The 72089-nt window shown below is 35.9% G+C and overlaps 1 long non-coding RNA gene across 5 annotated transcripts; it reads left to right on the top strand.

Moving 5' to 3' along the window:
- Nucleotides 1-21440: 21440 nt before the first annotated feature.
- LOC104005668 (uncharacterized) lies at nucleotides 21441-71242 on the top strand. Of its 5 annotated transcripts, none has more exons than XR_008547044.2 (7): nucleotides 21441-21528; nucleotides 24074-24208; nucleotides 25711-25812; nucleotides 34522-34611; nucleotides 63431-63669; nucleotides 64596-64708; nucleotides 71009-71242. It is a non-coding gene; the product is annotated as an uncharacterized LOC104005668 (long non-coding RNA). The 5 variants fall into 5 exon arrangements; XR_008547046.2 differs by having other exon boundaries at nucleotides 21444-21528; nucleotides 24062-24208; XR_001713491.4 differs by lacking the exon at nucleotides 34522-34611 and having other exon boundaries at nucleotides 63596-63669.
- Nucleotides 71243-72089: the final 847 nt, after the last annotated feature.

Raw genomic sequence — 72089 nt, 5'->3', positions numbered from 1 at the left:
GTCTGGGGTACCCCTGGGGCTGCCATTGGTCAACAGGATGGGCAGTCAGGAAGAGGAGCTGGACAAGGAGCAAAGCTAGCAAGGACAGTCTGGGCACCTCTGTAATGGACAGACATCGTGTCTAACCACAGCTACCTTTGGTAACAATGACTACTCCTTCACAGCTACCTTCTGAATTGTGCAGAACCTCTCTCAGCCACACAGGAAAAGAGATTCTGAGAAAGACAATTCCTAGTCTCAGTCAAATCAGTGTAACACAATGTAGTATATCTAGTCTTTTGCCCAAAATTCTCTCTTGCTCTACCTCTGTCTTCCCTTCTCCCTCCCTCTCTCTTTACTGAGTTAAAGTGTACGTAAAAATACGTGGATGGTAAGTGTAGTTATATGAGTTTTGACAAATTTATACACCTGTGTAAACACCATGAAATCAGGATACAGAACATTTCCGCCAGTCTATAAAGTTTCCTCATGCCCCTTTCCAGTCAACCAGAGTTTCTCATAGGCAAACACTATTGATTTTTTTATTATAACTTAGTTTAGCCCCTTCTTGAGTTCTCTTTCAACAGAAACATACAGTATTTTTCTTGAGTATCTGGCTTCCTTCACACAACATAACATTCTACACACTAATGTTGCTGCATGCATCAATAGTTCATTTGTTTTTCATTGCTGAGTATTCTATCATATGAATATACACACATTGAAAATTAAGTTTATTGAAAAGATAGCTTTTTACCGACACTGTGAATAGAAAAACCAGCATTATTGTCATATGTAAAATGTAAGCACCCAAAAAATACAATGAAATGTAATTTAATATTGTTAAATTGTACTTATATGCCAAATGTTGTGAAACTCCTCTTATTTTCTAATATTAATTAGAGTAGTATCAAATGCATTTAGGTGCTGACCTAACTAAGTGACAAGTGATCTTAAGGGATCAAAAAAACTGTTGACAGGTAAAAGAAAGAGATAACAATTTAATTTAGTGGCTAATCTCATACACCCTAAAATCATCTTGCTCACAATCAGTAGTGACTGCCACCACTTCAGCTCTCACCACATGCTGAGGAACACTCACCAGAACATGATATTGGAGTCTTTAGAGGAGAAAACTCTTATTTGGAGGCTACCAGGAAAACATGGTTTCAGACGATGTTCTCAGCAATTGGAGTTACTTATCACCTACCTAAAAAGCAGCTGGGCCGGGCGCGGTGGCTCACCCCTGTAATCTCAGCACTTTGGAAGTGTAAGGGGGGCAGATTGCCTGAGGTCAGGAGTTCGAGACCCACCTGGCTAACATGGTGAAACCCCTTCTCTACTAAAAAATACAAAAAATAGCTGGGCATTTGTGGCGCATGCCTGTAGTCCCAGCTATTCGGGATGCTGAGGCAGGAGAATCATTTGAGCCTGGGAGGCAGAGGTTGCAATGAGCTGAGATCACGCCACTGAACTCCAGCCGGGGTAACAGAGCCAGACTGTGTCTCAAAAGAAAAAAAGCAACTGAAGCTGATAACGACCTAATCATGGCCTGAAGAGGACAATAGACCTTCTAACACTAAATAGAATTGTGTTTCATAAATTGGCTAAGGATCCAAAAAGACATTAATGAGCATGGGGTAGAAGTTTCCTTGCTTTTCCATAGATAGATAGATAGATCGATAAACATTGTATATGTAGATATATATGAAAATTAAGAGAGCCTTTTTGTAGCTGTTTATAACTATAGAACTTACCTATATTTTTAAAATTTTAATTATTATGGATTTTTAAATAATTAAAATAATAAAGCTTAAAATATAACTGTAAGCATATTATAAAAGACCAATACACTGAGAAGGATATTTAAAAATATATTACTTACTAGTGAGCTACAAGAATAGTGGTATGAATGCTTTATCTTCTAATTTTATATTGCACAAGAAAAGTAAGAACTAATGACAAATTTTTAGACCACATCATATTCTGTTTGTGTTAATATCAGAGTAACATTTTCAAAGGTAGGAAAACATAAACCATATTGTGAAATAATCTATAAAAGTCTCCAGCATGATGTCTGGTTCTTACAAGGGAGCCAATAAGTATTAGTGTCTTTTCATCTATTAAAATCTCAGGATTAGGAAGCCTTGTAGAGGATAGAAAATGGAATTGATGACTATCACTGATAAAATAGTTTCACCATTTAAAAAAGTGTAAGAAAGACTGATAGAAAAATACTATAACTTTTTTGAAATTTAACCTAGATTAGATCTACAATAATGAAAGGAGAAACTGGTTTCAGTGTGAAATAAACAGTGGTGGTGTTGCGAATGAAACTGAATTCACCTTTTAGGTAGGTTCTCTAGAGGAATCATTTTATTCATGCCAGACTTACACAAAGAAAGTTTTTTCAACCATATTTTGCTATTTGGCATGACAGTTGTTTTCTATCTTTGTTTATAAAGCCAGCATATTTTAACTTGCATATGTAGCAGTGCCTAATAAATATCTGTGGGAGAAACGAAAGAAAATTAGGCAACATGGGAGGCTTAGTAGGTACAGACAGCTTGCTTTATATGAGGCCAGAATTATAGCATCAGGAGGAATTTGTGTTGTAAATTTCCCCTCAATATATCAGAGGGAAGAAATGCATGATGCTTTGAAGAGTCATTTTTTTACTATGTGAGAGAAGCTCTTAGCAAAACCATATTCTCCATGGGTTGCCGTTCTTCTCTCTGCTGGAATCTCTCTTTACTTCTTGGTACCATTCCTTCTAGCTCCAATCCAGTGCCCTAGTCAGTGTAATCTAAACATGGCTTAGTCTGATATGGACTAAGCTGTCTACCAGAACAATCTACTCTTTTGCAGGCCCCCTTTCTCACTAGTCTGTATCCCCATAGCCTAGCAAAGTACCTGGTGCACCCTACTAATCTTTGCTAGGAATTGAACTGCTATGTGTCCCCTCAAAAAACTTGCATTTCATTAGAGAACTTAAAAGATTTAAAATAATGCATCACTAACATAAAAAAATATGTGTTTAGTAAGAGATTTTGATAAGATGATTTTCCCAATACCTTTCAAATAGTTTTCATGAAATTTTGCTACTTCTATTTATTGATGTCCTCAACTTACTATTTCTGCTTAAACTTTAAATTTCACTGCCTATTTGAAACCAATTGAACTAATCGATTGTACCCAGCCTGGTTCTGCTAACCTGTACTTGTGGTGTCTTCAGAATACCACATCTCTCAGTGCTCAGACCATCTTGGAGGTAGAGATAATTACATATTCCAAAGCATTTCCCATGGGGAAATACAGCCTGCCATAGAATGAAGAAAGGTAGCTTGCTGGAGAGTGAGCCAGTTAGATTCAGCAGGATGGGTATAGTTTGGGATAAATAAATCTTGATAAATTGGCTCCATCTGAAGTTCTCTTTCTCAAAGTATAAAAAAAAAATTTATGATTGCTTTTAAATAAATAAATGATTGGCAGACAGGGAGTAAGTAGCAATTTTGAATTACCCTTAAGGAATCATAACATTATTAATTCAGTATCTTACTGTATGTTCGTAAACTACAAAGTGTGCATTTTTCCTCATGTGGCTTTTTAAAACTACTGTATTTACGTTTTACAACTGACATTTTACTTGCTGTTTTAATGATGTTTGTTAAAGCTTGATGCTCTTGGAAATGCATGGCTAACCATGGTGCATCACTATCACCTTTTCTGTTGCCAGTGGCTAAATAATAATAACAATTAAAAGTGGCTTAAGCAGAAAAAGAGTGGATTGATGGTTTCATGTAACTGAAAATTTTTGGAGTAGCTCAGGCATAAATACTCAGTGATGCCACCCAAGTTACCTTGTTTGCTTCTGTTTTGTTTCTTTGTTTTTTTTCTCTCCTTCCTCTGTGTTGGCTTTATTCTCAGAAAGCGTCTCTTCTTGTGATCAGAGAATAGCTATACAGCACGTTCAGCCTCAGACTTTCTCAAACTCAAGGTCAGGGAGTAAGACATTTTTTTCTTGCAGCCCCTGTAATTTCCCCGTGGAACTAACCTGGGTCTTCAGCCCATCCCTGAACCAGTCACTTTATTTCTATCTAGACAGGTAGATTAGGAAGGTTGTCGGGTGGAAGAAAGAGGGAGAGAGAGAGAGAAACTGATTTCCCTGAAAACAAGAACTGTTCTTAATCATCACTCTTTTAAAAAAATTTATTCCTAGAGTTTGGTACAATGCTAGGCTCATAGTATCTATTCAGTACATATAAATTGAATTAATGTTCAATTATTTACTGATTCAGTTCCCACATTATTTTCTCTTTACGATCTTACGTGATTATCTTCTGCCTCAGCCTCCCGAGTAGCTGTGACCACCACGCCCGGCTCATTTTGTTTTTGTATTTTTAGTAGAGACGGGGTTTCACCGTGTTAGCCAGGATAGTCTCGATCTCCTGACCTCGTGATCTGCCCGCCTTGGCCTCCCAAAGTGCTGGGATTACAGGCGTGAGCCACTGTGCCCGGCCCGACAATCTTAAAGTTTCTTCAGCTTTCACATGTCTTATCTAGCTCTACTTTCACTTAACTTTTCTTTGCATGCTATTCTCTTTGTATCATAGCTTCTTCTTTTCTCATAGATATTTGCTTTTTCTTAGAGTGGCTACAGTTTCTAGTATCATAAGAAGTTTTCTAATATGTTGTCTGAGAAGAAAGGGGTGAGGGGGAGGAACAATGGAACAGGAGAAGAATGTATTCAGGATTTATAACGGTTCTATATGTTCCATGTTTATTAGGGCCTTCAATCCTAAGAGCAAATATGTGAGAGCAATTATTATCCCCATTTTACAGTTGAGAAAACTGAGACACAGAATAATATGTTACTTGTCCAAGTTTTCAGTTAGAATTAGTTGAGCTATTCTAGGAAATCAATTATATTGGTAAGTTTGTTTATCTGTTTTGGAGACAAAGGCATAATATACCCTGTCTTTCATGGTGCTGTTTTTCTTCAGAGATCCCATGTTGTTTATTAGTATATTTTGAATATTAATTTTTCCTCTAAAAAGGGGAAATATATTCAGACTTGTGTTTGCAAAGAAGACTTTGGGAGTTGGTATTTGAATATGGTTAAAAGCCCCTCTCAAATAGACAGCATTGGGACAGGTTAGTATATTTCCTCACTGAACTTTCAGTTATTTCATCTAGCAAGCCTCAAATTCTTTTATTTTATTTTATTTTTTTTGAGACAGAGTCTCACTTTGTCACCCAGGCTGGAGTGCAATGGTGCGATCTCAGCCCACTGCAACCTCCACCACCCTGGGTTCAAGGGATTCTCCTGCCTCAGCATCCTGAGTAGCTGGGATTACAGGCATGCATCAACATGCTCAGCTAATTTTTTGTACTTTTAGTAGAGACGGGGTTTCACCATGTTGGCCAGGCTGGTCTTGAACTCCTGACCTCAAGCGACCCACCCGCCTCTGCCTCCCAAAATGCTGGGATTACAGGTGCGAGCCACCATGCCTGGCCAAGCCTCGTACTCTTAATGAGATTTTTTTCCCTGCTTATCCTTCTAGCTATTCTTCTGACATGCCATATTAGAGAGTATATGAAAAACTACAGTTATTTTCATTTACTACTTTAAAAAATTTCCCTTTTCTAGCCCAGTCTGTAGCACCGTATTTATTGGGACTCTGCCACCCAGGGTGCAACATTTCAGAGTTTTAATTTGTGTCATTTTATTGTCTGGAAGTTGCACAGCAGGAGGTGATTATGCAGTTTTGTGGTTGGAGTAGACCCTGGCTCTCTGAGCAAGAAGTTATACATTAATGAGAGGCTTGCTATATATATATATATTCCCATATCCTTTCAGCTACAGGATGTCATTATGTTTCATGGGGCAAAACATAGAAGAAAAAACATTTCTCACCTTAATCTACTTATAGTTTCTCTCAACTTATATTTAATAGAAATTATTCCCAGACAGCATTAATCCAATGTATGATAATATGTAAGTCTTGTGAATTTACCTCTTTTTCTTAATGTAATAGATAATTTTGTGAAAATTTATAAGGCTGTTTGCCAGAAACTGTTTTAAACCAGACTACTCATTCATTAGGTTCATTGATTTTTCTAAATGAGCTATCAGAGCATTATCTTATGTATTTCCCTTATTTACAAGTTATTGTTGAAGGAGAGGAAACTCATTTTTTTCCTTTGATCTCTAACATTATTATTTTACAAACTCAACAATATAAAAATAAATAGGAAGTTTTTTAATAGCAGCATCTAAGTACAAGTTAATGATTTTTTATTTAAAATCAATGTCAATAACTACTTAATTAAATTTGACATCTCTTTTTAAAGAGAACTGTTTGTTTACTTATTTAATGATTTACTTTGCTTTCAGAAATTGAGAAACACAAGGGCTTCAAACAATTTATTAACCTCATGAATTCAGCAAACTTAGGTACTAAAAGATAGTTGTAGAGTCTGGAAAGCTAAGGTCAAAATACTGGGGATAAATCCATGTTCCACCTTAATCTCTTGTCCTTCATATAAATCACTTCCTTTTGTTAAGCCTCAGGTTTCTCTTCTTTATAATGGGAATAATAACATTTACCTAAGAAAATTGCTGTGAGTATCGATAAATAATAATGTTTTGAAAAAACAAATTCTTTAGAAATACAGTAATTAACCTCTTTAGTAATAATTGTGTAAATGCTTGCTTTTTCCTGCAAATTATCTTGAATGGTATTGTTTGGCGATAGCTCAGATCCTCAAGAGTTAACAACTTTTCTAAGAGAAAAGTCCACCACTACATTTAAAGATGTCACTCCCCCCATCTGTATTTTTGGAACTTTCACATGCAGATTAAAAATAAAAATAGGTCGGCCAGACATGGTGGCCCATACCTGTAATCCCAGCACTTTGGGAGGCCGAGGTGGGCAGATCATGAGGTCAAGAGATGGAGACCATCCTGACCAACATGGTGAAACCACCTCTCTACTAAAAATACAAAAATTAGCTGGGCATGGTGGCATGCACTTGTAGTCCCAACTACTCGGGAGGCTGAGTCAGGAGAATTACTTGAACCCGGGAAGCGGAGCTTGCAGTGAGCCGAGATTGCGCCACTGCACACCAGCCTGACGACAGAGTGAGACTCTATCTCAAAAAAAAAAAATCAAAATATATAACTTAACATCTCTTTTCGTTTAAATAAAGCCAAGGTTTAAACCTGTTATTTTTGTCTTCCAATCAGAAAAATCTACTTTAATGACTAAATTACAAACTAAGTTGAACAGTTTCATCTCTTCTTTATCAAAGACAAACCTGCACAATAAAGTTGTGTTCATTATTTCTTTGCTATCTGCTTTCTTCAAAAATTATGCTTTAAAAAATGTTAACATGCATAAATATAACTAACACTCTATTACATAAAATCTAAGATTTAAAATACTCTGGAGAATCCTCTTTATTTAATTCCCTCTTTCACACTAATGTCATATTCCATGTCAGCCAGGATGACTAGCTTGTCAATGTGCTTTATGCATTTGAGCTTCTGAATCAACCCACCTGTCATTTCTTATACCCAAGTGCCCTCCCCTCCTTTCTTAGCCTAATCATATCCATTCAGCTAAAGACACATCTGCTCCGTAAAGCTCTCTAAGCACAATGCCATCTGACTCCAGACAAAAAATAGTGCCATTGCCACCATCTTTCCCAAGACAATGTATTTAAATTTTACACTTAATATTTCACTCCAGTATGAATCAGTTATTTTACCTACTGACATGCATGCATAATCGATCAAATCACAACTATATTCTTTCAAGAAAACTATGAGTAAAATCGCTGATTTGTTATTTTACTAAATCATCTTTTGCTTTGCTCCCTTTGAGTCTATAATTTCATCTGTGAAAAAGACACTTAGTAAATATTTACCTTTTCTTCCATTAACCCTCCCCCTTTCATGAGTGAAAAGACAGTTTTCTTCCTCAGCCATTACAATAATTAAAAAAATATTGTTTTCCTTACATTTGCATAATTATGTTTAGATTTTACAAATGGCTGCTATGTGTATGTCTTCATCTCATGCCCATAAACTATGCTTTGGTGAGGATATTAGACCTCTTTTTAGAGATGAGGAAATTTAGGCTTAATTGGTCTCTGTGACCTGACTAAAATAACACAACTGCTAAGTGGTGGAACAAGGCATTTGGCCTAATTTGTTCTTCAATGTTTGGGAGATAGAATAGATTAATGGTGTCGGAGAACGTTCTAAAATTAGGATGCCTGCGATAGAATCCTGGCTCTCTCACTTACTGGCTGTATCACCTTGAACCGGCCGATTGCCTTTTTGTCTTCATCTGTAAAGAGATGATTCTAAAAGTACCCATCTCCTAGGATTGTTGTTTAGATTCAATCCATTAATATGTGTATGGCCCTTAAAGCTGGCCCTTACTAAGTACTCAGTAAATGCCAGCTGCTAATAATAAGAGAAAGGGAAAAATTAGTGAATCTGAAGGAATAAGTCTTTCACACTAATTTGGTTGAACAAGCCTCATTCAACACAATAATATATTCAGAAGATGACAAGGAAGAAAACACAAAATAGGGGAAATCAACCAGGCAACCAGAAAAGCAATTTTATAGGAGTAGGTTAATTAACAGTATCTACATGATGCTCACCTACATGACACTGGGCACTAAAATTTATACTATGAATTGGGGCACAAGATGTGCCAATAGAGCACCCTACTTTACTCCAAGACAGCATCGTTGCCCTGCTGAAATGGAGAAAGGCATGTAATGATCTGATGGCTTCTCTAAGCCTAAAATGGGAAAGTCCAGTTCAACTCCCTTTTAAATGCATTTCCTGAAATGTCCTCAAGCTCAGCTGAGACCTACTAAGTTCAACAGTTTTTGTCTCTCTTTCCATAGAAAAAAAACTGTAACCAACATGACCTGTAAAATTTATTGATAATTGGTCTTTCTATGCTATTAAACAGCCAAAGACCTGATTCTTTTAAAGGACACAGACAGAGAAGCAGAATCTCAGATCATTCATAATATGGCAAAATTTTGGCTGTGCGCTTAAATAAGAAATGCTTATTGTGTGTATAAAAATAATGTTCTTTAATCTGGAATCATTCACAATATCTAAAAAATTATGTGATAGACACAGTGCATATCATCATGGACTGAACTCATAAAATAAATACGAAGGATTGACTTACAATAAAAATCTTTCTCAAATTATTGAGAAAATATTTCTCCTTAGCCAACAAAATTTCTATACTGGCTTTATTTTCAAGAGCTCCTGTCATTTAAAAATAAAACTTAAAATTATTTTGGTGTATTTAAATGTAATAGTTTTAAGTCACTATGTTTTAAGCAGACAATTCTGAATTTCTATTGTGGGGAAGACTGTCATCATCATACAGGGATAATGAATTTATTGAATGTATCTATATTTAGCAAGGTGTCTATCAATGGTAAGAATTAACAATCAAGCTATTAGGTATAAGCTGTAAGAACTATTATTCATTCATTTATTTTATTATACTTTCAAAATCCTATACTTGTATCATTTTAGATAACCAGAAAATACATTTAGACTTTCTTAGTCAAGCTCACTGGTCACCTTATAAAGTTTTTGTACTTTTTTTTTTGGCTTTTCATAATACTTTGTAGGAAAGAAAAGATGGACAAGCTTTCATCTTCTGAGAAATATTTGTCAAATTTCTGTTAGTATATAATTTCAAAAAAGTGTCTATTCACTAGAATTTGGCATTTCTTTCTATCTACAGTAAAAAACGAATAAATGACCATTATTTCATTTTTGCTTTGATTCCCACCATGTTCAACACAAAATTGAATATTCAAATATAATCATCATTTTATTCAAGCTGTTGGAAGAATTATCTCTCTTTTTTCTCCTCCATTTAATTTTACAAGCACAAAGGCCTGTGTGTCCTTGTATTAAATAAGGGTTTGTTTCTAAAAGCAGTTGATTTATAAGTTACCTAAAATCATTTGTACAGTTGGCATGGTGAAAATTAAAATAACAAATAAGTAAAGAGCAGTAAGGATAAATATAGTTCTGAGATCATACAGATTATAAACACCAAGAAAACAACAAAAATACACATATTTGTGACAAAAATAATTGGGAAAACTGAGTTGCTAAGTGAGAGATATTTAGAGATTGCAAATATAAATGAACTAATGACTTAACTTTCCTAAAATTGCAAATATAAGTGAACTAATGACTTCTTTCTCCCTTTCTCCTCCCTCCTTCTCTCTCTTCTTTCTTTCTCATTCTTTCTTTTTCTTTCTTCTTTACTTTCTTTTTCTCTTTCTTTCTTTTTCTTTCTTTCATCTTCTGTCTTCTTTTTTTCTCCTTCCTGTCCTTCCTTCCTTCTCTCCCTCCTTCCCTCCTTTCTCTTTCTCTTTCTTTCTTTCTCTCTTTCTTTCCTTCCTTCCTTTCTTTCTTCCTTTCTCTCTTCTTTCTTTTTCTTCTCTTTCCCATCCTTCCTTCCTTCTTTCCTCCCTCCCTCCTTCCTTTCTTTCTTTTTCTGTCTTTCTCTCTCTTTCCTTCCTCTTTCTTTTTTTCTTCTTTCTTTCTCCCTCTTTATCCCTCCCTCTCTTTCTTTCTTTTTCTGTCTTCTTTCTTTTTCTTCTCCCTCCCTTCCTTCCCTCCCTCCCTTCCTTCTTTCTTTCTTACTTTACTTTTCTTTCTGTCTTTCTTTCTCTCTCTCCTTCCTTCTTTCCTTTCTCTTTCTTTCTTTCTCTTTTTCTTCTCCTTCCCATCCTTCCCATCCTTCCTTCCTTCCCTCCCTCCCTCCTTCCTTTCTTTCTTTCTCTCTTTCTTTTTCTTTCTTTCTTGTCCTTCTCTCTTTCCTTCCTTTCTCTTTCTCTTTCTGTTTCTGTCTGCTTTTTCTTCTCCTTCCCTTCCTTCCTTCCCTCCCTCCCTCTTTTCTTTTCTTCTTTCTTTCTTTCTCTCCCTCTCTCTTTCCTTCCTTCCTTCCATTCTTCCTTCCTTCCTTCCTTCTTTCCTTCCCTCCCTCCCTCCCTCTCTCTCCCTTTCTTTCTCTCTCTCTCTCTCTCTCTTTTCTTTCTTTATTGCTTTCACTATATGGCCCAGTCTGGAGAGCAGTGGCATGATCACAGCTCATTGCAGCCTCAACCTACCAAGGTTAAGCAACCATCTCAGCTCAGCCTCCCGAGTAGCTGGGACTACAGGCGTGTGCTATCACCACCTGCTATTTTTAAAAAATTTTTTGTAGAGGCCAGGTGTGGTGGCTCACGCCTGTAATCCCAGCACTTTGGGAGGCAGAGGTGGGTGGATCATGAGGTGGAGATCGAGACCATCCTGGCCAACAGGGGGAAACCCCATCTCTACTAAAAATACAAAAATTAGCCAAGCGTGGTGGCGCGTGCCTGTAGTCCCAGCTACTCGGGAGGCTGAGGCAGGATAACGGCATGAACCTGGGAGGTGGAGGTTGCAGTGAGCTGAGATCACACCACTGCACTCCAGCCTGGGCAACAGAGGGAGACTCCATCTAAAAAAAAAAAAAAAAAAAATTGTAGAAATGGGGTCTCACTGTGTTGCCTACAGTGGTCTTAAACTCCTAGCCTTAAGTGATACTCCACCTCTACCTCACAAAGTACTGGGATTACAGGCCTGAGCCACTGTATCTGCCCTAACTTTTCTGAAATAGTAGTCATTGCCATGGAAATTTATAAAAATAGTTGTAATGAAATTATTGTTTTTTGCTTTATCCAAACATATATTTGAAGATTTTCAACATTTCCTGAGTGATTTTTTCTCCCCCATCCTATACCCAATACTCACCATAAACAAAGAGTCAGTGACTAGCTGAAACAAGGTCTTTGTCTCAAAGATAGCTCTCAGAAAAGTGAAAGGCCAAACTTTTTACTAGATGGATCCATTAATATATGATGCCTTACGATGGCCCATGTTATCATAGCTTTAAAACCAGTATCAATTAATTTAGAGAATCCAAAATAAATGCTGCTGTGTTTTAGGGAGCCAAAGAATAGCTATAGCCAACTTTTATGACTTTATTCTTTCTACTCATAGATTAAAGTCACATTGTATTCAACTTCAGAATAATAAATTACACAAATGAAAAGATGTGATTTATAATATACTTTTAATGTATATGTAGTATACCTTTATCAATCATCTAAATAAACCATATTATTAAAGAACTGTTTGAATGCAAACAAAGCATTTTGCTATTCTGGTTTTTTATACCACAAAAAGTTTGTAAAATACCTCAACCATAAATACAGGCATAATATAGTACAACAGAGAGACTTTAAATATTGATTGTTTGGTATTTGGAGGTATTTGCTTCGTAATAATTCAATAATGACATACTAAAAACTCAGAAACAAAGGAAAGAGAACTCTAATGAATTTAAGAATAAATTGTACCAATCAGTGAAGCTCTTTGTAAGCTCTGCAGTTTTTTGTTTTGTTTTGTTTTGTTTTGTTTTTGAGATGGAGTCTCGCTCTGTCGCCAGGCTGGAGTGCAGTGGCGCGATCTCAGCTCACTGCAACCTCCGCCTCACAAGTTCGAGCAATTCTCCTGCCTCCAGCCTCCGGAGTAGCTGGGACTACAGGCACGTGCCACAGCGCGCAGCTAATTTTTTGTAATTTTGGTAGAGACAGGGTTTCCCCATGTTGGCCAGGATGGTCTCAATCTCTTGACCTCGTGATCTGCCCGCCTCGGCCTCCGAAATTGCTGGGATTACAGGCTTGAGCCACTGCATCCGGCCAGCTCTGCAGTTTTTAATACGCTATGTCATTTAGCACAAGGAAGAGTAAACTATGACTTGTGGGCCAAATATGACCTACCTTCTGATATTGTAAATAAAGTTTTATTAGAACATAGATGTGCCAGTTTGTTGATGTTTCTATCCATGGCTGCTTTCTCACTACAACAGCAGAATCGGATAGCTGTGACAGACACAGAAGGCCCTCAGAGCCTAAACTAGTTAATACCTTTCCCTTTACAGAAAATGTTTTCTGACTCCTGATTTAGAGGATGTTGGGAATGGAGGCTTTATTTCTTGAAATGACAACTGCTTTGGGAATTTTTTTTCTTGCCGGGCGCGGTGGTTCACACCTGCAATGCCAGCACTTTGGGAGGCCGAGGCGGGCAGATCACGAGGTCAGGAGATCGAGACCATCCTGGCTAACACGGTGAAACCCTGTCTCTACTAAAAACACAAACACAAAATCAGCCGAGCGTGATGGCAGGCGCGTGTAGTCCCAGCTACTTGGGAGGTTGAGGCAGGAGAATGGCGTGAACCCGGGAGGCGGAGCTTGCTGTGAGCCAAGATCGCGCCACTGCACTCTAGCCTGGGCGACAGAGCGAGACTCCGTCAAAAAAAAAAAAAAAAAAAAAAAAATCCTTAAATACCAAAAATAGAGGAATTCAGTCATTGCCCTTCTATTTAGCAAACATCTTTTAAATGAGAAGACAAACTATTTCAGTTCCATATAATAGGATGGTTTCTTGCCAGTTTTTATCATATACCCGACACTACACAAGTAAGATTATGTGGATTAATTCTCACAGCAATGCTTACAGACGGATAATATTTTGTAGAATTATTGTATTGATGGCTCCAAATAATGGGCTCTTATCAGTCCTCTCCATGCTGTAACTTTGCAGTCTCCATTCACTTTGACTTTGGGCTAGTCTTATGAATTGCTTTGGCAAAGTAACATTGTGCCTATTCTGAGCCTAGGTCTCATGCTTTTTGAGCCCTGCCGCTGTCAGGAGGACAAACCCAGGCTAGTCTGAGAGACCATGTGCATCAGAACTGAATAACTCAACCAAAGCTATTCTATAACTGCTAGTTCTCAACTAATCTACCAGATGAGTATATTTGTCTGAATAAGCCAATTTGAGGTTAGTCAAGTCCAGCCTAAAACATCAGACCAACCCAGACCACCCACAGAGGTGAAAAATAGTAAATGATGATTGTTTTACACTGTCGCACTTTTGGGTGGTTTGTTAAACACCAAAAGCTAACTAATACAATATTGTTTTATATTTCATTTTACAGGTAACTAAACTGAGGCAGCATTAGGTTAACTAATTTCATTGAGAATGCATAGCTAGTAAGTCGATTAGTAACTAATCATATTAATATAATAAATTAATATAAATAAAATATTAATAAAAGTGTATAAGAATAAACTTATTATAACTAATAAGACAAGATTAGTAACTAGAAATCAAACCATTACATTTAGGGTAAGAAGAACTACAACTTGAAGAGACCAGGTGCAAGGACTTCTCCCTCTCCCCATTTCTCGCTTGTGAAATGTAGTTGGAGGAGAATAGAGAGCACCCTGTTACTGCCTCATTTGTGAGGTTCAGTAGTGCAGGGACTGGACAAATAATAGCATTGCCTGACTGAGAGGCTGACTGATAAAGCAATATGTTCAATCCTTGCCATGGTAATAAAACTCCTGAAATGGTCCATAAAGCTCAATAGACAAGGAGGAAAAAGTAAATGAGCTACATGGAGATGCAACAGACATCCAAGAGAGGAGCTGGAGCTCAATAAATCAGAAATGGACACTTGGTGCTAAGAAACTTGCGCTGACCACAGTTTTCTAAACAAAAATTCCCTAGCAAATTTCACAATGTTTCAAGCGGAAGCACATACATTAATACACACATGAAATAATAAGCTGGAGACAAGAGATTACAGAAAGATTTCCTTACTATTTTCTTTACAATGGCCAGGTCACATTTTCATTTCTTATACGAAATAATTGCTTTTGAAAGGGTAGGAGTTACAGTGGTAGAGAATACGAAGCTAGATCCAAACTGCAAGAAATGGTGAGTGGTAGGGGCAGGAAACAACTGAGGCCTGCCTCACAAAACTCCATGACAATTTTCCCAATCGTAAACAAAACTAAAGAGACATCTGTGGTCTACCTCCCAAGGAGAATCAAACAATTAATTTTGCACAGCATAATTAATTTCTTTGTGTGAATTTAACAGTTATAATCTAGATTTTGTTTCTTATGAAACACTGTCTTAGGAAAAAGTAAGTAATTTCTTTAATACCAAAAAACAAAATAAAACAAAACAAAAAACTGAAGGCACTTCAAATGACCATTGACTAAATATTCAATTAATAAAAAGTGTGATACTCATTTAATAGAGTAATAGTATTCAACATCGAAAATAGAGTTTACTGTGTCAATTAAAAGGGTGTTATAAATTATATTAATGAAAAAAGTAAACAGCCAAATAATTGCATTATTCCATTTGCAAAAAAGTTGACAAACACAAAACTAAGCACTATCTTGTTTAGGTATACACGCATGCGTAGTAAAACTACCAGAAAAAGTAATGGGATGATAAACACAAAATTGAAAGTAGTAGCTACCTCTGAATGAGGAATAAAGGATTTGTTACTTGAGATGGGCACATGGTGGCTTTCAAAAGCATTGATGATGAGTTTCTATTGAGAGGTAAGTAAAGCTATGCTCATTTTTTAATATTACATATACTTTATATAAGTTACATATAGTGTAGAATTGGCACATGTTAACTATAAGATAGTATCCTTTCAACAAGTTGATTAGTGCATTTGTTTCCATAACAAATTAAAATATTTTTTCACAGTGCTTTCATATAAAATGGTGTCATTTACCTTCTTGTGTAAGTGTCAGTAAAATTTGGTCTTCATCGATTTTGAGAAATTACCTATAAAAGCAATCTTTGGTCCACAATTATTAAACCAAAGGTATGTTAGTTTGAAGTGTTCAGTGTCCCTTTTGTTTGTTGTATGTTAAGCACAACATAATAATTTAATTCATTTTGAGACTGATTTTGAAAATAAAAGTGAATAAATGTAATTGCAACCTCCATCTTACCAGTTATTATTCTTCTTATAGAACAGGAAATTTCGGAAATTCACAGAGCACAGATTCTTTTGATCTATCTAGAGCTCATGCCCAAAGGGAAAATTTGACCCTGGTCAATGGGGAAGATATGCCAATAAAGGAACTGTCAACAGGAGTTGTGGTCTCAGGAGAGGAGCACAGGTTTTATTTAGCTCTAGGAGATACACACCTTGAAATATATCTATACTACATTTTTAAAAGTTATTGTCCAGGACCGTAGAGCAAATGAATGAGAAGCTTTAGGTTAAGATTTTAGCATTCTTTATGCACTTATCACTACATTACAGAATATGCTTTGCCTCCAACTCCCAAAATAGATGCCACCAAGAGAAGCTGATGTCCAATAGAATCTAATGTTCAGTGATAAAGTCGACTCGGAGTATGCATAACCTCATGCATTAAACTTGTATTTATTGATTGATGCCTACTTCATGCTAAGCATTCTTCTAGGGGCAGAGGAACCAAAGTCCTGTCACTCAAGGAGTTTACATTCAATCATCTAACAAAATCCAAAGGCTTAACCAATAGCAGTACATCAGGCTTATCAGAGAAAAGAGAGATGCTTATGGGGTACTTAAATCTCATAAGAAACCAACTATAATGTATCCAGTTTTGTACCATCTAAAAATTTTCCTAAAGATTACATAGGGGTGCTTATAAAAATGCACTTATAAAAATATTAACTGAAAGGAGCAAAGAACATGTAACAGTTCTATAGCCAATTCAGTATGCATTAAAAAAAAAAAAAAGGAAAACATTTCCAGTAAGCTAGGCTTCATATCCTAATAAACCTACGATAAGGGTCTCTTTGTCACCTTCAGAAAGAGTGCAAAGCTCTGTCTCCCCGGTAGTGAGTACTCCCGCTTTAAGAGGCACTGGGAGGTGACAGAAATAATTACATAAATAATGAAATTTGTGCTGGCCTCCAAGCTGCTGAGAACACGGGATGTTGATTAAATTTTTATAGCTCCATGACAGATTTTTTTCCCCTTCTCTTTTCCTGTGCTTCTTTTTTGGTTGTTACTATTTGTCTCTCAAAAGCATAGGAAAAAGAACACATGCACACACTCACACACATAGAAAAACTGTGCAAAAGTGCTGGCTTATTGGGAGACTAGAGTACGGATCTTGTTAGGCGCTGTAAGTTGAATCAGACTTCTTGACAAATCCAATAGAAAAGCATCTTGACCTACAATGCAGTTTCTTTGTAATTTGTGATTGCTTTCTGGAATAGCTCAGAGAAAAAGAGGAATTCTGTCTGATTAAAAAACCTCAGTTGGGACAGGCTGAGGACCAAAACACAAGGGCCAAGATTCTGAGAGCTCCAAGCAGTCCACACTATCTCAAAACTCCCTCCAATTTCGATTTTGTAACCAGAAGTAGAAAAATAGAAAAAGGCAGAAGGGTAGTTTATGATGTTTCCCTTTTGATGGATTACCTGCTATCTGGTACAGCGACTGAGAGAGACCACAAGGTTATAGGGAACATAAACTGAAGCAGAACACCAGCATTTCCAGAATTCTACACAGGTTCTGTAGCTTTGATACATGTCTGCCCTGCCCAAGGCCGTCAGTTCTCTGTGCGGCACCATGCCGAGTGGAATATGCAATTTGTATGATTATAGTTATCGTGATTGCATCAAGCTGAACCACATTTTCAGCTCTGTGAACTAGAGGGAGGAGAGGCACCAGAGGGACTTGGATTCAGACTAACAAAGAAACGGGAAGGGCAGAGGGGAGAGATGTGGACATTTCTTTTACTCCCTTTTCTGCTTGTTATCTTTTGTTCAACCCTGGAATGCATATCTGGGTTCTAATTAGACAGATTCTGATTCAATGGCAAGTAGGGCCAAAGTGTCTGCATTTTTATAAGCACCCCTCGGTAATCTTTAGGAAAATTTTTAGATGGTACAAAACTGGATACATTATAGTTGGTTCCTTATGAGATTTAAGTACCCCATAAGCATCTCTCTTTTCTCTGATAAGCCTGATGTACTGCTATTGGTTAAGCCTTTGGATTTTGTTAGATGATTGAATGTAAACTCCTTGAGTGACAGGACTTTGGTTCCTCTGCCCCTAGAAGAGTGCTTAGCATGAAGTAGGCATCAATCAATAAATACAAGTTTAATGCATGAGGTTATGCATACTCCGAGTCGACTTTATCACTGAACATTAGATTCTATTGGACATCAGCTTCTCTTGGTGGCATCTATTTTGGGAGTTGGAGGCAAAGCATATTCTGTAATGTAGTGATAAGTGCATAAAGAATGCTAAAATCTTAACCTAAAGCTTCTCATTCATTTGCTCTACGGTCCTGGACAATAACTTTTAAAAATGTAGTATAGATTTATTTCAAGGTGTGTATCTCCTAGAGCTAAATAAAACCTGTGCTCCTCTCCTGAGACCACAACTCCTGTTGACAGCTGCTTTATTGGCATATCTTCCCCTTTGACCAGGGTCAAATTTTCTCTTTGGGCATGAGCTCTAGATAGATCAAAAGAATCTGTGCTCTGTGAATTTCCGAAATTTCCTGTTCTATAAGAAGAATAACAACTGGTAAGATGGAGGTTGCAATTACATTTTGGAAAACAAATAAAAGTCTCTGAATTGATAAAAATCAAAGAACATTCCAAACAGTTCAACTTTTGACTTGTGCTGATTCAGTTTAAGCACTCTATCCTCAGTATGAGAATATTCTTTCCTGAGCCACTGACTCTAGCATGTCTTAGCTTTTAAATTTTTATATATAATATTTAGGGAGCCACATCGAGGACTGTATAGGGAGTATATAAATGTATCTATATATCTATATTTATACCTATCTTTCTATCTGTACATATATACATATAAACCCACACATACACAGACACCATAATGAAGATGTCAACAAAGTCTGTGACTTTGAGACTATGTCACTTGAAAACATTTATTATAAAAAATATCCAAAAATTCAAATGAAATAAACCTCTGAAAGCATAATAATATTAGGTAACTTGATAATATATCATTTGAATTTATTTTTCTGGACCATTGAACAGAAACTAGTTCATTTCATTTCAAAGATTAAATTTTCTTAATTAGATAGATGAAGTCAAAGGTCAAAATGTAGTTAGAGTATTGACATTATTAATATGCTAGATATTTGTACTATGAGCTTAAAGAAACATTCTCTACTTAGGAGGCTGAGGTAGGGAGACCCCTGAGGCTGAGAATTCAAGACCAGCCTGGGCAATATAGCCAGACCCTCCTTCTGAAAAAAAGTTTTTTTTTCAATTAGCCAGGCATGGTGCCACATGCCTGTAGTTCCAACAGAAAGATCACTTGAGCCCTGGAGTTTGAGGCTGCAGTGAGCTATGATCATGCCATAGTACTCCAGCCTGGGAAACAGTATGAGACTGCCTCTAAATTTTTTTTTAATTTTCTTAAATTTTTTTTTAATTATTATTATACTTTAAGTTTTAGGGTACATGTGCACAATGTGCAGGTTAGTTACATATGTATACATGTGCCATGCTGGTGTGCTGCACCCACTAACTCGTCATCTAGCATCCAAAGAATCACAGCATAGTCAATTACATGAAAATTGAAAGCTGTGTCCCCAGTGCCCAGAAGTGGTATAATGTAAATTTTAATTTGTTTCTTTTGTTAATATATCAAATTGCAAGTGATTCATAGATAACATTTTGAAGGAAGAGAGTAGGGTCTTGAGCTTTCTTAAAAAGTGAATTTTAGTTGACTCTAACATAGAGGCATCTTGGAGGGTAAATACTATTTTGCCCCAGTTATAATTGTGTTTGAATGAAATGCTGGAGAAAGCATAGTGACATTATTCTTTCGTTAGTTTTGTTTTTGCTTTTCGATATTTTGTTTATTTTGCTAAATACTAGTTCCTAGAAAAGTACAAAAGTCGGTAATGGTTCTAATATTAGGAGACTTCACTCTGCTCTTAGTTGAGATTATCTGAGACATATGTGCTTCTCTGTGCATGATCAAGACTAAGGAGTTATTTAATCCCTATCAAGTATCAGACACTGCTCTAGGTTCTGGGACATAGCGACAAGCAAAAGGAAGTTCCAAATGTCATGGAACTCACATTGTAATTGGCAATGATAGACAATAAATGGTTATGCAGTATTTCCAATGATGACAAATGCTGTGGGAAAAAAAAAAGCTAGGAAAAAATGGTTAAGGGATGGAGAGTGATGCAAAGGGTGCCATTTTATAAAGATTAGGCAGGAGCAACACTCAAATAAGGGACATTCTAACAAAGACTTGATTGGAGAGTGTGAGCCAAGTAAATGTCTCCAGGAAGAGCTTCACAAGCAGAAGCTATGTAGGTGCAGAGGCAGTGAATGGAAGCATACTTGGTTTCACCACCAAAGAGTCAGGGCTGATGGAGTGAACTTTGAGAAGGAAAGAATGGTGAGGTATAAATTCAATCAAGTTAGCCAGAGGTCATATAATATGGGTTCCACACAACCATAGTATTCTGAGTGAGATGAAAAGTTGTTCGAGGTTTTTGAGCTTAAATGACATAGTCTGTTTCATTTCAACAGAATCATTCTGGCTACTATGTGAACAAAAACTGTAGCAGGTAAGGAACAGGAGCCAAGAAGCCAGTATGGAGCCAAAGAGCAGGCCAAGTGAGGGATGATGACTCACTCACTGGCTAGCTGAGTGGTTCTTGGGTATGTAGAAATCTTCATTTCTTCTGAATGTTTTGACTTAGAAGCTTCCATCTGTGACATAAATGGATAATGACTCACTCACTGGCTAGCTCATTAGTTCTTGGGTATGTAGAAATCTTCATTTCTTTTGAATGTTTTGACTTGCAAGCTTCCATCTGTGACATAAACGAAAGTCTCATTTGATTACCATCCAAAGCAACTATGAGCAAAGCTACCATCTCTGGCTTGAAGTTATCTCCAAGTTATTGTCTATGATGAAGAACAGCATTACCAGAATGACAAAAAGCAAATTTTCGATTTTATTTTCATCTTTTAGCCTTATTGAATAGATGTTTATAGGAAAGAGTGTTAGTATTTAAAAGATTTATATTAATGTCTATTATACCTACTTAGGTCCGTGATTGAATTTTATTCTTATCTTGTAGAGAAAAGAGAGTAAAGGATCTTAGATGACGGACTTGGAATTGTTGAATCTTTTCTCTGCAGAAGGCAGTGTTTCTTGTATGTGAGGGTCAGGTGTGTCCTGGAAACAAATGCAAAAAGAAGACTTAACCTTCAAGAAAATTTATGTCTAATTTTGGATCTCTCAGAGCAGCATTTAAAAAAATGAGAACAAAGAGTGGAAAAAGGGAGATTAGATAGTAGAATAGATTGTTGCATCCTGGATTTTCATTCTTTTCTTTTATCTCTGCAGCCTTGAGGATTTATTGGCACCCATTTCATTTGTCTTTCTCTGGATTTAACATTGAGGTGATGAGATGGAATATCACCTGTGTGCTTCGGAACATCTATGAGTGACATGTAATAGTTGCCTGGGAAACTAGAGATGAAATTCTACAGGTCTTTGAAATGCTTTACATTTGAGAATGAAGCTCAGCTGAAGTTTGAACAGCATACTGACAGTAAGCGTTGATCCCACATTTATCTGTTAAGATATTTGAGCTTCAGATAACAGAAAAACCCCCACTCAAAGTGGCTTAACAAATAAAAAAATTTATTATCCAATATAACTGGAAGTCCAGAGGCAGAGTGGGCTCCTGGTGTGTTGTAATGAGAGGCCCAATGTAATGAAGGACTCAGGTCCTCTGCTTTCCTCAGAATTAGCTACCTCCTAAGCCTGGTTGTCCAGTGGTTTCAGGATGGCTGTCAGTGACCATCACAGTGGCATTAATTCCTATTTGCTACTGGCAGAAAAGGAAAGGGGAAATTTCTCCTTCAAACATAGAAAACATTTCTTCTCTTCAATCTGATTGGGAAACTTAATTCACATGTCCACCTCCAGACTAGGGGATGTCATTTGCTGACTGGCTTAAAACTAATCAAAATTCTTCTTGAGAGCTAGATATACTGTGAATCTCTGGATTAATGGGCCTCTCTTGGGAGGAAGAAAGAGGAAAATGGGCATTAGGTGTCATCTATATCATACAATGGAGAGGCATGGGTTAACAGCAAACTGTATGCTGGGAAAAATGTTAAAAAAAAATGAAATCTTCCTCCAAGTTTCATTATGCTATTCCTTGCCCTCAAATCGTGGACATGTACTTTCTCCATTAAAGATAAAAATGTCAAAGAAAGGGAAGAAATTCTGGTGATTCCAAGTTTTGGGTTTTTTTCACAGTATTTTGAGGCTCTCCATTAAGGCACTTAGAAATAGTAATTTTAAAACAAAAGTGATTCTATTGCCTTTGCTGAGCATCCAGAAGTTAAGATCAATGAATACTTGTGATGTTGTAACAGTAATTTTTTCAATGCAGTTTCCTGTATTCTAAATTTCTTATTTAAAGGACTTAAAATGAATTATTTCCAGCATCTATATTAACTATACCTATAGATATAAATATTATAAGCAATTAAACAGGTCTTTTGAGACTTTTTAATTTCTTTCCAAAACCATAAAAAATTTTCTTTGTTAAAGATAATTTTAGCAGATGAAGGCCTGACACAGCAACAGTAGATCTATTTAATAAGCTCTTGCTCTCTTGCCATCTATATGTGAAAAATATATTCATTTTCTATTAATGCACCATAAATTACCACAGAATTGGTGGCTTAAAACAATGTTAATTTATTGTCTTACAGTTTCTTTGTCTGAGCATGGTATAATTGGGTTTTCTCTTCAGGGTTTCACAGGGTTGCAATCAAGACTGCAGCCAAGTGTCAGTCACACTGTCATTCTGCTCTGAGGCTGTGTCTTCCTCCAAGCTCATTAATGCTATTGGCAGAATTCAGTTTCTTGTAGTTGTGGGACACTCCCTATTTTTTTTTACTAAATGCTGGCCAGAGACATGCTTGGCTCCTAGAGGTCACCCTGAGCTCCTCAGTTGTGTTTGTTTACTTCCAGGACAGCAGCAGCCACTCTTTCTGATTTTGAATCTCTGACATTTTATGTCTCTGACCTCTTGACTCAGATCTAAGAGCTCCTATGATTAGATCAGGCTCATTGGATAATCTTCTTATCTTAAAGTCAATTGAACTGGGATCGTAATTTGATGTGAAAAATCCATTCATAGTAGTATCTAGAATTTAATAACTGGGTAAAATGTGTGTATATCAGGAGGTTCCAACATATGAGAGCTGAGCTGACAATGAAGACATTCCATCTCTCAGGAAAGAGATTCAAATACCTTTAGCACAGCTCTCATAATTGGGAAGCTAAATAACTCAAAAGGACCATATGTGTCTCTTCCTGCATGCCCCCACTTTCTTCCCCTTGTCCTCTCCTCTCTTCTGTTGTCCTCTCCTCTCCTTTCCTTTCTATCTCACTGAACAAAAGTCACTTAATTTCCTCCCCTACAGAAAAAACAAAATACGAACAACTAGCTGGAGGACAGGATGAGGAGGAAGAGTAAGATAATTAAAAAAAAAAAAGTAATTCTAAAGAAAATGAGGAAGAACGAAATTGAGGAGTAGGTGTAGGAGGAAACACAAACAAACAATCAAACAAACAAACAGAAGCATGCAACCAGGAGAGAGAAGAGAATTTGAGACAAAATTAGAAAAACAGAAAGCATCATAGGAGAATCACGAATGTGAAAAGCAAGGTAGAGAGGGCAAAGTTGAAAATAACAAAATGATGGCATTTGTGGCCATGGATTTGTAGTTGCTTTGAACAAAGCACTCTGCTTCTTTTTCCTAAATACTTTCCCAATGTGAGAAAGGCTGATGGCAGCGCATATTTGTGTATATATCTTGATCTTGTTAACAGTATTTCTCAACACTCACGTTGTTATGGTTGAGCTTCTGCTTTGAAGAGCCAGGCAAAGCAGATAATATTACACTTAATAAAAACATATGAAAGCCAAAAACATAACCACAAACAAAAGAAATTAAAAATAACCCAAGGAAGTCTTACAGTCTCTTAGCAACAAATTATTTGGACCAGGAAGTAGGAATGTATGTAGCTCAGTGTGGTTTTTTCTCTGTTTTCTTTTTCAGTATACCAACAAGAATGAAAATAACTTAACAGCAATTTTATAAATTCACATCCCCCAGAGCACCACAGAGTAAAGAAATACTGCATATGGGTAACAACTGGTTCTTAGTTACTAAATCTGAAAGATCAAATAAAGTTAATTACATAAGGTAAGTTAAACTCAGATGTTTGGTAATACATATATATGGAGAGAGAGAGAGAGATGTGCGTGTGTGTATAAAATACACGAGTATATATGTGTGTAAAATGCAGTCAGTCCAGATGTATTCCAAATAACTACCCTTTAAGCCTGCCATCTGCATCTTTTTTTTTTTTTTTTAGACGGAGTCTCACTCTATCGCCAGGCTGGAGTGCAGTGGCACGATCTTGGCTCACTGCAACCTCTGCCTCCCGAGTTCAAGTAATTCTCCTGCCTTAACCTCCCGAGTAGCTGGGACTGCAGGTGCATGCCACCATGCCCAGCTAATTTTTGTATTTTTATTAGAGATGGGGTTTCACCATGTTGGCCAGGACAGTCTCAATCTCTTGATCATCTGCATCTCTTTTAAGATAAATTATGAACTATTGCAGATATATTTTCATTTTAAGAAGAAGGAGTAGATATATCCCAAATATAAGAGTGCATTTTGGCTTCTGAATTTTTGATATTCCTGAGCCTTTTAGGTTATTTGCTCCATAAAGGGAGGGTCTGAGCAGAGATTGAGAGTTCCTTGAAACCAGGTGTCAGTAGCAGACAAGAGGAGAATATATGCCTGGCTGCTTTTAATGTCCTCTTATAAGGGAACATGCTCCTAATGTCTTTTATAAATTAATATAAAGAATAACCTTTATCTTCAACAAGACACTGTCAACCACGAGGTGCTTCTGTTGACTCATTTTCATTGTCTTGTGGGAGTTTCTGAGAACACTGCAAGGAAACAAAAAGAATTGTGATGAAACATCTCTTTCCGTCTGCCAAAAAGCTTTAGGATATAGCAGAGGGATGATTCAGAATCCAACTTTCTTATTAATCTGATGCCTATTCTAATTAGAGGAATACTTGTTTGGACATTTATAAGACATCTCACATAAGAATGACGGGGAGTTTCTCTGAGAGTAATGGCAGAGATTTATTTGCGGGAGTGTGGATAACAGCTGCCAAATACAATGATAATGTCAAGATTAGTATAACATGAAAGACAGCCCCCAGTATTGACCTCCCCAGGCTGTGCATCTACTTTTCCCTCTAGATTCTAGATCTGACTCCTTGCACACGAATTACCAGGCATGATTTTTCTCATCAAGTCTTTTTTTTTTTCAAAAATGCGGTGCTCCATTCAGCATGTCATTCAGTCTTAAGTGTTTGTAATAAAATTACCAGAAAGCAGAGATGCTTTGCAGCCACACATGTGGCTTTTGAAATAAAATTCAAAAAGCCACCAATTTGTCAAATAGATAGGGGAAAATGTGTCATATCATTTTGCAAATTATGACTACAAATATATTGAAGACAGTCTTGCCAAGCTGATGTGTTCCCTCTGTTACTTGAACTTTATCTTGGTTGAGGCTCAACTCTAATGAAGACAGGCATGGATGATTCTGGTTTGAAAAGGTCACAGTTGTACCAAAGTCTATATAAATAACTTTGTCCTATTATGTCTCTACCACACAGCTGCTCTTGAGTTTTTCTGGGGGAATATACCAGGAGACCATAATCAAGGTACCAGTTTATTGATGGCTGTTCTTAATAAATACAACTCTTCAAGAAAATAAGGTAATTTAATGCATAATAATGTTGAATGCGTAAGTAGGATCAAAATTAGCTATTTCTAAATTGTTTAAAAATCAGAATTTCATTTCAGAGTAAAAATTATTATAAAGATAAAATAACAGTAATGCCATCACTATGGATCCTTAATCTGCAGTTTGTGAATGTAAATTACTTGATCATGTTTCCAGACTAATTTTTGTAAAGAAAGGTTTTATGGGTGACATCTACATTTGTTACCATATCTTCATTTGACAAGGCAAGCTGGTAAATTCATAGGTATGGATTAAACTGATTCTTTCATTACATCTGGAATGCAAGGATAAATAAATAATTTATTAAATTAATTGAGTTCTTTTATTCAGATGTTTCCAAGGCGATTATCGTGATACCTAAGTAATCAGACTCAATCTAAATAAATTAATTCAATAAAATATTGAATTGTGCCTTAATGGAATAATTTTATGAATACCATCAAGAATGAGTAGAAAATCTTCCAGAAATTTTAAAGAGCATCAGCAGGGGAAATGTGATCAATACAGGATGGCTGACTAGAATTTAGCAAGTAAAGGAAATTATTTTTTACTGGTTAGTTGAGGAGTGGTGATATTGCTCCCTAGTTTACTGAGAAATTTAAGGCTTTACAAATAAAAATACTCATCTTCCATCTTTTTTATTTCCAAAATCGCTCCATAGCTTTTATCTCTCTTTTCCCTTTTACTATTTCTCAGAAAGAAATAATTTTTTAATGGAGGAATTATATTTATTGAAAAAAAAATCAATGTATAAGTGGACCTGCACAGTTCAAACCCGGGCCATTCAAGGGTCAACCATAATTCTCTCATTTAAAGTGCATTATTCAATGCTTTTTAGTATATTCACAAAATTGTGCAACCACCACCACAGTCAATTTTAGCACATTTTCACCTCCCCGCAAAATATTCTGTACCCATTTAGTAGTCATTCTCCATTCCCCCCTCTCGCAGCCCCTGGCAGCCACTAATCTACTTCCTGTATCTATGGATTTATCTATTCTGTACAAGAAATATTTTAACCACTGTCAATCCTTCTGCTTATGCTCCAATCCTATGTAATGTTCTGTATTCTCTAGGGCTTTGATTTATCAAGTAAGTTCTTTAAATTCCTCCAGCCTTACACATCTACTCAGATGTCATGTTCACAGATGAATAATTTTCCATAGTATTTCTCTTTCCCTTCTTCCCTGATTATAGCTAACATTATCTCTGCTACATTGCCTTACTTAATGTGACAATTTTCTGATGGGATTTCTTCATTCTCTATCTTTTATAAAGACTAGTAATAACCTCTACTTGCTTACCACTGCTTAACCTCTAAATCCCATGGGAAATGGTGACTTCTTCTGCCAAGAAAACTTTATGCATTACATGATCTCTAATCCCATTGAACAAAAATTCTTAACCCTACATTTATTTACCATTATCATCAAAGTCACCAATATCATGTCAGAAACCACAACTTCTATACTATATTTTACCAACTTTATAGATATGTACCCATTTAATTGTCAAGAATTCAATGAAATAAGTATTTTATTTCCCACTGGTAAATGATGGAATGGCAACTCAAAGTTAGTTGCTCAAGGCCATCCTAACAGCCAAAAAAATGCAGCTTTCACAGTGGGGAGTGTAATGCATGATGTCTCCAGCTACAAGACTCTAAAATCCATCACCATGTGTGCACCAAGGTCACAATTTCCATGACTGCTCTTTGCCAATGACAGAGTGCAGCTGGGATACTAATGCAGGATCATCCTGGGAGATACAAGACTCCTCCGATGAATGACTTCGGCTCAAGGGCACCCCGTCAAGTTTGTTGAACCTTACTGGAGCTACACGGCTGTCTAAAACCTTCTTTCCCTCCTTCTCTTTCTCCTTCACAGGGGTTAGACTTACATTACGGTCTGACAACTTTCTCAACCTTCTCTGGCTCCCTCCCACTTTTTCTCATAGGCGTTTTCCCCAATCAATCTCTTGCACTCCCAATTACATCTTGTTATGTGCTTCTCAGAGGACTCAGACTAACACAGTCACACCACTACTTAAGAGGCTGGGCTAAAATTTGTACTGTAGACTATTTATTTCCAAAGCTGGTATACTCAACTACTAATGAGAATATGGTCGTCATCCACATTCCCAAGCTTTTCATCCAGCTTTACTCTACCTCACTCTATCCAAACTAGGCCACTCTCCATTTCCACTCCACTACCTTCCATTTTTCAGTGCCTTCTAATCTCCCTCTCAACATTTGAGTCACTCATGAAGGCTAAAATAAAATACTGCCTACCTTTTGAGCTATTTTTTAAAACCATTTGACCCAACTTGAACTCTTCCTTAACTGAATCTCTATTGGTGCTTCTTAGTTAAAGAAAGAGTTTATAATACTGTGTTAAGTGTTGTCAACATATGTAAGTTAGTTACATTCTCATTTCTGCTATTGACTTCCTGTGTGACCTTAATAGTGGGACATTTTCATGGTTCACTGTGTTCAATCTCAGGGTTAGCAGATATAAATAGAACAATTTCCAAGTTAGAGAAATAATCTTCATAGTGCTGAAGTCTTATGAGACTTGAAATTATATAAATAGTTGTGTACTTTAGCATTTGTATCAAGATAATGGCTTTTATTCATCAGAATTTCTATAGCATCAATGAAATAACTTGCCAGATATTACTGTGAATTATGGTTCCTAAGAATGTTTCTTTCCTTTCAGTGATATTTCGCTCTCTCCCCTCACCCTTCTCTTTCCCTATCCCTCTTTCTTCCTCACTCCCTCACTTCCTTTCTTCCTTCTCTTTCTCTTTATTTATGTCTCTTTCTTGGAAAAAGAAGAAATAATATAAAATGATTTGTTTCTATATTTAGTTAATAAGGGTATGAAGGATATAAGATTTCCTTGAAAGATAATTAAAACTATAAGTTGATTCATCCAAAAGTTATTTAGAGTCTAGCATTAAGAATCTATAGCTGCTAACATCACACAAAAGAGAAATAATTAGACTTTACGCATCTCTTGAAAAAGCATTCTGTCTTTGAAGTAATCTTGTCAAAAATAAATAAACAAAATGAAAGAGAAACTTGATTTTGAGGAAGCCTTTAGATCCAAATGCTAATTTTATGGAAATACAGATGACTGATGAACATGTCAAATGACACTACAGGGATGCAATCAGCAGCTAGGTTTTTTTTTTTTTTCTCCTCTAACATTTAAATTGCAAGTGAGAAAACAAATTTACAGGGGATCCTTACAGAATAAAAAAGACTTAAACATCTTATCAACCAATTGCGATGTAACCTTATTTGATCTTGATTCAAATAAGCAGCAAGAAAAATAAAATATATGAGATAATTGGGAATTTTAATACTAAGTAAATATTCAGTGACATTAAGGAGCTATTGTACATTTTTAAAATAATCACTGTCATTGAGGTTATGTTTTGATATTTTAAAAGAGATATTGTTTAGGGCTACATACTAATATATTTTTTGGTCATGGACTCTGGGTACATGGTAGTTTATTGTGCTATTCTATTTTCTTTTTGTGAATGTCCATAATAAACTGCCTGGAGCAATTAATATAAGATATAAAGGGAAAGGCAGTGGCTGAGACGATAAGCCACAGAGACTAGCCTCCTCTTATGCTGACTCCCTCAGACAGAATGTTTGATTCTGAAATGTGCCTTGTCAGTTCCTATAGCAGTGATGACATCTCACGTCCCAGAGAATAGTCATAAGTGCTAAAGCACAAGTGCTGGTTGATCAGACATAATGTATTATTAACTAAAAGTAAGGATTAGGATAGGCAAGAGATGTAGGCTACAGCTGTTTTTTTGCTCATTGTTTCAATACATCTTATTTCTAGATGGAAAATCAAAATTACTGTCAGAAAGTATTTTCATGAACAAAGAGCCAAAATAAAGATACTGGATGATTTTCTGAAATACTCTTATCAACAGTACGTGCCCACCTTAAAGATAAGGATAAACCTGCTGAGCAGACCAGGACATCTCCAAGCAGCCCATTCTGATAAATAAGGCCAGGATTATATTGAACAATATTTGCTGTTTGTCTTGTCTCTTGTGTTCCAGGCTCAAGGCAGACTATTTTTGATATAAAATTGTCATGTGTTCAGATTCACAGGGCATAGCTTGCTCATCAGTGCATCTGCAACAGCATAATTCCTAACACATAATAGGTCTTTAATAAATATTTGTTGAACAAATGAACAAATAAACAAATTCACATTGATTTTACCTGATATTACATTAATTACATTTTAACTTAGTATCTTTCTGAGGAATTTTGGAATTTTAAATAGTGGGCCATTAACTAAATGCAGTAGTTAATTTCATTAGTTTTATATTAATGATCATTAACTTTCATGTCAAGGGGTGTAATTTCTGATTATATCTCCACACTCTGGGCTTGTATCCTATAAGGAGCGTACAGAATCACATAGTATAGAGGAAAGAGTTTGGATTAAATTCCAGCTCCAGATAATCTTTACCATGGTGACCTATTTGCTCTTCCCCAAGAGTGACAAGCTCTCTTTGTCTTCCGGGTCTTTGCTCATTCTGTTTCTTCTGGCCTAAATGTTCTTTTTCATTTTTGTTTTTTTGGCTGACCCTTACTTTTTCTTGAAGACTCAGCTCAAAGTATGCTTCCTCCAGGAACCCTTCCTTAAGCATCCATGGACTCTGTGACATAATGTTCCTCCCCTATACCAAAAGACACTCCCTGCCTAAGCATGCTACCCTAGAACATACTGAGCTACAGCACACTTATTCATTTGTGTCCCCGCTAGCCCTGGTTGCTACTCCTACTCCATCTCATTCCAGAACACACACACACACACACACACACACGCACTCACTCACACACACTCCATAAAATATCTGAGAGTAGGGACTATGTCTCTATTCTTTGTATCCTCAGTGCCTAAAATAGTGGCTAGTACACAACGGACTCTCAGTAAATATTCACAGTTGCAGACGAGGCTTGAAATTAAGTAATCAGATGAAGTCATCATGAAACTTAATTCCCTATTTAAGTGGAAACATTGTCTCTCTTGTGAGATCAAACAAACATATACAATTGACCCTTAAAAGATGTGGGGATTGGGGCACTGACCCCCTGTGCATTCAAAAATTTGCATAAAACTTTTAACTGCCCCCAAACTTAACTAGTAATAGCCTTTTATTGACCTGAAGCTTTACCGATAACATAAACAGTTAACACATATTTTGTATATCTATTATATACGGTATTATAACAATAAAGTAAGCTAGAGAAAAGAAAATGTTAAGAAAATCATAAGGAAGAGAAAATACATTTACAATGCTGTACTGTATTTATCCATGGTGTAATTTTACACCATCTGTATACAAGACGAATTGTCAGTTTGATATGGTGGGCAACCACAGCTGCAGACCTCAATATAGCGTACATACCAAGGAATCCAACTTTTTCTTGTAATGTCATGACTTTTCTCTGCTTCTCGGGAGCGCTTTCAGCATCACCAGTGGCATTTCATACTGGTCCCATGGTGTTAATCGAGGTTTATGGTATTGCACTAAACACGATGAAAAACAGGAGAGAACGGAGAGGGATCATGTTTTACCACAATATGCAATTTATGGGAGAGATGAAGCGCTCAGGTGGAGATGACTAGTGTCACGTGGTGTTTTAAGTGGATACTCACAACGCTTGAACTCACAGCAATAACAACAACAGGTGACTACAAAATTATTACAGTAGTACACTATGGACTACAGTTAATTTTATGCAGTTATGATCTAATCTGCATCTTTATGTTTGTTTACATTTCTGCCAACTGTGAATGGCACCATGTCCAGTCTGTGTTTGTGTGCATAGGTTTTGAGAAATTTTAACTTTTTACAAGAGATTTGTGTATATTTTATGATAGTAAATTATAAAATAGACTAGTATCTACATATGTCTTATGCATTCATGACATACCTTTTTCTTAGTTTTTTCTGATATTTCTAGGCTAATTCACCTAAGAATTTCTTCAAATTGTCACAAATCACCAAAATTTTTTCCAATATATTTACTGAACAAAATCCTCATACACTGAACCTATGCAGTCCAAACCTATGTTGTTCAAGGGTCAACCGTATTTCAAAACACTGTTACTCCTATTGGTAATAAAAGGAGCGTCACCTTCACAACTAGTTTAACATCACATTGGCCTGGTGTGATTTAAGGAGCATCAAGAGAATCCAGGCCTTCTGCCTGGAACTGACGTCCTGGCTGTGACACAATGCTTGAAATAAGTATAATTATTCACTCCTATAGTTTAGGTAATAAATGTTGCTGTTACAAAAATTTAGCTTGTAGAAGAAACCTATTAGATAATTTCCCAGGAAGCATGACATTTAAGGAATGAACATAGGTCAGATAAATTTGGAGAGAGACGATGAATACCAGATACACAGAGAATGGTACCTTAGTAGTTAAAGAGTATCATCAGGACACAGAGTTAATGAGGAATTCCTGAAATGTTGAAGGTACTGAAAATCAGCTCATCGATCTCGCCTAGTACCGGTACCGAACAGAACACACTTGCCTATGCTGCTGTCTAGAGATGCATAACAGGTCATTGGCAAATTTCCCCAAATTCAATCACGTACCACTTTCCTGATTTTACTGTATCTGAGTATCACCTTGACTATTGTTTAATACTTACATTTAAATTAATTCACTTTTAAAAATTAAATGTCTATTATAATCTCAGTCTCAAAAATCATATCTGTAAAATCATGAGCTAAATATGCTATATTTTTGAATACACATTAAGATAAAAAAACCACTAAAATAGTTAAATTTATCCCAAGTTGGGAAACACTTGTTTAGGACTTAAGAAATTATTCTCCAAAATTAGATTGATTGAGTTTTAATTACTGAATATAAAATTTACTTGCAGTATATCCTTGGACAAATTATTTAAACTATCTCTGCTTCAATTATTTATCAGAAAAACAGGGCCAATAATAGTGCCTATATTTTAGAGTTCTGAGAATTAAATACAAGAATACCTATAAAGAATTTAGCACACTGTGTCTCGAGAATATAGCAGATATTCAGTAAAGGTTAATTCTTAAACATATCTTAATCATCAATAATGATATCTCTCAAATGTTATATAGCCTTTTTCCTCAAGGAACTTCAAATATATTGTTATCATTGACATTACTTAATTTATACTTGAGACCTTGTAGCACTAGATGGTGTTATCTCCATTTTATTCAGCTGCAGTTTACTGATAACATAAACCAGCTAACTTATGGATTCCCACTATATCCTTATTAGAATGCTTCTCTGTTTAGGTTTTTCTATGTAATTGAGGTTGATTTGCATCATTGTATAACCAAACATTTAAGGAATTGTTGTATAAATGTGTTAAACTATCCAAAGGAATAAAATAAATCATTAGAGTGATATACATTTAGAAAAGTTATTTTACAGAAAACCTGATCTTCATGGAGGCTATTAAACATAGATACATCAAAACAGATACATATGCATTTATGCATAGAAATGTGAGCTTTGGGGAAAAAAGCATCTTGGGAAGAAAGAGAGTTCTCTTTCTGTGAATGTTCCTACAAGCACAAAGGAAGATGATAGTTTAGATAAACAATATGGACAAGACTTGCATAGCACTAAGAAAGAGGTATTACGCCAAATTACAGGGGAAATCAAGGATGCTGGGGACAGAAAGGGATTAAAAAATTACTCGAGCTTTTTTTTAAAAAGACTCCTTTTTGAAATTTTACATCTTTAGTTTTATTTGTATTCGTTTCCGTTATTACTATCAGAAAAAAAAATTTAAGGCATGATCTGAGGTTAGAGTTGAATGAGTGAGAGCTACTATTCTAAAACTTAAAACTCTCCTAAGTCATAAAATTTTAATATCAGTGGCCCCAAATTTTAAATTTTCATTATTTATTTAGTCTAGTCTATTGAAGTTAGTCGCGACAGTAACATCTCTGGCCCTGTTGCTTGTACTTCACAGCTTCACTTAGCATTCCAGTTCTGATACATGTGGTTTGTGCTACTTTTCACCTATATATAAAATGAGCTAGCCTGTCTTTTTAACTGTTTATCCCTCAGGGTGCTTTTGTTACCCAGTAAATACTATATAAAGATGAGGATGAAGATTTTCAAACATCTATCTATAGAAATAGCATAGGTTGGCTATTTGGATAAATGTGAAAGCTGAATTTTTATATTCTCTTTGAGTTTCTCTTAAGATGAAAAGGAAAATCGAGTTAAGCAGTTTTTCCACTCAGCCCTTGTCCTTTCTCATCTTTCTCTTACTTCTTATATCTTACCTGTTTTGACTTTAGTTTCTTCCCCCCTCACCTTGTTCTTTTTTGGATGTCCTGTGTTTGCATATGTTCCACACTGAATTCTTTACTATGATAGAAAATAAATTCTTTTAAAATTACCAGTTGTTCCAATAAAATTTTTTTACATTTCTTTATATGTAAGCATCATGCAGTTTGTGGGGAAAATCTAATGCAGGAAACTGGGTGGAGTAAGTCTACTGAATAAGAACAAATAAAATATTAGGGTTCTTTAGTTTAGAAATACAAAGTTTAAACTACTTTCATTGTTTTCATTGATACCGATTGAGTGCCTTGTATATTTCAGATCCTCTATACACTGTTGATGTATAGCCACGAGAAAAAAAAAAGAAAAATTTTTGCTCTCAATGAGCTTGCATTTAAGCATCTATAAAAGGTATGATAATATTTCTAGTCAGTTAGGTTTCAAGGGCTTGAAGCATATGTAATTGGGGAGGTGATTGTTTAAGGAAAAAAGGACACAAAATCATAAATGCAAAGCTGGATCTATAATTGAATGATTATTTAGAATTAGAAAAATCTCACAAAATTGCAAATGCGAAGAGATATGCTTGGTGGTGGACACACAGGCACCATCACACATTGTGATGAAGGGGAACATCTGAAATGTTTCTATAGCATTTAAGAGAGCCTTGGAAATGACTGAAGTGAGCCACCAGGTCCAAAGCAGGTTCAGATAGTGGATATGGTGCAACCTTGGACACCTAGGACAGCAACAATGGGTGCAAACATATGATGATAGGAACCAAGTGGGATGTTACCCTCAGAAGAGGCTGGTTGTGGATATAAGATGATTCTGAGTCCATAGTCCTCTTGATGGCAGGATCATATGTAAACACTTCCAGAGAGCTTATCCTAGGAAAGTGCCAACTTAATAGAATAGTTGCCCAAATGATATTAAGTGATAAACTTGATGTGACAGGGTTTACCTAAATTGGAAAATTGATGTTGTAACTCTGGAAATGTCAGCTCTAGAGAAATAAAACATAGCTCTGTTCACCTACTTTGTGTAACGTTGTCGCCCCGGAGACAGGATTATAGTAAATCTAATGAAGTTGAAATTTCACAGCCTCTCACTTGCTCAGGCTCCTTCCAAGGTTCTAAGAGGAGCTTTAGCAATGCTCATATGCTTTTTAAAAAAATTTGCAAAAGTAAGATATTTAACCACAAGTGATTCAGAAAACTGCCTCCGTTCACTCTGACTTTCATTACAGTACATTTCTCCTCTTGTCAGATAATTCAACTATGGGACAATTCAGTTAAGTGGAAATTGCATTGTATACATATTTAGCTGGGGTTTAATGAGATACATATATGTGGTTCACAGTCTCTTCCATGAAGAGTTAAGTTGTTGCTAGTCTCCAATGATGCCAAAATCAATTTCAGTGCTTTCATTTGAAACACCTGAAAGTATTAATTTTAAGATATGTTTCTCTTCCATGAATTAAAAATATTTATGAGGCAACCCAATGGAATTTTTTTCCTTCTGGGTATTAAACTGCTTTCCTCAGGAGGCAATGGATGACACTGGAGCAATTAGCGTGATGTCTTAGGACTAAAAATGTGTCAAGAGAGGGGCAGAGCAAAATGGCCAAATGGAAGGCTCCACTGATCATGCCCCTGCAGAAACACCAAATTTAACAACTATTTACACAAAAGCACCTTCATAAGAACCAAAAATCAGGTGAAACTTCATAGTACCCGGTTCTAACTATCATTGAAAGCGACATGGAAGAGGGTAGGAAAGATGGTCTTGAATTGCTGATGCCACTGCTCCCCTATCCCCTGGCAGCAGCCGTGTGGCACAGAGAGAAAGTCTGTGTGGTTAAGAGCGGGCGGGAGAGCGCAGCGATTGTGACTTTGCATTGAACTAAATGCTGCCCTGTCACAACAGAAATCAAAACTGGGCTGAACTCAGCTGATGTCTGCCCACAGAGGGGGCATTAAGACCAGCCCTATCCAGAAGGAAATTGCCCACCACAGCAGTAGGAATTTGAGTTCTAGCAAGCCTTTCCACTGCAGGGTAAATGGCTGTGGGGCACTAAATAAACTTGAAAGGCAGTCTGGGCCACAAGGACTGCAACTCCTAGGCAAATCCTAGTGCCAAGCTGGACTCAGAGCCAGTGGACTTGGGGAGCATGTGACCTACTGAGACACTAGCTGGGGTGGCTAACAGAGAGCTTGCAACACCCCTCCCACAAACACAGGTAGCACAGCTAGCACTTCCAAAAGAGATCCCTTCCTTTCATATGAGGAAAGGAGAGGTAAGAGTAAAGAGGACTTCGTCTTGCATCTTGGATACCAGCTCAGCCACAGTAGGACTGGGCACTAGGCAGAGACATGAGATCCCCATTCCATGATCTAGCTCTGGATGACATTTCTAGACATACTCTGGGCCAGAAAGAAACCTGCTGCCTTTAAGGGGAGGACCCAGTCATGGCAGGATTCATTACCTGCTGACAAAAGTGCCTTTGAGCCTTGAATAAAGAGCGATAATAATCAGGTGTATGGCATGGGACTTGAGTGAGACTCTGAGATGTACTGGCTTCAGGTGAGATCCAGCACATTCCCAGCTGTGGGAACTAGCATGAGAGACTCTTCATTCAGCTTGAGAGAAAAAAGTAAAGACTTTGTCTTGCACTTTAGATACCAGCTCAGATGCAGAGGGGAGGGGAACGGGGGAGAGGTGTGGGTAAAACACCAAGGAAGACCTTGGGGTTATGGAATCCTTGGTTCTTAGACAGGATTTCTGGACCAAAGGAGAGCCCACTATCCTGCCCACTTTCATCTCTGTTATTCAGCATAGTACTGTAAGTTCTTGCTAGAGCAATCAGGCAAGAATGGTAAATAGAGGGCATTCGAATTGGAAACAAAGAAGTCAAAATATCCTTGTTTGGACATAATATAATCTTATATTCTGAAAAGCCTAAAGATTCCACCAAAAGCTATTGGAACTGATACAAAAATTCAGGAAAGTTTCAGGATATAAAATCAACATAGAAAAATCAATAGCCAATAATGAACAGCATGAAGAAGAAATCAAGAAATGCCATTTACAATAGCTACAAATAAAATAAAATACCTAGGAATTACCATAAACAAGGAAGTAAAAGATCTCTACAATTAAAGCTATAAAAAACACTGATGCAAGAAATTGAAGAAGACCTAAAAATGGAAAGATATTCCATGTTTATGAATTGGAAAACTCAATGTTGTTAAAATATCCATACTACCCAAAGGAATCTACAAATTTAATGCAATCCCTATCAAAATATTCATGACCTTCTTCACAGACACATAAAAACTATTATACAATTTATATGGAACCACAAAAGACTCAGAATAGCCAAAGATATCCTAAGCAAAAGAACAAAACTGGAGCAATCACATCAAATGACTTCAAATTATACTCCAGAGCTATCAAAACAAAAACAGCATGGTACTGGCATAAAAACAGACACAAAGACCAACAGAACAGAATGCAGAACCCAGAAATAAATCCATACATCCATAGTGAACTCATTTTTGACAAGGGTGCCAAGAACATACATTGGGGAAAGAGCAGTTTCTTCAATAAATGGTGCTAGGATATCTGAATATTCATATGCAGAATAATAAAACTGGATCTCTACCTCTCACCATACACAAAAGTTAACTCAAGATGGATTAAAGACTTAAATATAATACCTTAAACTATGAAACTGCTAAAAGAAAACATTGGGGAAACTCTCCAGGTCATTGGTCTTGACAAAGATTTCTTGATTGACACCCCATAAGCATAGGCAACCAAAGCAAAAATGGAAAAATGGGATCACATCAAGTTAAAAAGCTTCTTGCATAGAAAAGGAATCAATCAAAAAAGAGACAACTCACAGAATGGGAGAAAACATTTGCAAACTATTCATCTGACAAAGAATCAATAACCAGAATATATAAAAGCTCAAACCATTCTGTAGAAAAATTATGTAATAATCTGATTCTAAAATTATCTAAATTAGACATTTCTCTAAAGAAGACATACAAGTGGCAAACAGGTATATGAAAAGATGCTCGACATCATTGATCATCAGAGAAATGCAAATAAAAACCACAATGAGATATAATCTCATTCTAGTTAAAATGGCTTTTATTCAAAAGCTAGTCAATAACAAATGCTGGTGAGGATGTGGAGAAAAAGAGAAGCCTCATACACTGTTGGTGGAAATGTAAATTAGTACAGCCACTATGGAGAACAGTTCCAAGATTCCTCAAAACAACTCTATGATCCAGCAATCCCATTCCTAGGTATACACCCAAAAGAACAGAAAGCAGTATATCAAAGAGATATCCACACTCCCATGTTTATTGCAACATTATTCATAAAAGCCAAGATTTGGAAGCAACCTAAGTGTCTATCAACAGATAAATGGGTAAAGAAAATATAGTACATATACACAACGGAGTACTATTCAGCCATGAAAAAGAATGAGCTCCTGTTATTTGCAACAACGTGGATGGAACTGGAGGCCATTCTATTAAGTAAAATAAGCTAGGCAGAGAAAGACAAACTTCACATGTTCTCACTTATTTGTGAGAGCTAAAAATTAAAACAACTGAACTCATGGAGATAGAGAGTAGAATGATGGTTACCAGATGCTGGAAAGGGTAGTGGAGGGGCGCAATGGTGGGAAAGTAGGGATGGTTAATGAATACAAAATTATAGTTAGAAAGACTAAATAAGACTTAGCATTTACCAGTATAACAGGGTGACTATAGTCAAAAATAATTTAATTGTACATTTGAACATAACTGAAAGAGAATAATTGGATTGTTTTTAACACAAAGGATCAATGCTTGAGGTGATAAATACTTGATACCTTATTTACCCTGATGTGATTATTACACATTACATGCCTATATTACATAACCCATAAATATATATGCCTACTATGTACTTACAAAAATTAAAAATTAAAAAATTAAAAAGTGTGTATATAAAAGTATCTCTATTTAAATGTTCCAATTATTATTATCCTGCTATGACTAAAAGTGACAAAGGTGAGTAACTTTATCAAAGATCAATATATTGAACATTGCAACAGAAAATACCTTTAAAAATATTGGAACAAAGAGAAACAGTTGTGATACATTTTAAAAGTATAAGTTGAAATACTACTTTAAATAGATAACTCTGAAAAGTCTTTTTTTAGTAGAAATTAAAGTAGTTTTGTTCTGATGATAAAAGTACTTCATATGAATTTTTTAAATACTATATGATATGTTAAAAAAAACTAATCATGATACTAGCACCCAAAGACAATGCTAATATTTAAACTATTATCCAAAACTTGAATTGCTTGCCTATTCCCAGAGCTAATATTGGCAGAAAATAAAAATAAATGAACATTTTCTCACAAGAGTTTACAAATTAAAACAATGAATCTATAAATGGAAGATGGAACATATTTCACCATATGTATTAGTCCATTCTCATGCGCCAATGAAAAAATACCCAAGACTGTGTAATTTATAAAGAAAAGACATTTCATTGACTCACAGTTCTGCATGGCTGGGGAGGCCTCAGGAAACTTACATTCATGGCAGAAAACACCTCTTCGCAGGGTGGCAGGAGAGAGAATTAATGCCGAGCGAAGGGGGAAGGCCCTTATAAAACCGTCAGATCTCCTGAGAACTCACTCACTATCACAAGAACAGCATGGGGGAAAATGCCCCCATGATTCAATTATCTTCTCCTGGTCCAACCCTTGACACATGGGGATTATAACAATTCAAGATGAGATTTAGGTGGGGACACAGAGCCAAGCCATATCACCATAGGAATAACAATGTTGACTTCCTGTTACACATTCCTTAGACTTCTGTGGACAATGTCTTCTTGAGTTGACCCATGGACAGCATAAAACAGTTAAGCAGCAAACCTCCCCTGAGTATGACCAAAGAGATTGATTAAAGCTATCAGAGAGACGAATTGTGCATGGAAATGGGGGATTTTTTTTTTCACTACTTTAGGTGTAAGTTGCCCTAAACTCCAGAGTAGTCTATAAAACTCTTCTACTGTGTGGGGAAAAGATAAAATAAGAGAGAGAAATTGGGGCAGTACAATGAAACAGGAAAGGAAAAATTCTAGAAAATCTCTGTCCACTATCTTAGGCACTTTGGAAAATATATTTTGTAGAACAAATATTTTCATGTTTCAGCATTACACAAATCTCTAGAGAAATAGCAAATTAGTAAAGATAATAAATTGAGTTTTAGCGTTAGAGTTGATGAGAACTCTGAACTTAAAGTCTGACTTTTGAACAGTTGCAAAAAGCATTATTGAAAAAATCTTTTTCATACATTTGTATAAAAGCTTAGAAGCACAAATTTGCCTGTTCCACAGTGTACTCCAACATAACACATGGGATAGCAAACCAAGTCTTGCCATAATAACAGTGAAAAAGTCTCAGCAAAGCAGGGCAGTTATAGCTCCTTCAGCTTTAACCAGTTATGTATGTTAATACTTCCTTCTGTAAAACTAAAATCAGTACCACACACTATGAGACATTTATAGGACAAGAAAGGTATAATAAATTTAATAGTATAATAAATGCATAATATTATAGACAAAGTAAACATGAGAGAAAGTCAGGGAGGAACAAGTAGGTGTGACCTGAGGCTTTTGTGGAAAACATATGAGTGAGTGTTATTTGAACAGGACCTGTGGGTTGGACAACGTTAATAACTAGGAAGAGTTTAAGAGGACTTTTCAAAACTGAAACAGCAAAAATTAAATTGTACCAATGAGCACATTGCTTAGAAGGGATGGTGAGAAAACAGACCTTGGGCGAACAAAAGATACATGATGACAGATAAGGGGGAAAAGTGGGTAGAAGGTAAGTCAAATAATTTTGCATATTATAAAAAGTATTAGTATTGGGAGTAATGGGGTCAGAGTATATTCTTAGACCTGATTCTAACCTCTGGTTGATTTGAGACAAATCTCTTGTCCGCATCTCATTTCCTTTCTCTGTAAAATGAGGTTATACATGGCTATTCTCTTTTAAAATATGCTTTAAATAAAAAATAACTAAAATGTATTAAATGCTTACTCTGTGAGCAGAGCCCTGCTTTGTAAGCATCCATTTGATACTTGCAACTTTATGAGATAGACTATGTCATTATTCCCATTTTAGAGATACAAAATTGATGATCAAAAACATTATTCAAACATTTTATAACTAGCTGACTGGGAAAAATGTGATGACAGGAGAACATTTTAAGGTAAATGAGTCAGGCAACCATGAATAGGAAATAGTGCCTAGTGAGGGGGATTTCAAGTGGAAGCAAATCACTTAAGAACACAGTCTGAAAATCAACATATCTATTGATGAGGGTGCCCCCAGTTTTTCTCTGTATAGTGGGAACATAAAAGAATGAAGCAGCCTAAGAGACACTTCAATGAGTTTTATTAAAAATGGTTGTATAGGAATATTTAAAATAAGAATTTGATTTTGGAGACCAGTAAGGCACAGTTGAATTTTACAGCTAACTCCAACATTTACTATCTGGATCCTGAACAAGATGCCTTGAACCTTAGTTCACCTATAAAATAAGAGTCATGATACCTACAATGCCAGGTAGTTTGAAGAGTGAAATTAAAGACTATACAGAATGCCAGTATTGTCTCTGGCATATCTTAATTGATAGCTGTTACCATCATGCTGATGGTGGGTTTGGAATTTTCATCAAAGCACCTTATAAGCTGAGGTAAGAACGATATCCTTTATTAGGTATAGTATTAAAAATAAATCTTAACTGAGCATATACTATAAGGAGTCCATTACTATTAGAAAATGCAAAGTAGTATGTGATGCCGACCCCTTATATTAATATTTTACAGTCCACCAGGAACACTAAGAAAAGTGTATAAAGAGAAAACAAAAATTCAAATCAGCATATGATAAATGCAATAAGAGAAGTATGGGTACAATGAGAGCAGAGAAATGAAAGACCTAATTTTTGGTTACGAGCTGAGGAGCATAAAAGCCATGATCTGGCTTTTGGAAAATGGGTAGAATTTCAAAATACAAAGATGAGATCTTACCAGGCATAGGGACTGGAGGGAACAAGGGAACATTAATGAGGTAATGACAATACTCTGGTTGAAGTGGAAAGTACATACAGCAAGAATAATAAAAGTAAAGTTATACATAGTTAGCCAATGGTTTTGAATGATAGGCCAGCATTCTTATCCTTCAAGAAGCAGGGAAAGAGGCACCTTTAAGAAACAAAACAAAACAGAATGACATAAAAAGTTGGTGACATAGGAAGATTAATATAGAGTAAAAATAAATTGGAAGTATGGCAGTGGGGCAGGCTAGTGCAATAACTGATGAAGTCAAGATAAAAAATATAACTTCTTTAGCCATAAGCTTTCATACAAAGATCCTTTATTGGGGAAAATTTATCCCTCATAATGTGTTCCCTTTAAATACTGATCTGTTTTTCTCCTTTAAAACCCAGAGTGCAGGAGGGATAAATGATATCAAAATTCCAAGGAAGGGATGAAAAAAGTAGGAAGAAAACCCCAAGAGTCAGGTGGGAAGATAGGTGCATATTGATTTGTGTTAATGGTATTTAAGAATTGTTTTTGGGCCGGGTGCAGTGGCTCACGCCTGTAATCCCAACACTTTGGGAGGCCGAGGCGGGCGGATCACCAGAGGTCACGAAGTTTGAAACCAGCCTGGCCAACATGGTGAAACCCCATCTCTACTAAAAATAAGTACAAAATTAGCTGGGCATGGTGGTGGGCACCTGTAATCCCAGCTACTCAGGAGGCTGAGGCAGGAGAATTGCCTGAACCCCGGAGGAGGAGGTTGTGGTGAGCCAAGATTGTGCCACTGCACTCCAGCCTGGGCAACATGGTGAAACCCCATCTCTACTAAAAATAAGTACAAAATTAGCCGGGCATGGTGGTGGGCACCTGTAATCCCAGCTACTCAGGAGGCTGAGGCAGGAGAATTGCCTGAACCCCGGAGGAGGAGGTTGTGGTGAGCCAAGATTGTGCCACTGCACTCCAGCCTGGGCAACAAGAGCGAGACTCTGTCTAAAAAAAAAAGAAAAAAGAAAAAAAAAGAAAGAAAGAAAGAAAGGAATTGTTTTTGGAAGCTATTAAGCCCGGGAATGTCCTGTATTGGTCTAAAGCCACATTATCATAATTAGAGGAGAGAAAGAAGGAAAATAGGGGCATTATAACATAGCTGTTCTCAGAAATCCTGGGCTCAAGTTACATCTTACATTAGTTCTATAATACTAGGCACGCTGTATAACCTCTGTATGCCTCAATGTTCTTATCTATAAAATGGTTACTTCATAAGGATATTGTGGCAACCAAATGACAACATGCATGAATCAACTAAAAAAAAAATCTACCACACAGTAAATGGTGAATGATACCTAGCTTCTGTTGTCCTCTGTATCAATTATTTTTAGGTAGAATCCTTTGCAATATTTCAAATATGTGTTAATGAACACTTAGACCAGAATACTTAGCAGTGGAACTAAGAAAGTAGAGAAATAAAAGCATATTTTTGTAAAAAAAACAAAAAAATGATGGGGAGATTAACAAGATATTGTGGAATAAATGAAATAAAAAATAATAGCCTTTGATCTCATAGAACTAAGAAGACCGTAATGCTGGTTTTGAAATCTACCAATCCTAAAATCATATATTAATATAATAAAAACCTGTGATTGAGATAAGTATTTGGGACTTGAGCCAAAGATAGGGAGTCACCGTAAAAAGTCATTGTGGGATGCAAAAGGGCTAGTTTATTGTGGAAAAACAAATAGAGATAACTCCAGAGGGTAGAAGAGATACTTGAGCAACACACAGTGTAGAGAATATACTAAGAAAAAGAAAAAGAAGATGGAGCCAGAATATGCAATAGAAACCAAAAATATGTTGTTTCAAAAATCAAGTAGAAAAATAAGATCTCCACGTTGAGGGGTTTAACACTGTTCGTTGCTCCAAGTTCAGCAAAAATGGGAATTGAAGTAAAAACAAATAATGTGAATTGGAAATTACAAGCTAAGGATGTCCCTTAAATATACAATGTTGTTAGAGGCACGTGAAAGGAAGTTAATATAGAGTAATATGTGCCAATGGACAACAAGAAAATCAATTTCCAGTCATCTTTGCAAAAGCAAAGTGGGTAGAATCTAGATTTGATAGTGATTCTTAAGACACCTTGTATAATATTCTGGCAAAAAATAATGAAAGATAATTAGGCCAGTATGTTGTTGATTGGATATCATGAATTGGTAGTGGTCAAGATCCACATGATTCTCCATTTTGCATGCTTGGCTGATATGGTTTGGCTGTGTCCCCACCCAAATCTCATCTTGAATTCACACATGTTGTGGAAGGGACCCAGTGAGAGGTAATAGAATCATGGGGGCAAATCTTTCCCGTGCTGTCCTTGGGAGAGTGGATAAGTCTCACAAGATCTGATGGTTTTAAAATGAGGAGTTCCGCTGCACAAGCTCTCTCTCTATGCCTGCTGCCATTCATGTAAGACATGACTTGCTCTTTCTTGCCTTCTGCCATGATTGTGAGGCTTCCCTAGCCACGTGGAACTGTAAGTCCATTAAATGCTTTTTCCTGTACAAATTACCCAGTCTTGAGTGTGCCTTTATCAGCAGCGTGAAAACAGACTAATGCACTGGCCAATACAAGACAGCCAATTCAAGGTTCAGAGTGGTGCCCTCTGAGTTCAAAAAAGTGAGAGTCTTAGAGGAATAGAAAATACGGCATAGAAATAGCTGCTCACAGAGGAAGGTTAGCACCCAAATAATTTCTCTAACTGGTCTTAACTTCCTTTTTTCGAAATAGAACCAAGCAGTGTCTTGGCAGCACACATTATAATGGTGGATACCTAATATTTTATAAGCAACTTGGTTGTTTCTTAAGTTGGCTTTAAGCCTGAAGATAATATGCATTTGGATTCTAAAGAGGGGCCAATAACAGAAGAACTATAACAATTAAATCGAGGTGTAACCCTCTGCTAACCCTTTTAGCTGTCTCAGCCTGACAGACTGAATTTAGCAGGGGACCTGCTTGGTCTGCTCCACCCTCCTGGCAAGTCAGCCATCTGGCCAGTTGCACCTGTCTCCAACAGCCCTACCAGTCCCATGAGCCCTATGTTGGTTTAAATGAAGTAGGAGCTAATGGGACTTGAATCACATCTGGAATGGAATGGAAATGTGTGAAAAGGAGGGCTAAGCAAAGCCAATTAGCTAACCCAGAATGGATAAACTAAGCAGAGTAATAGGAAAGAATGGCAGAACAAGGTTAAACAAAATAGCAACCAAGATGATGAATGTACTTTGAAAAAAGAGGCAGACAAGTTTATGGTCTTGGGGGAAAAAACAGAACTCCATCTGCCTATTCAAGAGCCTCCAGCTTCTCATTCATATTAAAGATAATTGTGAACTATGCTCTAGCACATTGCTGAAACAAATTGCTTCAGGGAACAGGCTTCCACTCTCCTAACCTCCGCTTGATGACTTGCGGTACATAATGAGCGCTGCGCTGCTGTCAAAGGAGCAGAATCTGTGCCTAGAAGAAGTTAAAGTGAAAGAAGAGAAAAGCGTCCAAAATAGCATATCATTCCTCCCTGCCGAAGCAATGATGATTTTTAAAGTAGAAATTGCCGAAATCGTCTAGATGTAAATTTTATTTCACTTTGCACATTATTTTGCACTGTCACAACCTCTTAGCCATTACTGTGGTTTCAGCCATTGCTTACTGCCCCTCTTCCTATTTGCACAAGTTCACACCAGCAAAATATATAGCACATGATTAAAACTGATTTTGTTTTCTATACTGAAATACTAAGGAATATGCAGCATAGTTATATATACAGCATGCACACTGTTATGATAGTTTGTGAAGTTTCACAACCTTGTAATGGCTCTGAGTGTAAAACAGTAATAATAATAAATAATTATAAATATATAAATAATAAATAATTAATCTTAGATGCCAAAAATACTAAGACTGAGAACTTTTGGAATCATTTGGTCCAAGAGGTAATCAGTAAACAAATAACATATTGAAATTATTCTACATGTATATGCATGTGTGTATATTCAGTTATCTGTTTATCAATTTTTCATCAGGCCTAACAAGTCGACAAAAAAATCTACATGTCTTAAGTGTGGATCATTTTTGTTAATCAGGATGTCTCTGAGCTACACATTTTAGAAAAAAATAAGAAGCAACTATATTCTGTGATCTCATAGTTATATAAAAAGTTCACGTGCCCCTACATTTACTAAGTTTTGGTTCTTCATGCAAGTCCAGAGAGAGACAGAGTAAATACATTCTTTTAAAGAGCTTAGTTGTGGCAAAATCTAAAAATTTTCTGCATTTTCAAACAAATTTTCTTTCTCCAAATATTTTAACTCATATAAACATTTTAACTCATATTATAACTCATATAATCATTTGGGCACTTAGCAAAATAATAATGTTGGTAGAAGGGAAAAGTTTTAAAATCTGAAAAGAATGATTATCAGTGGATATGTGTTGTGTTTGTGTGTGTGTGTGTGTGTGTGTGTGTGTTTAATTCCAGATAATGTAGATACTGTCACGAATTTGGTGATTATATTTCCATCTTCACATTATATTTCTGTACTTCAAGTCTTCAACTCGAAAGGTTTTATTTGAACATCATGGCAACATATAATAAAACAGGGAAATTAACATAAAGTCACACAGTGGTTTCCTTGGGAGCAGTTTGAGATATACAGGTTTTGTTTTGTTTTTGTCCTTCATATGAACTCCTGAGATATCTTTAGTCCATCAGAAAGAAAAAGAAAACTATTTAAATTTGTGAGAACTACTATCAGAAAGAAAAGCAAATGATTTGACTGCAGAAATATTTCATCTAGAGATTATCATTTCTTTATCTTATCTGGTCCCTCACACACACAAACATGTGCATAAAATTTCTATATTGACATTACTTTTCCTCTTTTAAATTGGCCTGATGTATTTCTTTTATCAGTGACTTATAAAAGAAAGCTTTGATTTAGAAATGATTGTAGGCACTTAAAAATTCATTTATTTATTGTAAAGTTCTCAAATAATCTTCCTTTATCTGGGATATTCTGCATAAGTAAATAAAGTGGGACCAACACGGCTAAATGCCAAGAGAAACCAGTCATTAGACAAGCCCAGAGAAGTTGCCAAACCTTCTACACTATTAGACAGAAGTGAAGAGAAAGGCTGAAATGGTAATGCAAACACTGAATTCTAATTTCATGCTTTTTTCAAGACTCAAAGATTTTATTGTCATTAGGGAGAATTTAGGATAAACTACATAATAAAATACTTGTTTGGAAGTCAAAAGGCTTAAATTCAGGTCTGAGAGAACTTCAGGTGGATTTGTAGATTAATCAGTCTACTTAATCTAATCTATATGAATTTTCTTTGTAAACTCACTCATTTTCTACATTTTACCTCTCTGTATTTGTGGACTAAAAACCCTCTCCTTTTAGCTATTATAGGACATGAATTCAGTGATATTAATGAAAGAATTTGTGGAATTTGAACTTCATAAAGAAATGTTATGATTATAGTCATCTTCACATTTTAAGAAGTTCTTGCAGATACTAACAGGGCCTCACAATAGAAGCAAAAAAAGAATTTGAAAATTGTGACAAAGTACTGGTTGATTTTAAAGCAAATTAAGGAGTTGTTTTGGACAAAAGCTATGCATCTATCAGAAGAATACATTACTCCAAGCATGGGGTTGACTTGAAGATAGTGTATTAAATTTAAATATTAATCAAAGTGGTGCCAATCCTTCTTTTGACTGTAGGGAATTCAAGGTGAAGTGAATAAGAAAGGTGATTATACCGAATAGTGTTGCATAGAAAACATCATGGCTTCCATATCTCTTGATAATTGGATATCTCTTTCCTTCTCATTCTCCAAGGAGATAGATAGAGATTTTGAACATGACTCTTCCTCTGTCATTCTACCAATAAGAATAATAAAAATAACAATAATAACACAATATAGTAGAGCCACTAGCAGACGTGGATGAATCACAAAGGTTAACAGAGAGCCGTAACATTATGGAAACACGGCCAACAATTTTCAAAGTATGCTAGGTGATAACGAAACCTATGGTTTGAAAAACTTCAATCATACTAAAAACTTAGTAACAGGGACCTAAAAGTTAAGAAGCTGCCATCCTAACATAAATGATGTGGGACAAGGCAATATTCTGAAAGAACTGTTTTCTTACATGTACTTGTTTACGGGTTATTGTCACTTGTTTAGACCAGAGGAACTGAAGACTGAGATTAAAATCCTGTGTACTAACTGTCACTTCATGTTATACGGGTGCTTCTCAATCTCCCTCAACAAAACTGCATTATCTCTGAAAGATCTTACTTTAAAAGCCTCCTCTTTCTGTTACTAAACACATCTCATCTAGGAAAAACAATGTAACTAGTTTCAAAGATGTAGTTTCCAATGTAGTAAAAACCAAGTAAAGAGTACTCCTTTCCAAATTTTATTTTAAAGTTATTTTCATTAGATATGGAATATTACAAAACAGTAAAGAAAGCCTGCTCTAAACTGAAGATACAAAACATCATAGTCAAGACTATTATAAATTGAACATATTTTAGAAGCCAAAGCTTCAAAGCCATTGGACGGCACTAGTTTTCACCTTTGGCATACCTTGGCAACACAAAGATGCCAAGTCCAGAAATATGACTCTTCTCACCCAAATTTGCCACTAGGCAATTCCTTAGTAATGCTTTTTAGCCAGAGATTTTACTGATGCCATAGGATGAAAAGTATGAATACCAATAAGCCCATCATTGATAGTACCATCAAGTCATATTGCTTTCAACTACTGGGGACAATTTCTTCATTAAATCCCAATTCTTCTTCTAGACTAAGTCTTTTTCATAACCAATGAACCAGGAAATAAAGCCTCACATTGTTTAGAAAACTATGCTTGTCATGGAGCCTGCATTTGTCAGACCATACCCCCAGAGAATCCCATTGATCAGGCCTTGTCAGCTTGCATTACTCAGGCTCCATAATACCGCCTCACAGGCTTCAGCTCTGCATCCCGCCTGGAGCTCCCTGATAGACTGTTCCTTCTTGCACAGATTCCTAAAGGGCCCTTTGAGAAATGCTTTATTGAGGACTCTGGTGAAGAAAACAGCATCTTAATGAAAGACATGTACAAGAGCATAATTAACTACTATCCAGCGCATTGCTGTTGCCATCAGTAATTTTAACCATTTGTCACTTATGAGGATGACAAGGAAGCTTTTTTTAACTGAAAACATAGGTGGTAGGAGAAACTATTAAAGTAAAATTAAAGGATGGAGTTTGTTTCAAAAGCAGTTTTAATAGAAAGGTGTTTCTATCTTCTTTACTTAAGCCCCAATCCTTGATCTCTCAGTTGGTTTAGTTAGATTAAGGAAAACAGCCTCAGGAGAACAGATAGCAAAGATGGAACAAAGGCCAGAGATTGTCAGGAAAACCATTTAGCACAAGAAGTAAATGTTTGTTTTAATTGTGACAAATGTTGTTAGCAGAGGATCAAGATGCGGTATATTTAAGCTCTTTGCCATTGCAAAAATCCTAAACACAGAACTAGAGTGAAGGATCACTTAAGTCATGGGAATGCATCCTGGAATTAAAACCGACAGAAATGAAAAGCAGAGATTGATGACAAATAAGCTCTTACAAGGTTCTCCCTGTTCTTTTCCAAAGTTCCTAACTCTGGCTTCTTTGAGAGAATTAAAATAAATGAAAAGATGAAAAGAGTGCTTATTTATACCTGCTTTAAAATGCAAAGCACACGTACACACACACTCCCCATTCAGCCTTATTCTACTATTATATGCAGCTGCTGCTCTGCTTCTAATTGCCTTTGCAGAGCAACAAAAGAAGTAAATGACTTTGTTTTAGTTAAGTTGCAAATCAGATTCCTCCCAGCTATGGTGGCATCTGTGGGCTTAGGACCCCTTTAGAATGACAGTGTCCAATTACTGACAAACATTGCTCTTCTCCCAAAGGAAAACAGAAGTCAGGGGATCTGTGAGGCAGCACATGGCCAACAATTTGGGGGTTTGGTTACCTTTTGACATCACAATATTTATTTAGTGCTAATAGTGGTAAAATATGTTCCTACTCAGATGGAATTATAAATGTACAGGTTTTAAAAAGCCAGTGCAAATGCTACATGAAAGGGATGTGTCCAGTTAAGTTCCTTAAACAAATTTATAGTTATTTGGAAAGCCCTATTGTCAAGATGTTCTTTGATATTTATGGAAGAATCACACATTTTACCCCGATTTTCAGGATCTCATCTTTTCCCCACTAAATACACAGCTCATTGAATGTTTATGCCAGTCCACAATTGCATATTAAAAATTCTGAAATCCAAGAGCTTCAAAATCTTTAAATTTATTTTAGTGTATTTTGATGGTAAAATCTGACTAACTTGAACTTAATTAAGCATTGAAACATCACCTTAACTTATAAAAGACATGCATATTCTTCATTTATCTGCGTAGTATTAATATTTATATTTTGTATTCCAGTATCTTTAGTTACAGGGCACTATCCTAGGCTTAGAAGGGGTATTATGTAATATACACTATATTCCCTGTATTGCCTTTGTCAGACTGGAAGACTACTTAATGCTGAAGTATCTGTCTCCAAGGAATTTATTTGACTGTGAAACTGTACTTTCATTCTACCACCTGATCCTGATTTTTCTTATAATTATGTTGTTTAGCTTAGAAGTTTCAAGATAGCAACTTATCTTGTTTTTTTTTTCTGTAAAAAACACAGACCACTTCTGCTTCATTCTTTCTTTTCCATTCTTTCTTTTCCATTCTTTCTTAAGGCTCCCCGACCTAGAGAAGCCTCAGGCTAACCCTAAAAGTATTAAATAAAGACAATTCTAAAATCTTAACTATAAACAATCTAAAATAAGTAAGTTATAATAAGCTTAATTTTACTTAAAATGTACTTATTCATGCACATTTATCTCTAAAAAGTTATTTTAGATTGAATCATTTGACTCACAATATTTGAAAAACATGTAACATTTGAATTATCATTAAAATAATAAAGCAGATAGTTACGTGTTATATCCCCTCCATACGTACCAAAAGTTTCTGTCCAGATTTAACAGATAAGAAATAGCTTGGAAGTTATGAGGAGATACTAATTGAGAGTAAATAGGGTTTAGGAAACTTAAAGTTTGACACTTCTAAAATTATAAAGAATATTCTTTTATATGAAACTTTCCATTGTGATTTTTAGGAGTGTTGAATCATAGATTCCTAGTATTAGTAGCCTTTTTTAAAATCTACTTTTCATGAGAAGTAGCCTCTGGACAATATCCTGACAAGTGATCATCCAGTATCTCCATCATGGGATAAACTGTGTCCCAAAATTTGTATGTTGAAGTCCTAATGCCTCTCCCCATTTTGGAGTTCAGACACAACAGACTAGCATTAACATTAAAATAGAGATCCTAAGACTGACAGAACAGACTCTGTAGCAATAAGATACGAACTCCAACGTGACTCTGACATAACATCAAATGACAGATAACAAGCCCTAAAAGGAAATCAAAATATTTTACCCCAAGATATATTTCTTTGACATATTGTGAAATAGCAGGGCAAAGCTGTCTCTTATAGGGACATTTTTCATTCTGTAGAGAATCTCCTTCCCTTACTAGGTCTTTCCTAAAGTATAACAACTTCCCTAGCAGACATTCGCATCTATTCTCTATGAAGCCTGCTACCAGAATGCTTCATCTACATGACAAGAACCTTGGCTTGCACAGTCCCCCCCACCACCACCCTTACTGTAACTCAAGCTGATTTCACCTTTTTAGGAAAAGTTCAATGTTTTCAACAAATTACCAGTCAGGAAACCTTGAAATCCACTTGGAAGCACACTCCTTCCCCTGCTCCACCTTTTGCCTTTTTGGGCCAAACCGATGTATAGCTTACGTGTATTAATTTATGTCTTTGCTTGTAACTTACGTCTCCCTAAAATGTATATAATCAAGCTGTAACCCAACCACCTCGAACACTTGTTCTTAGGACCACCTGAGGTTCATAGGTCATCATCTTTCTATTAGCCCGTTCTCACACTGCTATGAAGAAATACCCGAGACTGGGCAATTTATAAAGAAAAGAGGTTTAATTGACTCACAGTTCCTCATGGCTTGGGAGGCTTCGGAAAACTTAAAATCATGACAGAAAGCACCTCTTCACAGGGTGGCAGGAGAGAGAAATGAATACAAACAGGGAAATATCCTCTTATAAAACCATCCTGTGAGAACTCACTCACTATCATGGGAACAGCATGGGGCAGCAGCCCCCATGATCTGATCAGCTCCCATGAGGTCCCACCTCCAACACATCGGGATTACAATTCAGATTACAATTCAAGATGAGATTTGGCTGGGGACACAGAGCCAGACCATATCAATTTTTAACCTTTGCAAAATAAACTTCTAAATTGGTCGAGATCTGTCTCAGATACTGTTTGGTATATACTTCACAGGCATACTTAGATTATTATTAAATTGAATAACTGGGGACTATAGCCTAGCCAAGTTTGCACCTAAAGTTGACCATCATGACCATGTAATATAACAGAATCATGGGGTAATATTAAGACACAAAGTTCATAAAGGCCATCTGTGAATAATGCCTACCATACCACTGAAATTCCTAAAGCCACAGAGGAAATAAACCACTTTACAGAAACCCTCTCATACGTCAGAACACTTTAGATTTCCTAGAGTACAAAGAATCCTACTAAGGATTAGCTCACATTAAAAAATTATATAATAAAAGAGGAAACTATCCACTATGAGGGAAAGTTTGTGAAAGCAACAGAGAGGGAGACTAGCACCCAAGAATTGGAAATAATAATTTATAAACTAAATGATAATGTTAATACCCAAGTGGTAAATGATTAAGAAGATTTAAAAAATAGAAATCACAATGAAAACACTAAGGGTGTAAAAGAAGGGTAGGTAGTTTTAAGTTAGGAACAAAGTCAACATTAAGAAATACAGCCCCTGAAATTATAAGTAATTACAAAGACAGTAAGTACATTTTATAGACTGTTAGATGGTAAATTCCATTAAGACAATAAGCCAGGAAAAGATGACCTTGAAAAAAATCATATAAAATGTAACTCAGAAGTTAAGTTAGAGGTGACCTGAAAAGAAGTTTTGAGTCAAAATGATAGATTCAGTAACATATGTCTAATACAGTTCCATAATAAAGTCAAAGAGTGAGAGGCAATATTCAACAAAATAAAGGCCCAGATTTTTTTGAATTTAAGAAATATAGATCATTAATCACATAGAAATCTTTAAAATAATTCAAAAAAATTACAGGATACTGCAATGGTCTGAATAGTTGCATCTCTCCAAAATTTATACATTGAAACATAATCCCTAATATGATAGTATTAGAAGCTGAGGTCTTTAAAAGGTGATTAAGTCATGGGGGCTTTGCTTTCATGAATGAGATTAGTACCTTCACAAAAGAGACTCCAGAGAGCTGTCTAGCCCCTTCACCCTGTGAAGATGCAGCAAGAAGGAACCACCTATGAGGAATGTGCCCTTGCCAAACACTATGTCTGCCAGCAGCTTGATCCTGGACTTCCCAGCCTCTGGAACAGTGAGAAATAAATTTCTGTTGTTTATAAGCTACCCAGTCTATGGTGATTTGTTATAGCAGCCTGAGAAGACTAAGACAGCTATATACAAAAATAATAATTTGGCTAAAAGTAAAAGTTTCCAGAGAAGGATAAAATAATATCTGGTGCCAAGGTAAACTTTGAACTCCACTCATTTCTGTGGACTCAATCAAGAAAGAAGTTAAATGATGCTTTTAGTCAAAGACTCTGAGAGTTTACTATTTAAGAAATGGACTTTATTAACAAGAAACCTGTCATAAAAACACAGTAGGATGCAAGAAGAAATGAGCAAAGAAACTGATGAAGACGTTTATAAATTTAAACAAGCACTGACTGGCACTCGTACTACTTATACTGCCACTAACACTATTAATACTACTAATAATAACCATTTGGGAAGAGGTAATGATTAATAACCAGCTGAAACTAAAATCTTAAAAAATAAATATTAGGAAATATGGGAAGATAGAGCACTACACAGAATTTCAAATTAATTGTATCAACAGGAATACATCATATCATGTTGAATGAAAAAATGTTGAAGTAATGTGAAGTAATGTTGAATAAGGAAAGCAAGATGCAGAAGAATATGCCTGGTATTATACCATGCCTTTTTATTTTAAAATACAAAAACTATACAAAATATTGCTTCAAATGTGTACATACATGATACAATTATTTTTAATGGTTGGGAAGGTACATGCCAACCTTAGGGCACTCGGTTTGTTTGAAAAGGGTATGAAAGAAATGAAAACAGGGAAGGGGTACAAAAGTGTCTTCAGTTGTTAGCAGTAGTATTTTATGTCCTAAAAAATTAAAATAATTAAAATGTTTAAAACAAACATTGCAAAATGCTAACAATTTTTAAATATTTTTCTCTATTATGCTATATTGTATAATATCTTGTGTATTTGAAAGAATTATTTCTTAAAAATAAAGAAAAATACATTGAGCATCAATAAATAAGATGAATTGGAAGTGCTCCAAGAAGTAAAATCAGAAGACAGTTACAATTCTATTGCAGTAATCCATGCAAGATGATCTATGACATGTCCCCAAAAAGGGAAAACAAATGAGACTTTTCAAATGTAGAATCAGTATGACTTGATAATTTTGTATGAGTGGTAGACAAGAAGGTCAAATAAAGAATGACTCTGAGTTTGTAATCCTGGGAAATTAAGTGAATGTTAGTGCTTTCAACTTACTGAGAAACAAAAAGCTGTAAAGTCTTGATGGAATTGTCCAAAAAGTATCTGGAAATATGAATCTGGGCTGTAGACAGGTTGGAGTCAAATGAATGAATGGATGGATGGATAAATGAATGGATGGATGGACTTGATAAATACTTGTATACCTATTCATCCATTCTTCCTTTATTCTTTCCAGTCTTCTTTCTTTAGTTTCTAATAAATCAAATGGCATAACTTGTTGCCTTTAAAATTGTATTTGCTTCGTTTTATATTACTTTAAATTATTTAATGTGTTTTATTTTTCTTTTGAATTTAATTCGTTTCCTTACACACTCTGCTTGCATTTCTTCCTGAAGCTTTTAAAACATAAACAAGGAATCATGAAAGGAGCTATAGATGATTATAAAGAGCAGAAATATGGACCTTATAATCAGAAAAGAAACCTATGCCCACAAATAACTGAACATTTCATAATTTAACTCAATCAACTTTCCTTCAAGCTAGAATTTTCATTTGAAGTTATTACTTTTCCCTCTCTGCTGTCTCCAATTATAGCAAACTTTCACCAGTTGGTAATTCAAAGAAATTTTCTCTAACAAGGGAAGTTTGCTTACCATATGAGCGTTCTCCAGATTATAGTCTGCTGATAGAAGTTGATATAAACTGTTGGAGAGTAGATCGCCTTTGAAATAGTTAATTTGAAAATTCATTAGAAATAATTTTGAAATGCTCACACTATAGCTTTAAAGATCTTTAAAAATCAAAACTCTACTTTTCTTTGCATGTAATTTTATTAATTTGCCTCCTCTTTAGAATGGCATTTCTCTAATCTTTGACTATTTGATGTCCTTGAACCCAAGTCTTTGAGTACTTTTAATTCCTCTTTGATGTCTTTTCCAGTTCCTCAGGAAGAACTCCACCAAAGTTTTCCACATGCTGAATAGTGAACAGTAAATAACCACACACTTCTGGAAATGAACTTGATACTTGTCATCACTAACTGTCTCTATTAGTTCTTAGAGTAGGAATTGTGGTTAGTAAAATTCCTCTGTAGCAACAGTGGGATGTTTAAAAGATGCTAGTCACAGAACTACAAACTTTCTGAGCTAGAAATATAGTTAAGATTTTTACTTTATAGCAATACAGTTTTTTTCAAATAAAGAAAGAAGTCTATAGAATCAAATATATTTTTTTCTGAAAGGAATTGATGAAGAGACATTAATGGAGAAATGACCAACAATAATATATTAGGATAAAAAGTCATTCTACCTAGAACTTAGGCAAAGCTACTGAACACAAACATGTGAATTGTTTCTCATTGCAATCTTTCATTCATTCAAAGCAATGACAGAGTACTAACCTCATGTTAGGACCTATACCAGACCCAATACTTTGATGGCAGAAAACTCGTCCCAGCAAAGCTGCAACAGATGGCAAAATATGTCGACTAGACCCATCTTTTCTGCTTCCTCAAGTTTCATTTATTCAAACAATGTCTTGCAGGATTATAGTTAAATTACACTTGTGAAAAATTATCTCATTCTTTTCATTGAATAATGTATTATTATTAGAAATTCCTCACCATCAGTCAGCCAGAAGCAATTGCCCCTCCCCATTGCGGTGGGCGGGGGGGCGGGTGGAGGGTGTCCCAGAAATGTAGAGATCATTGCTGTTTCAGTCCACTTTACACTGACTTCCAGGATGTGTCCCAATAGCTCCTCTATACCAACCTCTATTGCTTCTTTTATTTAGGCTACCAGGGAGTTTCAAGGAGGATGATGGAGAACGGTAGTGGAGACCTTGAACATTTAAGTCAAAGGCAGCATTCATTCCTATTCTAGTGTCACAGTGTCATATTTCTCTTGAGGGCCCAGTAGTAGCATTAAGGGTTTAGGCCTTCCCTTGTTCCAGCATTAGCTTTCAAGTCTCACTATATTACCACCACAACACATTCCACTATCAAATCTCAAGTGGATTATTCTTTAAGTATTCAAATATGTTAGATTTGTCTCAGAATATTTATCATAATTTATAACTAAATATTCCCATATCTATTTAATTAATGTCTTTCTGTTCATAAACTATAAGCTCCATGAGTTGAGGGAGCATGTCTGTTTTCTCACCACTATATTTTCAGAGCTATCTAATAGCTGGAAGAAAATACATTCTATTTAGAATCTGTAGAATAAACTATGATGATTGAAATATTGCAGGCTATTAAGTAGATGGAAAGCTTAACAAAGATGTAATATCATATTTATCTTTCAGCCTCTTACTGTCTCTAGCCTAGCATCTTGCATAAAATAGGCACTCAATATATTTTAAATTGAAACAAAGAGAAAAAAAGCCATGATTAAGCCAGCTACTTGAGAATTTTTTCAGGATTTCCTCTGTGTGACAGGGTTATGGTCACCAGAAGCTCTGGAATCACATCATGGTTTAAAGGCAAAGAAAAAGCTTTCCTTAGTGTTCATATAAAATGCCAGATAATCACTCCAATTTGTGTAACTTGGGTCGTATGACTTTCTCTGAACCAAATTCTGTGGTCAGCAGGATGAAGTATTGGGATTGGTTGGTTAAATCCCCACTATGATTGGTAACACAAAGAAAATCAAATGGAGTGAGAAATAGTTGATTCCTATGGAAGCTGGGTTGTTGTTACCCAAAGAAAACACAATGTGAAATATTCACCATCACTGCCATCATCAACAACAACCAGCATTCACTGCAGTGTGTATGGGTATACAGTAAGTTGAAAAGCTGGGATTGTGGTGAGAAGGTGAAACATTTCTATTAACTATTTGTAATCTGAAAGGCTATACTTAATTAGCAAGCAAATTACTTCTAAATTTACTAAGGAGACAATATTTTTTATGCAAAATTAGTCTCAGGCAAACTTCACTGTTAATGTTTAAAACAAAAACTAAGCATAACTGCTGTTCGGGCTGAAGGTTGTGACTCTTTTATTATGAGTAGTGATAAGAAACTTGCTTCTGCTTTGACTTCAAAACATTTTTTTTTTTTACTCGAGAGTCTTAAGAAATATTGTTTCCCTAAAAACATTCCCTAAAAACTTAAACAAAACTATTGTGGATTTTTAAAAGCCACTTTAAATAAAAGTGCTGACTTTTTTCTTTTCTAAATAGAAACCTTATGTTATGCATGGTGATGAATGTAGGTTTACAGTAATTCCTTTTAGTAGGACTACCCAGGGAATCAGATAAAAAAAAAAAAAAAAGGTTACTCTTTTGCAAAAACTAAATAGAAGACCAAGCATCAAAGTTTGGAATTATGTTTGAAATGATTTTTAAATGGATTGAATATTGGTTTAATTAAGGTTCTCCCTCTGTGAACATGAAGTTCCTCATATTGTTCCTATTTGCTTCACCTCTTCACCTAAAGAAAATTTAGCTTTTTCATCCTAAGACATAGAGATTTGCTAATCTTTCCAATTGCTGTTGTACTTCTCACTGCACATAAAAGCTTTTGCTGCAAAGTGAAATATACTTTCTTCTCTGTTTTAATTCATTCAATTCCCTTCTCAAAACTTTATTATTTGTGGCTGGGTGCAGTGGCTCATGCCTGTAATCCCAGCACTTTGGGAGGCTGAGGTGGGTGGATCACGAGGTCAAGAGTTCAAGACCAGCCTGGCCAGCATGGTGAAATCCCATCTCCACTAAAAATACAAAAATTAGCTGGGCATGGTAGTGCGTACCTGTAGTCCCAGCTACTCAGGAGGCTGAGGCAGGAGAATCACTTGAACCCGGGAGGTGGAGGTTGCAGTGAGCCGAGATCGTGCCATTGCACTCCAGCCTGGGCAACAGAGTGAGACTCCATCTCAAAAAAAAAAAAAAAAAAAAAAAAAAAAAAAAGGAAAAAAGAAAACAAACAAAAAACTTTATTTATTTGTTTACCTAACTTATCCATAGCTCCTTTGGATGGCTGTTACATTGCACTTTTTCAATTTTTAGTTTTAGAACTGCCATTCTACCTAATATTTATCCCCAATTTGCCCATAACACTGGCCACTCTGGACATTCCATTATGCCTCAGTTTCTGGAGAGATGTGTCTCCAGGTGACCTGAATATGTTCCTTTTCTCTTCTGCTGATTACTGACAACTGACAACCTTCCCCAGAAAAAACTCGGTGTCTGTCTTCCTCTTTTCATTTCCTTTCAAATTCCACCTGGCATCAAATTCACATCTAATCACTTTTAGCTCAGTGTCTTCTTTCTACACACTAATTAATTCTCTTCTTGACCCAGAGTTAACATTGTTCAAAGAATGTCTCCAAGTGGTTAGGCTATGGTGTCAAATTCTGATATAAAAAGAAATGTATTTATAGAATATTTTTATTCTAAGACTTTGTCATTTCTACTGGATTTCTGAAGCAAACAACTAGAGAATGATTTTTTGACTACAGCCCCAGTTATACTGATGAACTACTAATTAGTTGAGTGATTTTGGACATGTTCTCTCTCTTTCATTATAAAATGAAAGTAGTAAATCAACTAATCTATAAGTTCTCTTGAAGTCCCAAAAGTCAAGGTATTAGGGTAATTAACACTAAGTATCATAGCAAATAACCTCAAGATTTTAGCTTTACGAAATAAAAGTTTATTTCTTGCTCACATCCCAGCACAGTCCAAGTCAGGTAGCTTTCCTGGTTGAAGCTATTCTAAGCAAAAACCCGGGAATCCAGGATCCAGGATTATTTACCTGATTTGTTGGTAAAGTTAGTTCATGTTTCTTCTGCCTGAATGTGTAATATTTCATAGCTCGTTATCATCTCTACCAGTCAGTGAGAGGCAATATTTTCAGTGGTTTTAATTAAGACATTAAGACAATAACATAGCAATTATTGCCTGAAATAAGATTTGGGTCTTATATCTGTACAGACGAAAATTTTCAATGCATAACCAGTAAGCATTGTTAAAAGCACCCAATAGTGAACCATTGCAAGTTCATATTTCCAAGATAATTATATCTAAAAGCCAAAACTCTCCATATTAAATTGTATGAGGTTCATCCAATAACTCAACGCTCTGTGCTGTTTCCTCATTTATTAAATATTCAGGTTATTTCTTTGGTCTCTTTATCTAAAATTGTTGCTTCATATTATTTAGGAAGGGATCCTGATATTTTATAAGTATCTCCCTAATTATAGCAAAAGATGTTTTCCTCCTAAAAATAAATATATACCTGTATAACAGGTTGAACAGTGTCCTCCCAAAACTTATGTCCATCCAGAATCTCAGAAAGTGACCTTATTTGGTAATAGGGTCTTTACAGATGTAATTAAATCAAGATAAGGTCATATTAGATTAGGATGGAACTTAAATCCAGTGAATGGTATTCTTATATGAGGAGAAGACACACAGATAAACAGAGAGGAGTCCATGTGAAGATGAAGGCAGAGATTGGAGTGATGCAGCTGCAAGCTAATGAACCCCAATAATTGTCAGGAGCCACCAAAAGCTAAGAATAGGGAGGGAAAATTTTTCTCTGGGTATTCAGAGAGACCATGGCACTGCCGACACCTTGACTTCAGATTTCTAGTCTCCAGAACAATGAGAGAATAAATTTCTGTGTAAGTCACCAGTTTGTGGCACTTTTTATGGAAGTCTTAGAAAATGAATACAATCACTTTTAATCATGTTTTAACTGTTATTATTACTTGTTCAACTTGACCATACTCACTAGAACTGTAAGTTTTCCAAGTAACACCTTGTTCTGTAATGTATCCTTGGTACATGACCCAGAATCTGGCAAACAGCAGACAATTACTACTCATTGAATTAAACAAATGAATAAATAATTCATACTATTCTGGTCCCATTATGCTGTGGATAACTAAAGTTTTTCAATAAAACAAGGAAAAGACCTATTAAGATCCTCAATCAGCAGTTGTCAGACTAAGTTTTGCAGTCTTCTTTATACATAAGATATGAATAAGAGTTTTTTGACCATCATAGTTTTTAAAATACAGATGCTTGTATTGCTCTTTTAGTGTACTCCTCTCTTGCTATGTCAGCAGCGGGTTTAGTGCATGTGGAAATTCTACAGAAGACTATGAGAAGGCATCTTGGAAGTGAGATTTCAGGAACAACATGGACAGTGGCAGCAAGAAGCAACCCATGCCCATGTTTATTCTGAGTTTTTCAAAGTCTTGCTTTGTCTCTGATGGCGAAGCTTAGTCCATCGCACCATTTGTTTCAACCCAGTACAAACTGCCATGTAATTCTGAAGAAGAAATTAGCCAGTTTGAAGGTTCTATAACTGCATCATTACTACTGCAGCTACAGAAAACACTCTTAAATAAAGTCCTGCTGCTATATAGTATGAGACTAGTAAAGAGTGAGGTTCATGTCCAGGCTGAAGTGCAGGTGCGATCTCGGCTCACTGCAACCTCTGCCTCTCGAGTTCAAACAATTCTCGTGCCTCAGCCTCCCGAGTAGCTGGAATTACAGGCGAGTGCCAGCATGCCCAGCTAATTTTTTTGTATTTTAAGTACAGACGGGGTTTTGCCATGTTGCCCAGGCTAGTCTCGAGCTCCTCAGCTCAGGCAATCTGCCTGCCTTGGGCTCCCAAAATGCTAGGATTGCAGGCATGTAGCCTCCTCAAGTAAGAGACCTTTATCAGACAGGTAGTTAAAAAAATAGCAATTCCAAGCATAAATTAGTAGTCTACATCACACTTTCTTGTATGTAGCAAAGATTTGTAGAAACAATTATAATTAATTATAATTTACCACATTGTGTTTTTTGTATTGCTATTATACAAAATCTTGAATAATACTTGAATGCAATTTTCAGTCTTCTCTCAAGATTTCTCAAAAGGCCAATTAACTGTCAGCATTCTGTGACCTTGAGAGCTAAGAGTTTATCTCGTCTGAGAATGTGAAATATATTTTCTACGTGTTACTAATGCTGTGCAGTGATCTTGGTTGTGCCTCTTCTTTCATTAAATGAAAATTTACAATCACATTAGGAAGGTTAAATTGAAGTCACATCATAATCATCAACAAATGAAGAATATGATAGAATTAGTCTCACAAGACGTGAAAAACTTAACTTTCAAAAATTTAATGTATGCTGATCAAGGCAGTTTTTCTAATTCTAATAACCAAAGACATAGAAAGAAACTCCTCCTCCCATAAAGGAAGACTGTGCCTGTTTTAAAAACATGGAGTTGAACTCAGGGCAACTACAGTATCCAAAGATACTTGTTAACTTTAAAAAGGCACTGAAAATAAATCCACTTTAAGTTATGACCAAAATTATATAGTAAATAGTTAAAAGGAGGATGAGGCAGTGCCTAAATGAAACATTATTGTACAAAGAAATTAAAAACTATGAGGTTCAATTTTATTTCATAAACTATTCCATAAAATTTTGCTTGTAACATAAAATGTGTAGTATTTCTTAGAGTGGAAACTGTACTGTAAGATATTGATTTTTCCCTTCCTGAAAAAGGAAATTTTGGGGGAAGGGGGTTAGTTTTTCTTAATTCCTTGCTATTCATGCTACAAGATTCATACAGTACATTTATATTATTATTATTTTTTTAAATTCCTGTTTTATTAAGATTGTTACTGAGACACCAGGGGTTTTGCTCACCACACAGAAAGCCAATCACTGAGACAATGAGTATTTCCAGGGAAGGAGGCTTTATGTGGATACTACAGTCAAGGAGAATGGAAGATTACTCTCAAATCCATCTCTTCAAGTGACTAAACTTAAGGGTTTATAGAGCATGGAAGAAATGTAATTACATGTGGAAAAACAGAAATTAGGGAAGTGTACAAAAGAGCAGTTAGTCAATGGGTAGCAGGTGGTCTGTTAGGCAATCATGATGAATGGGGGGTCTTGCATCTTATTGGCCAGATGCAGTCATCTGGTAAGTTTCAGTTCCTTGATACTGTCAGGAAACCTGATGGTTGGTTTCCTGAGAAAGGAACTTAGATAAGACACATGTAATTTTTTCAAGCTCTAAGACAAGGAAGGTAAATTTCTAGTTCCATTCAAGGAAAATCATAAATATAAGTTCTATGGGGAAATCAGGCCAATTTCAAGGTGAACTGTCAAATAAAAATTGTATATAATTAAAGTGTACAACATGATGAATGCACAGCCAGTGAAGGAAATAGCAATAATATGTGATGGTTAATTTCAGGTGTCCACAGTGCCCAGATGTGTGGTCAAACATTATCCTGGATGTTTCTGTGTTTTTAGGTGAGATTAATATTTACTCAGTGAACTTTGAATAAAGCATTGGGTGCTTCATTAGGTGGATGAGTCTCATCCAATCAGTTGAAGGTGACTGAATAGAACCATAGATCGACCTCACATAAATGAGAGGGAATTCTGCAACAGATCATCTTTGCCTTTGAACTGCAGCGTGGACTCCCCTCTGTGTCTCCTGCCTGCCAGCCCACCCTGCAGAGTTTGCATTTGCCAGCCTCCACAATCAGGTGAGCCAATTCTTTAAAACAAATCCGTTTCTATAGACACACATTCTATTGGTTCTGTTTATTTGCAGAACTCTGATTACTGCACAGTATAGATAAATAATTGAATAACTTAGGTAAAATATTATAGGTGCTATCATAGGAGTTTATTCAACAAACTGCTGAATATACTACATAAACAGAAAGAGAAAGAAAAGTCTTATGTTCCACTCAATAGATAACAAAAAAATGACTAAATTCAATAATTCAGAATAAAAATTCTGAGCAACTAAGAATAGAAGAAAATGGTATCCACAAAAAAACCTACTGTTAAGACTACATTTAATGGTGAAATATTGAACTCATTAACACTGAGAATATTTTCTCTGACAACTCATTGTCCATATTGCTGTAGAGGTTCAATCCAATGCAATGAGGCAGAAAAATATGTATAAGCCGTAAATGTAGGAAAGTGTCAAAATTATATCTCTCTTGGAGAACATGATGATCTACATATATAAAAGAATCTACCAAGAAACTACATAAGTAATGAGTAGTATTTAAACATCACAGAATAAAATATCAAAATATAAAAATCAATAGTATTATTATAAGCTATTAATAAACTACAGATTTTAAAAAGATGCATGTATTATATTATAGCATCAAACAACATTCCTAGAAGTAAATTTAACTAATTATGTATAAGACCTTTATACTGAACATTACAAAACCTTTCTGAGCCAATTTTAGATAACCAAAATAAATGGAGAGAGGTATCATGTTCATAGAGAAGTAGCAAGTCTGAAGAATCAATATTATTATGATGTTAGTTTTTCCTTGATTTATTGAGGATAATGTGGGTAATGTAACTGGCTCAAAGTCACTTAGCTATAAGTGGTAGAACCTTTGTTCAATCCCAAAATTCTTCCTTTTTCCCTTTACACAAGGTAATTTATCCTGTGCATTAGCAAGAGGAAGTCTAGAGCCATGGAAACCAAGTCAGGAAACTTCTCTCTTATTATTAGGTCAACAGCAAATCTAGTTGAGACTGCAAATCGAGGTAAATTAATCCCTTGTGTTTTAGTTAAGAGGAAAAAACTCTCAGCAAAAGTGAATCTAGATTGCATCTTTCTTGAGAAATGGAAAATAAATCCATATAGATATATTTACTTTGAGGAATCACCAGAAGGCAGCTTCCTCTTTTGTTTTGTTCATTTTAGTACAGCAGTTGGCAAACTTCAGTGTGTATCAGCATCACCTGGAGGGCTGTGGTTAAACACCCATTGTTGGGCCCACCCTCAGAATTCCTGATTCCAGAAATCTGGGTTAGGGACCAGAGGCTTTGCATTTCTAACAATTTGCCTGGTAATGATAATGTTGCTGGTTCTACCACCACTCTTTGACACTGTCTTAAAATTGATAAAGCGAAAGCTCTTTAATTGTTCAAATGTAAATGCAGTAAGGCTTGGCTGATCTAATATTAATCTTTAACTAAAATCTCTATTCACTTTGCTTAGTATGTCAGGTTTTATTCATTAATCAAAAAGTCCTACTGCAAACCAAATAGAATAGAGCTTGAGTTACATCACAGCAGAGTTTAAGTTATCCATCTGGTGGTTTACTAGCCTCAAGGCTAGCACATACAACATTTATTTATTTTGGTCTTTCAGATTATATAATCATTAATTCAGTGAATGCGTGTTTTTCTTTTTATTATCTTAATTTAATTAATTAACTAATTTGTTTTTTACAGATAGGGTTTTTGTCACTCGGGCTAGAGCGCAGTGGTGGGATCATGGCTCACTGTAGCCTTAACCTCCTGGGTTCCAGCCATACTCTTCTCTTACCCTCCTGAGTAGCTAGGTGACAGGCACTTGCTACCATGCCTGGCTATTTTTCCGAGAAGGGGTTGTGCTATGTGGCCCAGGTTGGTCTCAAACTCCTGGCCTCAAGCAACCTTCCTGTGTCAGCCTTCCAAAGTGCTGAGGTTATCGATGTGAGCCACCACACCTGGCCTTTTTCTTATCTTTAAGACAGCATTTTATATAAGATGCCACATTGTTGCATCATATCTGATCAAATTTAAGGAATAGAAGACAGAAACTTTATACAGATAATGTTGGTGTTTGTTTATTTTAGTATGTGATGAAGCTCACTTTAAGAGCTTACCCTGAGTAGCTGGGCGTGGTGGCTCACGCCTGTAATCTCAGCACTTTAGGAGGCCGAGGTGGGCGGATCACGAGGTCAGGAGATTGAGACCATCCTGGCTAACACGGTGAAACCCCATCACTACTAAAAACACAAAAAATTAGCCAGGTGTGGTGGCACATGCCTGTAGTCCTGGCTACTGGGGGAGGCTGAGGCAGGAGAATGGCTTGAACCCAGGAGGCAGAGCTTGCAGTGAGCCGAAATGGCACCATTGCACTCCAGCCTGGGCAACAGAGCAAAACTCTGTCAAAAAACAAACAAACACAAACAAAACAAAACAAAACACCTTACCCTGAGTTGCTAATTTAGAGAAAGTGCTGTGAGCCAGGAAACCATTCATAGAAGAGAGTAAATGTTTTAAACCATTGGACATATCATAAAACAGTTACCAGTAAATGTCTTTTAATATGTCATTACTTTTATGGCATTTTGCTTACTGCATAATTCGGCACTCACCATATCGCACTTCACCACTTCATCTCTCCCCACAAGCAACCACAAAGTGTTCTCAGAAAATGCTGAATGGAAAAAATAAATGAGTTCAGATAACTAATTGCAATAATAATGAGAGCAGTGACAGTGTATGTCTTTACTACAGGCCAGGTGCTTTGTTCAATGTACCTCATAAGCAGTATCCCATTTATTTCACAAAACTCCTATAAAGCAGAGTTTCTCAACATCAGCACGATTGATACTTTAGGCTGAATAATTCTTTGTTGTGAGAACTGTCCTATGCATTGTAGGATGTCTAGCAGGATCCCTAACTTCTAGCCTCTAGATGTGAGTAGCCTCCTCCTGGTAGTAACAACCACCATTGGTCCTGGTTGAGAACCACTAATATAAAGTGTATAGTACTTCATAGATGTGGTATTGGAAATTTACTTTGTCCAAGCTTTTACAACTCATTATATCAGAGCAAGGATTCAAATGCAGGCCCTCAGATTTGTTCCTTCTTGGTATGTTTACTAATAATGGGAGCCATGAATTTATGTAGCCCAGAATAGGACAAACAGAGACAAATGGACAAATCATTTGAGAAAATACAGGTTTGGATCTTGTTTTTTGTTTTTTTTGTTTTTGTTTTTGTTTTTTTTTAAAGCTATGGACCAAATTCTAGTTCCTACTTAGAGCAACTTTGGGTGCAAAATTAAGCTGTGATTAATTCCTTATAAGTCAGTCTTTTAAAATGAGTTTTGCCATATTTAAGCTTTAAATTGTAGGGTCTATGTTTTGTCTCAGTTTTTATTACACAAATCATAGGTCCTTGAATATAACTTAGCATCTGTTCTATTGTTGTGAAAATGGAAACTTTTGGCTGTGACTCAAAACAGCTACTGTACAAAACAGGATTCTAATTGGCATGGCTGTCTGGGTACAATGTGTCTGGTCACCAACTAACTTGCACTAGATTTATGTTATGGATTTTTATTTGCTTTGTTGCTCTAAGTAGGAACTAGAATTTGGTCCATAGCTTTAAAAAAAACAAAAACACAAAAATAAAATCTGAGGTCCAAACCTATATTTTCTCAAATGATTTGTACAACAAATAATATATGCATAAACTTCAAGTGAAATTGGGATGTATTGTGTATTTTAGGTCACCCATATGCCTATAGATAGATGATTAGATAAATAGATAGACAGACAGATAGAAATCTGCTGTGTAAATTGTGGAGCCTGCATCACTTCTAAGAGTCAATCAGAAGCTCATGTTCTGGTTCTGAATGACAAGAGTTGGTGATTGCATCAACTCCTTTGGGAAAAAGGACTATTTACTAATAAGGCAGTTGATAGTAGACAGACATGGGTAATATAGAGTCATTGACTCTAGAACAGGTTGAAGAGATATGAGGTTATAAACTATCTACATTAAGGTAATTATAGGTAGGAGAAAGGAAAGACCCATATTTTATATTTAGACTACGATACAGAGGCTAATGATATGCTGTTTTAACACAACACACACACACAATCACATGTTTAACTTATTGCTGTAGATCCCATAAAATGGAACCCATAAACTTTGCTGGAATTGAGTAACTGCAATAAAATGTACTCATATATAGTGTATCTTTTATATGCTTAAGAAAATATTTTCAAAGGCTTAGGACCTACATGAACAAAACTATAAAATCTCATTGAAGGATATAAAACAAATTCCTCAACATATGGAAAGACAGATTAGGTTTCTAGATGGGAAATAATGTAATAAAAATTATTAATGTTTTAAAATTAACATACCAATTTTATATTATTCAATTATAATATGAATCCCAACTATGAATTTTCAGAATTAAAAAAATTATCTTAACTATTTGTATGCCAGTGTAGATTTTATAGACTGCCTACATACATATGATAAATAGTAAAAGTGGACAAAGCTATAGAAATATAAAATGCTGAGTATCTTATATAATTCTATAAAGTACTAATATCCAGACATTCTTTTAACAGCATGACATAGATAAATAAATCCTTAGAAGAAAGACAGAATCTAGAAATCAATTCGGTATTATAATAGCAGATTTTATACTTGACAAAGGTTGTCTTTCATTTCACTGAGAAAGGATGGATGGTTAACAAATAGCCCTGGCACGGTCAGCTATTTATTCATGTTTTGCATTATGTACCAAAAAAAAGCAGTTTCAGATGTATTAAAGTCTTATTTGTAAAAAGTAAAACTAACATTTTTTTGCAGAAATCTAGGAGATTATATGCACATCTAGGGGCAAGTGTGACCTTCTTAACTAAGACTGAAAACCCAGAAACTATAAGAGATAAGGCATATAAATCTGTAGCAAAAGATAACACAGACAAAATCAAAAGACATAAAATAGGCTTTGAAAAAAATACATGCAATGGAGAATACAGACAGAAGATTGTTTCTATAATACACATAGGACACTGAAAATTTGTCAAGATGAGAATAGAAGCTCGACAGAAAAAAAGGCTAAAGAAGCAATTCACAGAGACTAGATGCTCAAACTGACAGCTAGTCACATAAATGCACTTTAAAGTAACAAAGAGATATCACATTACACTGCTGAGGCTGACAACAGTTTAAAATGGTGATGACTTGACTGGAAAGTATAAAATCTAAAGTATTATAGACATTTCGGAATGCAATGTCCATTAAAATTAAAATGCATCTATTCTGTGACACAGAAAACCTTCTTCTTGTTAGTCCAAGCATAAAATAAAGCACAAATAAGTAGGAAAAAAAAGTACAGGATATGCATCTATCACAGTTTAATTCACTCTAGCCAAATAATGAATATGAAGCAAAAGGCCCTTCAATAGAGAAATGGTTAAAAAATATGGTAAACTTATATCACAAACTACTCTTCAGCCATTAAAAAATGAAGTAAAACTATATCAGTGAACAATTGATTTAGTGTGATTTTTATGATTTATTGTTTAGTGAGAACAGAAAGATATAGAATAGTGAGTATTAGGCAATCTCTTTTGGATAAAATAACAATGTAACAAAGAAGGAAATTTAGAAAAATGGAAACAAGGAGACATATGTTAAAGTAAAAAAATGTTTTTAAATACAATAAAAATGCATGTATGCTTCATTCACACTTACAATTTATATAGTATATAAAATCTGGATTAAAGTCAAAATGCATTGAAATTGTTTGGGATTACTCTAATTTGAAACTTAGGTTTTTTAAGGCTTTAAGCAGAAGCTGTTTTTTAACATTTCAAAAATATATGTATAACACATATTTTCTATAAAAAATAAAAATAAAAATTGCAGGTAAGAAAAAAAAATACCCCAGTCTTCCTGTTTGAGATTCTGTCAATTGGCTGTTTTCCTCCCATTCCCTAGAGCTCTGTTCACTGGCTTTCGTCTCCTTTCCTCAACACAGTTTAGTCACCACCTCCGAGGAACTGTGTCCCGCATTGGCATTCCTTTGGCAGCTTCCACTTCTCTGTCCCCTTGAGCAAAGTATGTACCAGACATAGCCCAGCCTTAAACTAGAACACTTGGAAAAAAAAAAAAAAAAAAAAAAAAAAAAAAAAAAAAAAAAAAAACAGCACCTGACCCTGGGGAATTCCAGAAATTCAAAAATTCAAAAACCTGGCCTTTAACAATATATCCTCAGTGAGTGCTCTACTCAATATTGCAAAAGACATGAAATCATTCACGACTTATATCTTTCCCAAAAGAAGCTTAAGATTTTATGGAGAAGCTAGACCTTATATGTATTAAAATGAAATAGTGGTATTTCTGTCCTTGAATCCATATAATAATTCTTGAATTAATTGTAGGTTGAAGAGTTCAGGAGAAAGTTTATTCAAAAGAGCCCATAAAGCCAGGTAGAGGGAAATCTGAAAATCTGAAAAGGAAGTGCACTGAGGACTGAGTGTCTCTCGTGTTTGTATCTTTTCTAGCGTTCAGGCCTGTCTCAGTCCTATATAATTCAATAGGAAAGAAGGGCCAAGTCTGAGCTAGTAAAGTAATAAAAATTGATGTTTGTGTTTAAAAGCCACGAATTGATACACAACTTAGGCTTCATGGCTAGAGGCATACTTTACCTTTAGCTAATTAAAAGGAGACTCCAGCTTATACAGGAAGCCAATATACTGCCTCCAAATAGCCGGTTCTTGATCTGGATATGTTTCTAAAATAATCAACGCATTTAGGTCTTTCTCACAAAAAATATTTTCCCCACTACTTTGGGCAGGAGACAGGCATGGGGTGGGGGAAGGAGGATGAAACAGAAGCTGAAGTTCCTTCCAGATGCCCAGGTCAATCCATGGATGGTAGAGAGGCCTAATGAGGGCAGGGGCCTTGGAGACCCATCTGGGAAGTATAAGCCACACTTGCAAAGAGACGTTATTTGATGTGCAACTGACAGGGTAAAAAAGCTTAAAGGAACAAGAGTAAGTGCACAGACACTTGCAGTGCTCAGACAAACCTTGCAGTGCTCTGGGCTTCTGTCCTGGCCCCTGAGTAACATTAATTAATTGTCACTGTCTATGACACTATAGTAACTTTGGAGTGGAGGAGATTGCTTCTAAAAGCATAGTCTACTGCTAAATTGTTTTTTAAGTCAAAGAGATATAAATAAGCTTGTTTGTTGTTTTGTTGTTTGCTTGCTTGCTTGTTTATTCTTTGTCTTTCTACTGTTACTCTTCCAAGGTTTTTCTCAGGGGAAGCCGAGCTCCAGACTATTCATTTGTCCTGAGGCAGCCACCGGAAACACAATCATTTTGTATTTCTACGATGTTTTGACCTTTTATCCAAGTCAGCCCTATAGAATGGGCCAGGAGGTTGCTGCCACTGAATAAGCCACTGTGATTTTTAGCGTCAAGAATTTTGCTGTTAACTATGGCAGAAAAATAGACAGAGGACAATAAAAATAACTAACATAGACTAATTGCAAAGAATCTTAATATGTTCTTACAGTCATCATTCTTTTATTACAGTTCCTGACTTCCTCATATAATGATAATTGAAAATCCCCTTGAACTTGGAGTCTTTGCTTAGTTCCTGAATCCGAAGTACAACACACTCCTCTCATCTTCCTAATCCTCATCCCACCCCAACCACTAGGCTAAATGGATGTGTAGTTCCTTTCCTTCACATAGGCTCTGTTTCCTAGTAAGTAGGTTCAAGTCCAATCTCAGCACAACAGATATAGAAAGCATCATTTCCTTTTCCTTCCAGGTCACCCCTGTGCCACCCACAGTCAATTTGCCATAAATAAGATATTGGCATTTCTGTAGACTTCCAGTCAATGTTTCACCTGTCACCATACTTCTAAATAGAGTTTTGTGTTTATAGTTGATAATAAATACTTTTATTTTAATCAATAAAGGAAGGTTAAATGCTATATAGGGTGTACTCAAGAGGAAGTGACACAGTATTACAGAATTGAAAACCTTGGAAGACCAGATCAATGAGCATGAAATAATTAAAAACAGTAAACTTATTCATTCTTTTATTTATTCATCTAGTTTGAGACTATAAATTGTACAGTATATAATTACAGTTCTGAAAATATCTAAGAAAAAGTACTATAGGTATTGAAAAGAAACCAGTATGAGTAACAGCTCAGATAATAAGAGACATAAGGCATTTCATAGGCGCTGACAGGTTAGTACTAAATCAGGAGATATTTTGTTAATGATACATGCCAAGCAGTCAACTAAAATGTGGACGGGTCAGAAAAGAATTAATCCTAAGAAATTTGGAGATTAGCATCTCAGATTTCTCCTTG

This window comes from Pan troglodytes, chromosome 2, assembly GCF_028858775.2.
Source record: "Pan troglodytes isolate AG18354 chromosome 2, NHGRI_mPanTro3-v2.0_pri, whole genome shotgun sequence".
Taxonomy (NCBI): Eukaryota; Metazoa; Chordata; class Mammalia; order Primates; family Hominidae; genus Pan; species Pan troglodytes.
The sequence above is the reverse complement of the archived record's forward strand: the minus strand, read 5'-3'. Positions and strand labels throughout refer to the sequence as shown.